The sequence below is a fragment of the Leucoraja erinacea genome, chromosome 7 (genome assembly GCF_028641065.1).
Source record: "Leucoraja erinacea ecotype New England chromosome 7, Leri_hhj_1, whole genome shotgun sequence".
Lineage (NCBI taxonomy): Eukaryota > Metazoa > Chordata > Chondrichthyes > Rajiformes > Rajidae > Leucoraja > Leucoraja erinaceus.
The window spans coordinates 8,230,680-8,302,768 of record NC_073383.1 but is presented as its reverse complement, the minus strand read 5'-3'; the positions used below and the strand labels follow the sequence as shown (position 1 = coordinate 8,302,768).

Genomic DNA, 72,089 nt, shown 5'->3' with positions numbered 1-72,089 from the left:
CATCTATACATAGTCTTCTCCATTGAGTTATAAGGGAAGGTGCATATGAGGGCCATTGCATAATAATAATTATGAGCTTATTATGTCTGTTGAATTTGAACTTAAATATTACAAATTTACGTAGATACTCTTTCAGACTGGATGGAAATGGGTACAGGAAGTGATAGTCTTCTCAGCTCTGGCTTCATCTACTATGGATTTCATTGGGGAGCATCTGGCTGCAACATTTTGTCGAACGAACACAAAGCTAGAAATTCTGAAGAAATGTCTCGACCCAAAACGTTACCCATTCCTTCTCTCCAGGGAGTCTGAAAAAGGTTCTCGATCCGAAATGTCACCAATTATTTCTCTCCAGAGAGTCTGAAGAAGGGTGTCGACCCAAAACGCCACCCATTCCTTCTCTCCAGAGATGTTGCCTGAGTTACTCCATCATTTTGTGTCAATCCACCTATCACATCGGGCTTTGTCCCAGTCCACCTCTCCTTTCCATTTTTTTCCCTATTTCTTGCTCCCACATATTTTGTTCAGTCTGTAAAAGGATCACAACCCAAACCGTAGTCTGTTCATTCCTTCCACAGATGTGTCTGTCTTCTAGAAATTAATTTGCTGGGTACAGTTTTTTTTACATCCTTTGAGGTTGAACGTGATGAGCAGTCGTTCACAGAGCGCAATAGTGAGTGTAGAGAGTGGGTGTCATGTTCAATGGAGCTATTGATGGTGCCTTTTGATGCATGTCAAGCACTAACAGGTAAAGGGCTCCCAAGAGCGGCATGGTGGCACGGCGGTAGAGTTGCTGCCTTAAAGCGCTTGCAGCGCCGGAGACCCGGGTTCCATCCCGACTATGGGTGCTGGTTGACGGAGTTTGTATGTTCTCCCCGTAACCGATTGGGTTTTCTCCAAGATCTTCGGTTTCCTCCCGCACTTCAAAGACGTGCATGATGTGCAGGTTAATTGGCTTGGTAGAAAGATAAGTTGTCCCTAGTGTGTGTAGGGCAGCGTTAATCGGGGATCGCTTGTTGGCATAGACCCGGTGGGCTGAAGGGCCTGTTTCCGTGCTGTATCTCGAAACTAAACTAAACTAAAGTGTTGTTAGTCCAAATGATGCCTCCTCTGACAAATCGATTTGTTGCCATGTTATTAACTCTTGCTGATAAGCCCAACATCTGCAGAATTCTAAGTGACCCTCACATTCTTTCAGGTTTGCAGGGATTGCTTTGGAAGAGAATTCAGTCCATTTAAAGGGGCGGAAGGCAACAATGGGAACCTTTGATTGACTCGGGGTGAGCAAGGACAGCAAGGTTGATTCCACTTGTATTGGTCCAACTCAGCTACCAGCACTGCCAGGAGAAGGAAGGCCCAAGACTCAAGCCTTCTTTAGTCAGAGGGTGGTGAACCTGTGGAATTCTTTGCCACAGAAGGCTGTGGAGGCTGTCAGTGGATATATTTAAAGCAGAGATGGATAGATTCTTGATTAGTACATGTTTCAGGGGTTATGGGGAGAAGGCAGAAGAATGGGGTAAGGAGGGAGAGATAAATCAGCCATGATTGAATGGCAGAGTAGACTTGATGGTCTAATCCTACTCTTATCACGTGATCTTATGATCAGGGTCAGCTTTCTCAGGGACAGCAGAGAAAGAGCCGTCAGGAAGAATCGTCTGAGAGAGTCATCTGGAAGTCAAACTCCTGCTTGTAACAGTCTGAAGAGTATTGTATCCAAAGGGGTAAGATTTTCTCATTCAATGGTGAATGGTGAAATCCAACAACTTCTATAACACATCACCAGCCACGTAGCCTTATCTGGAGTACTCTGCCTGTGGTGGAGGTCCAGTACCACCACCCATCATCTACTTGACCCAGGTCAAGGGTTTTCTGACCTGGGATCGGCCAAAGTGATGGTTCCTTCTGAAACGCTGGCTATACCCAGCACAATGCAGGCCGCTGAGCATCTCTGATATTCTGGACCGATCCACTTCAAAGTTTCCACATGGATTTAGTCTGATCAGACGTTATAAACATATAAATAAACATTTTAATAAAAATACCTAAAACATGGGCCCAATAATAAAAATATCTAAAACATGGGCCCAAACAAATAAATAGTTACATTACACAATGTATCCCTCAGTTTAGTTAATTCATTACCATTTTCCTTGTTCTTGCCACCAAAATATTTCTTGTCAGCATTCTAGAGATCATTTGAGAGTGGAGCAGCAAGCATGCACATGTAAAAAAGAAGTGAAACTCTGTGAGTAGAATGAATGTTATTTTGGGCCTTCTTCCAACCACATATTTAGCTGGGCTTGATAACATCTCATATCTTTGATGCATATTGCCTTAGTTCAATAGTGGGTCAACAACCACTGCACTAAAATCTCTTCCTGTACCAGCACTCACACTGGGGAGGTTCTGTTATTTGTTTGCATTGGATAGAACTTTGGTTTCTTGGTTCAACTTTTTGTTGCAAATCAGTTGAAATTTGTTGAATTATAGATTTAAACCAGTGTTCATCTGCCTTTATTCGCAGAGAATGCTGATTGCATCCGGTTACATTTTGGCCAGGTACCCCTCTCCTGCAGGAAATCAAATTCCATCTGTGTGTTAATTGTGCAATGTCCCTCCCTCCCTTGCCCAGCCATTAATAATAATAATAATGGATGGGATTTATATAGCGCCTTTCTAGATGCTCAAGGCGCTTTACATCGCATTATTCATTCACTCCTCAGTCACACTCAGTGGTGGTGAGCTACTTCTGTAGCCACAGCTGCCCTGGGGCAGACTGATGGAAGCGTGGCTGCTAATCTGCGCCTACGGCCCCTCCGACCACCACCAGTCACTCACACACATTCACACACAGGCACAGGTGGGTGAAGTGTCTTGCCCAAGGACACAATGATAGTATGCACTCCAAGCGGGATTCGAACCGGCTACCTTCCGGTTGCCAGCCGAACACTTAGCCCATTGCGCCACCTGTCGTCCCTTATCACTTAATTATCACTCAAGCCAACATTGTTGCAATGCTCAATGATTATACCAGAATTTATTATTCATAGGATAATTGGTCAGGGGCAGGGAAACAGAACACATTCTTTTAATGTGATTCTAAACATCTAACGCCCTCATGTCTATATCACCCATAAAGTGCAGAATTAAACCAGAGCTTAGTACCATTCGCTGTCAATTTGTGATGTGCCAATATGTGCTTCCCACTTTGCTGGCACTCTGGAGAGACGGAATGGGTGACGTTTCAGGTCGAGACCCTTCTTTAGACCCCTGAAGACTTCAGACCGTCTGAAGACCAGTCTCAACCCGAAAGATCACCCGTCCCTTCTCTTCAGAGTAGCCCCCTGTCTCGCTGAGTTACTCCGGCATTTTGTGTCTGTCTTTGGTGTAAACCAGCATCTGCAGTTCCTTCCGAAACACATAGTCCATTGCTGACAGGCAGCAATACAAGTGCAGCACAGTGGCACAACTGGTAGAGCTGCTGCCTCACAGCGCCAGAGACACGGGTTCGATCCTGACCTTGGGTGCTGTCTGTGTGAAGTTTGTGCATTCTCCCTGTCACTGTGTGGGTTTACTCCGGGAACTCCGGTTTCCTCCCGCTTTCCAAAGCGGGTATGTGGGTTAATTGGTCTCAGTAAATTGCTGCTAGTGTGTAGGGTGTGAATGAGAATGCGGAACGACTTTAAACTGGTGTGAACGGGTGACGTGGTCGGCGTGGACTCAATGAGCCGAAGGGTCTGTTTCCATTGCTCTATCTTTTGGTCAGTTCAATCAATCAAATGGGACAGACAGCTATGATTGTGCACATCTCTCTATCAGGGCATAGGGTCTGTATTGACAAATGAGAGAATCATAGAGGCATATATCATATTGAGGCATTTAACAGGCCCTTCAGCCCAACTTGACCATGCTAACCAACATGCCATATCTAAGCATGTCATTTACCTGCATTGAGCCCATATCTTTCTGAACCTTTCCTATCCATGTTTTTGTTCAAATATCTAATGGTTGGTGTTGAGTTTAACTTTAGTATATATGAGAAAAAGGTTAGGTGAGAAGCTGGAGGCTTCCCCCACTTGCAGAGAGATCCCAGTAGGGAAGGGTACATGTTCAGACTAAATTGCCGTTTGTGGCCAAGTGCACTCAACACACACACATGTTTATACTATTTTTATCGCTAGACCCGAGAATTCACCACTCAACAGTTGATTTCCTGCCCTCGGGGAGTGAGTGTGTTCCTCTGATTGATGTTCTGCTGGCTTGTCCGTGGTCGCAGCTTGATCCTGAAGTTACTAAGCCCTCTGTTGTGCCTGCAGCTGGTGAACATGGGAGCTGGCACTTTGCTCCAGGGGAGCTTGTAGGAGGTGCGACTCTCGGATCCATCAGTTTGTGGGGATGCCACAGGCACTCGCGATCCAACCCCCAGCAAAACCAAGTAGCTCCATTGCCCGGAGGCATGAAGGCTTAAGGAAAAAACTCCGACAATGAAATGTGGTCTGCAGCCCAAAGGCAGATTAATGTCTAACTAAAGATAGACACAAAATGCTGGAGTAACTCAGCGGGACAGGCACCCATTCCATTTCTGGAGAGATGGAATGGGTGACTTTTTGGGTCGAGACCCTTCTTTATACTCCTGAAGACTTCAGACCGTCTGAAGACCATTCTTAACCCGAAACATCGCCCATTCCTTCTCTTCAGAATAGCTTCCTGTCTCGCTGAGTTACTCCAGCGTTTGTGTCTGTCTTTGGTGTAAACCAACATCTGCAGTTCCTTCCGAAACACATAATCCTGACTTGCCCAATGAAAACATGTGTCATAGTTCAGAAGGATGATAGGGGATCTTATTGAAACATATAAGATTGTTAAGGGTTCGGACACGCTAGAGGCAGGAAATATGTTCCCGATGTTGGGGGAGTCCAGACCAGGGGCCACAGTTTAAGAATAAGGGGTAAGCCATTTAGAACGGAGACGAGGAAACACTTTTTCTCACAGAGTGTTGCGAGTCTGTGGAATCCTCTGCCTCAGAGGGCGGTGGAGGCCAGATCTCTGGATGCTTTCAAGAGAAAGCTAGATAGGGCTCTTAAAGATAGCGGAGTCGGGGGATATGGGGAGAAGGCAGGAACGGGGTACTGATTGGGGATGATCACGTTGAATGGCGGTGCTGGCTCGAAGGGCCAAATGGCCTACTCCTGCACCTATTGTCTATATATTTAATATTTCCTTGCAATGTAAAGGCCCCTTTGAGATTGAATTGAGATCAAAGAACAATCCCAGTTCACCAGCAACAATTTTCTGGAGGAACTAAACGGGTCAAACAGCAACCACTGTGAAGAGAAATGGCCAGTCGACGTTTCAGGTCAGGGCCCTTCGTCTGTTTCTCCAGCAGCTTGTTTGTTGCTCCATATTTCAACATCTACAGTCTCTTGTGAATCCTGACCCACCACTAGTTTTTCCAGTTGTTTAGATTAATTTATTGTCACCTGTACCGAGCTACAGTGAAAAGCTTTTGTTGTGTGCTAACCAGTCAGCAGAATGACAATACTTGATTACAATCGAGCCATCTACAGTGCACAGATAAATGATAAAGGATATAACGAGTCATGGTACACCAGTCATTGAAAGTAGGCATGCAGGTGCAGCAGGCAGTGAAGAAAGCGAATGTTATGTTAGCATTCATAGCAAAAGGGTTTGAGTATAGGAGCAGGGAGGTTCTACTGCAGTTGTACAGGGTCTTGGTGAGACCAACTGTATTGTGTACAGTTTTGGTCTCTTAATCTGAGGAAAGACATTCTTGCCATAGAGTGAGTTTCAGAGAAGGTTCACACGACTGATTCCTGGGATGTCAGGACTTTCATATGAAGAAAGACTGGATAGACTCGGCTTGTACTCGCTAGAATTTAGAAGATTGAGCGGGGATCTTATAGAAACTTACAAAATTCTTAAGGGGTTGGACAGGCTAGATGCAGGAAGATTGTTCCCGGTGTTGGGGAGTGTCCAGAACAAGGGGTCACATTTTAAGGATAAGGGGGAAGTCTTTTGGGACCGAGATGAGAAAAACATTTTTCACACAGAGAGTAGTGAATCTCTGGAATTCTCTGCTACAGAATGTAGTTGAGGCCAGTTCATTGGCTATATTTAAGAGGGAGTTTCCATGTTTCTATGAATAACATTTAGTGCAACATAAAGCCAGTAATGTCCGATCTGAGATAGTCAAGGGTTTCCACTGGGGTAACTGCTCTCCAGTTGCCGTAGGAAGGTTCAGATGCATGATAACAGCTGGGAAAAAATTGTCCCTGAATCTGTTGGTGCGTGTTTTCACACTTGTAACCTTTTGCCTGATGGGAGAGGGAGTGGCCAGGGTGTGACTAATCCTTGATTATGCTGCTGGTCTTGCCGAAGCAGTTTGAGGTATAGGTGGAGTCAATGGAAGGGAGGTTGGTTTGTGTGATGGTCTGGGCTGCGTCCACAATTCGCTGCAATTTCTTGCGGTCGTGGATGGAGCTGTTCCCAAACTGCTAACTTATTCTCCCAAGATTCCAATGGACTGCCCACACCCTCTAATGCAGTGTGTACCACTTCTGGACACATGAGGGACATATACAATGGACTATTGTCTTGGATCGGGGGGGGGGGGACTGGGGCAACTCAGGGGAAACTTGTCCAGCCACCTGGAAAACATATACACTCCATGCAGAGTTCAAGTTCAAGTGAGTTTATTGTCATGTGTCCCTGTATAGGACAATGAAATTCTTGCTGTGCTTCAGCACACAGAACATAGTAGGCATTTACTACAAAACAGATCAGTGTGTCCATATACCATTGTATAAATATATACACACATGAATAAATAAAATGATAAAGTGCAAATAACAGATAATGGGTTATTAATAATCAGAGTTTTGTCTGAGCCAGGTTTAATAGCCTGATGGCTGTGGGGAAGTAGCTATTCCTGAACCTGGTTGTTGCAGTCTTCAGGCTCCTGCACCTTCTACCCGAAGGTAGCAGGGAGATGAGTGTGTGGCCAGGATGGTGTGGGTCTTTGATGATACTGCCAGCGTTTTTGAGGCAGCGACTGCGATAAATCCCCTCGATGGAAGGAAGGTCAGAGCACCAGAGGTCAGCATTGGACCGCATAGATGGAGGTGTTTACCCCAAATACAGAGTTAATTGTTTGGTTATTTTGTGCTCAGAGAAAAAAATATCTTCGACATTGGCTCTATCAACCTTTATTTCACAGCTGTGTTATAGTTATAGAGTCATACAGCACAGGACCGGTCACTTAGCCTGCACATCCATGCTGACCCTCAAGTACCCATGTATCCCTTAGCCATGTACCAGCACTTGCTTCATTGCCTTCTATGCCTTTGCAATGTAGATGCTCATCCAGATAATAAATGCTGTGAAAGTATTTACCTCCATCATCCAAATGGATTGCAAGCACCTCTTGGGTGATTTTCTTCCCCCTCAGATTCCCTGTTACTGCTCATCTATCCTCTCTGGTTTTAGACATTTCCATTATAGGAAAAGATTTCTCACTATTCCCCGTACAATTTAGTATTCCTCAGACAGATCCTCCCTTCATCCTTCTCCGTTCCAAGACAAACAAACCAGTCTCTCCTCATTCCGTTCCAAAAAAACATTCAATCCGACATTAAATTCTGGTGAACTTCCTCGGAATTCTCTCCAGTGCATTCACATCCTTCCTATAGTGTGACAACCGAAACTGCACACAATGACGCAAGTTCGGCCCACCAGATCCACGCCGACCAGCAATCCCCGCACATTAACAATATCCTACACACACTCGGGACAAATTTGTAAAATACATTTACCAAGCTAATTTACCTACATACCTGTACGTCTTTGGAGTGTGGGAGGAAACCAAAGATCTGGAAGAAAACCCAATGCAGGTCACGGGGAGAACGTACAAACTCCATACAGAAGGCACCCGTAGTCGGGATCGAACCCAGGTCTTTGGTGTTGCAAGCGTTGTAAGGCAGCAACTCTACCGCTGCGCCACCCTGCTGCCCTTCAGTTTTATAAAGTTGTGTTGTAATCTCCATGATTTTAAAGCCAGCATCGTAAATCTCTTCCCCCCCCCCTTCCCTCCCTCCCCAACCTTTGCACATCTCCAATCCTGGACTTTCCACTTGTCACTTTCATTTTGTGCTTCATGTATCTTGTTGTGTTTTATGTCTATTAGCAGATCAATATCCCTCCTGGGATAAATAAAGTTCTATCGTATTGTATCGTATCGTATATAGGCCTTATCACCGATCTCTGCTGCCACCATCAGGGATCAATGGACTTGTTCACCGCTCTGTGCCCACAACATTCCCCAGGGCCTAACCTTGATAGAAAGACCTCCCAAAATCCATCACCTCACACCTATTGGGATTAAATTCTATCTGCCATTGCCGCTAATTTACCAGCTGCTCAACATCATTCTGTGACCGTGGCTTGTAAAGTGGAGCAAGGAACTTTACACTGATGATAGATACAAAATGCTGGAGTAACTCAGCGGGACAGGCAGCATCTCTGGATCGAAGGAATGGGTGACGTTTCTGGTCGAGACCCTTCTTCAGACTTCTTCAGGGGTGGGAGATTGCAACCTTCACGTGAATGCAATTAATGCAATCAACCTGGCGTGCACAATCAAATAAGGTCAAATAGAACAAGTTGGCCCACAACGTTAGGCTGTGCACACCATACACAAGAAGATGAAGACTTCTTCAGAATATCTTGTAAGGTGATGTGTTTAATGAATTTCTATGCATTATCATGAATTCTGGGAAACCCAGGTTTAGCATTAGCAATGTTCAAGAAGGAACTGCAGATGCTGGAAAATCGAAGGTAGGCAAAAGTGCTGGAGCAACTCAGCGGGTTTCTATGTGGCAGCATCTATGAAGAAGGGTTTTGGCCTGAAACGTTGCCTATTTCTTTCGCTCCATAGATGCTGCAGCACCCGCTGAGTTTCTCCAGCATTTTGTCTACCTTTAGCATTAGCAATGCATTTTGTGAAATGCCACATCTGCTTTATTTTTTTTAATGAAACTATGAAGTATTATTGCTAATCATATGCATTTGCAATCTTCTCTGATTTTACATCATTGTGGCCTCATACACTCAATCTCCCTCCTGGGAAAAATAAAGTTCTACTGTATCGCATCGTATCGTATCGTTTCGTACATGTGAGTGAATGCACCAACGCTGTTCCCACAACTGTCCCATTGATGGCGACTTCGCTGGATCGAGAGTTTCTTCTGTATTCCCCATTGGATATTTTGTGACCATCTAATGTTTACATTCTTTGGATTTGCATTCCACTCAATTACAGTCAAGAATCAAGTCAAGGGTTGAAAGGAAACAGTAAAAATTGGAAAGAGCCCTGGTTTTCAAGGGAAATTGGGCATCTTGTTCGGAAAAAGAGGGAGATCTACAATAATTATAGGCAGCATGAAGTAAATGAGGTGCTTGAGGAGTATAAGGAATGTAAAAAGAATCTTAAGAAAGAAATTAGAAAAGCTAAAAGAAGATATGAGATTGCTTTGGCAAGTAAGGTGAAAGTAAATCCAAAGGGTTTCTACAGCTATATTAATAGCAAAAGGATAACAAGGGATAAAATTGGTCCATTGGAGAGACAGAGTGGACAGCTATCTGCAGAGCCAAAAGAGATGGGGGAGATATTGAACAATTTTTTTTCTTCGGTATTCACCCAGGAGAAGGATATTGAATTATGTGAGGTAAGGGAAACTAGTAGAGTAGCTATGGATACTATGAGTTTCAAAGTAAAAGAAGTATTACACTTTTGAAAAATATAAAAGTGGATAAATCTCCAGGTCCTGACAGGATATTCCCTAGGACATTGAGGGAAGTTAGTGTAGAAATAGCCGGGGCTATGACAGAAATATTTCAAGTGTCATTAGAAACGGGAATAGTCCCCGAGGATTGGCGTACTGCGCATGTTGTTCCATTGTTTAAAAAGGGTTCTAAGAGTAAACCTAGCAATTATAGACCTGTTAGTTTGACCAGTGGTGGGCAAATTAATGGAAACGATACTTAGAGATAATATAATATATATAAGCATCTGGATAAACAGGGTCTGATTAGGAACAGTCAACATGGATTTGTGCCTGGAAGGTCATGTTTGACTAATCTTCTTGAATTTTTTGAAGAGGTTACTAGGGAAATTGACGAGGGTAAAGCAGTGGATGTTGTCTATATGGACTTTAGTAAGGCCTTTGACAAGGTTCCTCATGGAAGGTTGGTTAAGAAGGTTCAACTGTTGGGTATAAATGCAGGAATAGCAAGATGGATTCAACAGTGGCTGAATGGGAGAAGCCAGAGGGTAATGGTGGATGGCTGTTTATCGGGTTGGAGGCAGGTGACTAGTGGGGTGCCTCAGGGATCTGTGTTGGGTCCTTTGTTGTTTGTCAAGTACATCAATGATCTGGATGAAGGTGTGGTAAATTGGATTAGTAAGTATGCAGATGATACCAAGATAGGAGGGTGTTGTGGATAATGAAGAGGATTTCCAAAGTCTACAGAGTTATTTAGGCCATTTGGAAAACTGGGCTGATAGATGGCAGATGGAGTTTAATGCTGATAAATGTGAGGTGCTACACCTTGGCAGGACAAATCAAAATAGGACGTACATGGTAAATGGTAGGGAATTGAAGAATACAGTTGAACAGAGGGATCTGGGAATAACCGTGCATAATTCCTTGAAGGTGGAATCTCATATAGATAGGGTGGTAAAGAAAGCTTTTGGTATGCTAGCCTTTATAAATCAGAGCATTGAGTATAGAAGCTGGGATGTAATGTTAAAATTGTACAAGGCATTGGTGAGACCAAATCTGGAGTATGGTGTACAATTTTGGTCGCCCAATTATAGGAAGGATGTCAACAAAATAGAGAGAGTACAGAGGAGATTTACTAGAATGTTGCCTGGGTTTCAACAACTAAGTTACAGAGATAGGTTGAATAAGTTAGGTCTTTATTCTCTGGAGCGCAGAAGGTTAAGGGGGGACTTGATAGAGATCTTTAAAATTATGAGAGGGATAGACAGAGTTGATGTGGACAAGCTTTTCCCTTTGAGAATAGGAAAGATTCAAACAAGAGGACATGACTTCAGAATTAAGGGACAGAAGTTTAGGGGTAACACGAGGGGGAACTTCTTTACTCAGAGAGTGGTAGCGGTGTGGAATGAGCTTCCAGTGGAAGTGGTGGAGGCAGGTGCGTTGGTATCATTTAAAAATAAATTGGATAGGCATATGTATGAGAAGGGAATGGAGGGTTATGGTATGAGTGCAGGCAGTTGGGACTAAGGGAAAAAAAGTTGTTCGGCACGGACTTGTAGGGCCGAGATGGCCTGTTTCCGTGCTGTAATTGTTATATGGGTGTTTTATTGTCATATGTTCGAACACAGATGGAACAATGAAATTCTTACTTGCAGCGGATCAACAGATACGTAAACATAGTACTCAGAAGACATCCCTTTTAAAGAAATTAGCCCCAGCCAGTTGCACCTTTCCATAAAGTTACACATTTTTCTCTTCTGATATCTTCCTTCTACGTGTAGGAAGGAACTGCTAATGCTGGTTCAAAACGAAGATAGACACAAAAAGCTGGAGTAACTCAGCGGGACAGGCAGCATCTCTGGAGAGAAGGAATGGGTGACGTTTCAGGTCGAGACCTTCGAGTCTGAAGAAGGGTCGCGACCAGAAACGTCATCCAATCCTTCCCTCCAGAGATGCTGCCTGTCCCGCTGAGTTACTCCAGCTTTTTGTGTCTTCCTTCAATGCCTTGTCTTCGGGGCCTCTGTGCCTTTTTATATAGTGCAGATCAGAACGGTTTTGAGAGCAAGCTAAGTTTTCATGCAACTTTAATCTAATTCCTTCCCTTTCGATTTATTACTCTTGAAATGAGCTCCATTTTTTTTTTAGTGGATTGCATGGTATTGGTAGCTTAAACACAAATCCCTAGTGAAATTCCTTTCTCCTTTTGATTATTTATACAGAAGCCAGATCCTTCGGGAACAGCACGCATAGGGATGTGGTTTGTCCACATATGAGGTTGACCTGGGGTCTTTTTTTAATGAGATATTCATCTACCTTTGCCAAATTTCCAATGTATATTTCAATCTTCTGTTGAAATGGATGGGAAAGCAGTGCACTGTGACACAAATCGTAAATTAGCATTTAAATTGTAGCCATCTAATTAGAAAGAAAAGTTATATTTCCAATGCAATCGGAAGAATTTCAAAAAAATTAGATATTATTGTTATCTATGGTGAAGTTATAATTTTACTGGGTAACAATGCCCTCTGTTGGATTGCTGGAGCAAATCAACCCCAAACAAATGCTGTTGATTAGGGAAAGATGTAAAATGCTGGAGTAACTCAGCGAGACAGGCAGCATCTCTGGAGAGAAGGAATGGGCGACGTTTTGGGTCGAGACCCTTCTTCAGACACAGGTTGGGGACAATTGGTCTAGTTTTCAATTGGTCACGTCAGGGTTATGTTTATGACCTACCAGGTGACGAGCAAGAGAAAGTCATGACTAAAATTATTAAGTCATTAATGAAATTGTACATTGAAGTTCATTGGTGAATTAAAAAATAATTTAACTTAAAATACAATTGACAAATTTTTTAATTTAAAATATTAGTGTCAATTACAGTTTAAGGTAAAGAAAATAATCTGCAAATCACGATTATGAACAAAGTTTGCTGCTCCAGATGCAGTAGCCATGGCTGATGTGTAGGAAGGAACTGCAGATGCTGGCTTACACCGAAGATAGACACAAAATGTTCGAGTAACTTAGCGGGTCAGGCAGCATCTCTGGAGAGAAGGAATGGGTGACGGTTCAGGTCGAGATTCTTCTTCAGGTCTGAAAAAGGATCTCGACTGGAAACATCACCCATTCCTCTCCAGAGATGCAACCTGTCCCGCTGAGTTACTCCAGCATTTTGTGTCTATCTTAGCCATGGATGATGCGAGGCTGAGGGGCCAGATGCGAAGTGTATCCAACTCTCAGCCCAGGTCTTGGCAGTGACTCAACTCTACAGCACCCCCAGCTGGCCATCAGCAGGATTTGCCAATTATCTGCAGCATTTAAACAGTCGCGGACTGAAGTGCATCTTTCCTTCTAATTCTCACCGTTGGATCATCCTTTAAAAAAATGATGATGCTTTTTATAGTACCAGTTAATGAGCACCATGTGAATTTTCCAATATATCTTATCTCCACATTTGAAGTATTGATGTATTCAAGAGAGAGTTAGATATGGTTCTTAGGGCTAACGGAATCAAGGGTTTTGGGGAGAAAGCAGGATCGGGGTACTGATTTTGGATGATCAGCCGTGATCTTGGTGCTTGGTAGTGCTGGCTCGAAGGGATGAATGGCTGATTCCTGTACCTATTTTCTATGAATTCACATTTTGAATTTTGAAATGACATGCTGCAGACAATGTCGTAATCAATATCACACAAATAAGATTTGCAAGTATTCGCACTGCTCACATGTGACTGGTCTTTACGTGCTCTTACAGATATTTCTCACAACCCACTGTAACCTCACACACAGGCACTTCATGGCATGATTCATTCAATGATTTATTCTGTCTCGTTCAATACTCTGAGGATTGGAATGTAGCAGAAATATGAGTATGTTTATGCAGTGGATCATCTAACTGATACTTTCCTAAATAAACCTTTTTCTTATCGAGCGGTGGGAATAACATTTAATCCCTAAACATGTCCAGCACTAATTTTCCAGTTAATTTGTTATAAGTTGAAAAGTTGATATGTTTATGTCATAGGAGCAGAATTAAGCCATCAAGTCTACTTCACCATTCAATCATAGCTGATCTGTCTCTCCCTCAACCCTCATTCCCCTGCCTTCTCCCCATGAACCCTGACTCCCGTACTAATCAAGAATCGATCTTAAAACTATCCAGAGTCGGCCTCCACAGCCTTTTGTGGCAATGAATTACACAAATTCACCATCCTCTGGCAAAATAAATTATTTACTTATTAACACTACCCTACATACACAAGGGACAATTTTACATTCATACCAAGCCAAATTAACCTGCAAACCTGTACATCTTTGGAGTGTGAGAGGAAACCGAAGATCTCAGAGAAAACCCAAGCAGGTTTCCCCCGTCTCCACTCTGTCCCCCTTCATTCTCAATGGCCCTCCTTGCCCTCTGACCACCCTCATCACTCTCTGGCGACCTTCCTCGATCGCTGACGTCCCCTCTCGACAATCCTCCTCATTCTCGCAGCACTGGTCCCGTCGCTAGAGGGTTTGGGCCCGCTCACCAGGAGCACTATATTGGAAGGGACTGCAGATGAGGTAATCCCAGTGGAATTCCCTTTCCGTCCCTCCCCCACCCAAGTCGTGTAGCTTCGCTTTTTCACCCAACAAACAGCTAACAATGGCCTGTTTTCTTTATCATCTTTGCATCTTTCATCTATATCTCTTGTTTCCCTTATCCCTAACCAGTCTGAAGAAGGGTCTCGACCCATTCGCTTCACCCATTCCTTCTCTCCAGAGATGTGAATGAAGGCTGTGGACGCCTTAGGATTAACAAACTCATCAGGAAGGCTGGCTCCACCCTGGAGGCGGAGTTGGATTCATGGGAAGTGATCTTGAAGGGGAGGATGCTCCTCAAACTGCGGAGCATCCTGGATAATAGTTCACCCCCTCCTTGACACACTGGTCAACCTGATGAGTACTTTCAGCAATAGGCTGGTTCCACCAAGATGCAGGACAGAATGACACAGGAGATCCTTCTTCCCTGTGGTTATTTATATAGTACTAAAACTCTCATCTTGACCACTTCCTGTCTGTGTTGTAATAAAATTTGCGCAAAAACGATCCCTCATAGCGCTACGATTTTTCGCCACCTTACTCACCATTCTCCTCTGTTGCAAGTCAAATAAGTTTTGTTCCGATCGGTGAAATAGTACAAACGTTATGAAGGTTTTGATGGTTCCCCCTCCCCCACAACCCCCCCATCCTCAAAAAAAACCCTCCCCCACTCTCCCGCTCCCCCCACACCCCAACCCCTCCACATCCCCTCCCCCGCACCCCCTTCCCCCTCCCCCACACCCCCCCCCCCCCCCCCTTCGCCCACTCCCCACACCTTTGCACATCCCCCAAGCCTTTCCACTCACCAATTTAATTTCATGTTTCATGTATTTTGTGTTTTTATGACTGTTGGCAGATCAATTTCACTCCAGGGATAAATAAAGTTCTATCGTATCGTATCGTATCGTATCGTATCGTAGATGCCACCTGTCCCGCTGAGTTACGCCAGCTTTTTGTGTCTATCTTCGAACACTGTATTGAAGCTGAGCTGTGTGGGAAGTGGAGGAAGGTGAGTGATGCAAGGCATAATCCCCAGCAAGGTTGCAGAGAGAAGGGGCTCAGCTGGTGGCAAGATGTGCTGAGTACCTCATTGCAGTGGAGCAGCTGAGGCACTTTAAATATTCAGAGATTCACACTTGACAAGTGGTGGTTTTGAGTTGGCCTCCTGCAGGCAATTTCCATAAAAACGACCATTAAATCTCACAAATGGAAATGACGTCCAATATGTAATTATAAAAAATCCGCCCTTTTAAAAATAGTATATTGCAGTGACAGATTCATACCGGAATTTGACTTATGATCTAAAAATGCCCCGAGATATTGCAATAATTTTGAGTCACAGTTTCTATTTGATATTAGAGTATAAATAATTAATAGAAGTAAAATGTGAAAACTTAAACACTCTATTTCACAAGTGTGTTAGAATATTACAATTTGATTTACCATTTACATTGGGTTTTGAAGAGATGCAAAAAAGAAGGATATTGTTAAACTCGAAAGGGTGCGGAAAAGGTTTATGAGGGTGTTGTCAGGTCTGGAGTATTTGTGTTATAAGGAGAGGCTGGAGAGTCTGAAGAAGGGTCTCGACCCGAAAGGTCACCCATTCCTTCTCTCCAGAGATGCTGCCTGTCCCACTGAGTTACTCCAGCATTTTGTGTCTGTCTTTGGAAACATAAGAAGCTCTAGATGTGAGCTTATAGAGGTTTACAAAATCATGAACATAGTTAAGGTGAATACCTACAGGGAAGGGAGTTTCAAACTCGAGAGCGTAGTTTTCGGGTGAAAAGGGAAAGAATTTTAAAAGACCAAAGAGGCAAACTTTTCACATAAAGGGAGCTGTGTGCATGGGATGAGCTGCCAGAGGATGTGGTTGAAGTGGGTACAATTCTGACATTAAAAGGTCGCTTTTCCCCCAAAATAGACTTTATTCAGAATAAAAAACGTATACAAAACAAAAACTGCAAAAACTCTTCCTACAATCTCGGTGCCTAAACATTCAAAAGCCTCATACTCACTTGTGTTCATACCTATCTTTAAACAAATCATCCTTGCCGGTCTTGTAGGCCCCCTGGGGTGATATCTCTTCCTTTGATTGAGGGGTGTCCTCATCACACTCTGTTCCTCAATGTGTAGCAGTGGGTGGACTCTAGACTGTGGTCCTCCCCCACGTAGCCTTGGCATTGGCTGCACCAAACCTCAGTGCATTGCTCAGCACATAATCCTGCAGTCTGGAGTGGGCCAGTCGGCAACTTTCCCTGATGGACATCTCGCTCTGCTGGGAGACCAACAAGTTTCAGGCTGGGAGACCAACAATATTTCACCAAATTGATGATCTTCCATCAGTAATTGATGTCCGTTTCCAAATGCGTCCAAATGAATATTGATTTCTCTAACTTCAAGTAACCCTTGCATCCCCTCTCTCTCAATCCCTCCCCCACCCCTAGTCATCGTACTGTTTTCAATGTCATCCTGTTGAGTTAACAATGGACCCTTTTCTTGATTATCGCTACTTTTCTGCATATCTTTTATTCATTGATTCCACATCTCTCTATTTCACCATCTATATCTCTCATGTCCCTTTCCCCAGACTATTTAGTCTGAAGAAGGGTCACGACCTGAAATGTCACCTATTCCTTTTCTCCAGAGATGTTTCTCAGCAGGACAGGCTGCATCTCTGGATAGAAGGAATGGTGACGTTTCGGGTTGTTTCAGACTGAGAGTCAGGGGCGAGGTAGACTCAGAGATATGGAAGGGTAAGGTACAAAAACAAGAGGTCAAAGGGGACGAAGATGCCTTGTCGAGGCAGCGTGAGGTATAAATGGAGTCCTTAGAAGGGAAGTGGGTTTGTGTGATAGTCTAGGCTGCCTCTACATCTTTGTTACCTTTGATCTGTTGTTTCTACACCTTACCCTTCCATATCTCAGAGTCTCCCTCCCTCCCGACTCTCAGTCTGAAAAAGGGTCGCGACCCAAAACGTCACCATTTCTTCTATCCAGAGATGCAGCCTGTCCTCCTGAGTTACTCCAGCATTTTGTGTCTATCTTCGGTGTAAACCAGCATCTGCAGTTCCTTCTTACACAAGTGTTAGATGCAACTGCCCCCCAGGAGGCTTGTTGGGCTGTGCTTGATGTACTTTGGTCAAGTTGAGAGATGCCTTATTTGAATTGGGATTCAGAGATCTGGAGATGGCCAGAAGACAGCAAAACAGAACAACAGGTCGGTCAACATCATGTCATTCAATAATCCCTTTGTCGTTTCATCCTCTAAGCTCCTCAGTAAGAGAGGAGACACAGGAAACTGTACAAAATTTCAGCTGCTCTTAGCAAACCTGAGCTAAAAAACCCAGTGCCGGAGGATCTGAGTGGCCCAGGCAGCATCTGTGTAGGGGATGAAAGTGTAGGAAGCAACTGTAGATGATGGTTTACATCGAAGATAGACACAAAATGCTGGAGTAACTCAGAATATGTAGGCAACTATTCAGGGGAAAGGAGCGAAGGGAGAAAGCTGGATAAAAGAGGTGGGCGTGCAGTAATGCCTGGCGAGTGATAGGTGGATACAAATGGGGGGGGGGGGGGGGGGGGGGGGGGGGTGGCAGGTGGTGGAGAGAGATTGTGATAAAGGCTAAAAGTGAAAAGGAGATAGAAGGGTTCTGATATGGAACAAAGAGGAGGAGTGAAAAGTAAAGCCAGGAGGAGAGATATTGGTGGAGGGGAACAGAGGAGCAGGGAAGGAGGGGATTAGAGGAAATATGGGGTTGGGGTTGGGAGATAAGTGTGCGGGGAGTAGGGGTGGAAGAGCAAGGTGATTGTGGTGGTGGAAGATGTAGTCAAAAATGTGCGTACACCTGTAATGTAAGGGTTAAACAAGCGTTTCAGCTAAGAGAGGGTTTGTCTGCTAACAGCAGCACTTGACAAGCTAGCAGACTCGCTTAGAAAAACAATTAGATGCTTGGGAAAATGCTTGGGCTCACTTTGAAGAACCAATTAATCAGGGGCCACTTGCAAGTATGTCCCAGGAAGGATTAGATAAACTTTTCTTTTTCAGAGACAACACTGCGCCTGATACAATAAATAACTCTTGTTTTCAGTACTAAGAAAAATAGCTAGTTTTAAAACAAAGTTAGCTTTTGTTTGTAAATTATGACAGAAGTGTGGGCTTACTGATTATATAAGTGCATATGTGCCCAACTTCAGCTTAGAGAGGGAGGCAGAGGGGGAGAGAGAGGGTGGGGGAGAGAGAGGAACAGGGAGAGAGAGAGGGTGAGAGAGGGAGCAAGGGAGAGAGAGAGGGGGAGAGAAAGAGAGGGACAGAAAAGGAGGGAGAGTGAGAGACAGAGAGGTAGTGAGAGGGTGTGCGAGAGAGGGAGAGGGAGAAAGAGAGAGAGAGGGAGAGATTTCATCTAGGACGGTGATACAGAACGCTGGCAGGAGCCATGAATTCTCCAGATCAGGCATCACAAACAGAGGTCTCTGATGGGCAGATGGAAGTGAGACTCATCTCAGTAAAAACTTACTGAGCCGAACGGCATGAAACCTGTAGTTTATTAATCTTTCTTCTCACTTTTTACCTTAATGTGGATGGTTGTTTGTAACCCTGAAATGTTCTTTCTTCATCCAAAACCTTATATTTTCTCACAGCTCTGGGGTGTGTCTGGCAGGAGAGGGAGGGGCGTGGGGGTGGCGGTCAGGGCTATTGTAATTGAGAATTAAATATTCATTTGGTTGCGAGTTTCCCAAGCGGAATATGAGGAGCTCTTCTCACAGTGTGCATGTGGCCACACTCTGGCAATGGATGATTTGTATACCCTCCAGATAGATACAAAATGCTGGAGTGACTCAGCGAGACTGGTAGCATCTCTGGAGAGAAGGAATGGGTGACGTTTCGGGTCAAGACCCTTTTTTTAGATGGGTCTGGAGAGGGTCTGAAGAAGGGTCTCGACCCGAAATGTCACCCATTCCTTCTCTCCAGAGATGCTGCCTGTCCCGCTGAGTTATTCCAGCATTCTGTTTCTATCTACGGTTTAAACCAGCAGCTGCAGTTCCTTCCTGTACATCCGTACACCCTCCAAGTGGCCTGACACCCGGGGCATCCCTGTCTAAATCCTGTCCCCTCCCTCCCCTCAGAACCACACCAACAAACGGTGGATAACACGTTGGGAAAATCACAACAGGAATGTTGAACATTTTTCAACATGTTGAAAATTTAGCGGCGACAAGAATGAAGCCGCGACTAGGTCCGAGGATGAGGGAATTACTCACCACCATGAAGGGACGTCCCGGTAACCTCCGGCGAACATGTGGTGACCGCTTAGTCTCCTGTTGTTGCCTAAAAAGTTGCATAAGTGGGACAGGCCCATTACTAGCAGCAGCACATTACGATGTAAACGATATAATAAATGAGAAAAAAAGTTCAGTGTGTGTGTATATACAAACATATATATACAGACACACACACACATAAAAAACAAACAAACAATAATAGAGCAAAACAACAAAACTAATGGCCCCTGTCTATGTAGTTCACAGCTTATTTGTGTGATGTTTGGTGGACTGTGTGGGGTGGGAGGACCCGTTGTTCGGAGCGGGTGGAGCGTGGAGGAGCGCTGCCGCTGCCCTGCTGCGCTTGCTGCTGCTGCTGCCTGCTGCTGTGCAACTGCGGGGCTGCGGACGCACCGGGAGCCCGCGGGACCTGGAAGACCGCTTTTCGGGGCTCCTGGCGAGATGAGTTTTGGTCGAAGAGCTCCTGGAGCGGGGCCTAACACCACTGCCCCGCGCGGCTTGGAATGGCCGCGGGACTGCGAGCGCACACCGGGGTCTCTAACACCAAGACCCGGTGTGCGACCTTGCACCACCCGGCGTGGCTTTAATGGCCGCGTGACAATCGCCATCGCCAGCCGGGGCTTTGACTTTGACTCTATCATCGGGGGGGGGGGGGGAGAGTGCAGGGGGGAGATAAGTTTTTTTGGCCTGCCATCACAGCTATGTGATGGATGTTTATGTAAAATGTAAATATGTTGTGTCTGGGGTCTATTTGTGTGTAATGTATGGCTGCAGAAACGGCATTTCATTTGAACCTCCAGGGGTCCAAATGACAAATAAATAGACTATTGACTATTGTTCCCCCCGTGCAACAGGTGGCGCTGCACAGGACAAAGTGAGATGTTTTGCATATAGTTTATCAAGTCTGTAGACTGTGTGTGAGTGTGCAGCCATTTTTGTCTTGTCTTGCTGCCAGCATTGAGTAAAGCATTAAAGGCTTCTGTTGTAAATAAAAGACTCTCAAATGTTGTGCAGACCTAGAGAACGAACACGAAAATTTGGAGGTTGTAGTGTTTAATACCCTGATAGTTGTAGGGAAAAAGCTGTTCCTGAACCTGGACGTTACAGTTTATCGACTCCTGTACTTTCTTCCCCATGGCAGGGGTGAGATGAGTGTGTGGCCAGGGTGGTGTGGGTTTTGGATGCTCCGAGCACTAACCTGTACTCTACCAAAGATATCCATGTATTAAGTGTTTATTTTCTATCATATGATATTATTCGCTCTCTGGAGATGTGCTGTACAACTCCCTCAGGGCTAACCACAACAAACGCCAACAATTGACTGGAAATAATTAACCTCGTCATGGGACATGCACTGCTATTGAGCCAGTTAATTTATTGTAACTTTATTCTTCATATAACAACGCCAATTTTTTCAGGATTGTGCATTCAATCCGATTCTGTATTCTTGATGCTTCCTCATAAGTGACAAGCAGCCAAAGCATAGTCTACATTTTCCACCGAGTTTGACAAAGCATTTTAAACCATCAGAAAACACAAAAATTGAATTGGTCAATCAATAGACAATAGACAATAGACAATAGACAATAGACAATAGGTGCAGGAGTAGGCCATTCAGCCCTTCAAGCCAGCACCACCATTCAATGTGATCATTTGTAATTGTTTAGTATGCTGGTAAAGTTTTATTACTTGATCTGAGTATATTTTATTTAATCTATATTTCAATACAGCAATTTTATTGTGTTTTATCATAGATGGTGCAGCCGCATTTTCTATATCTAATTGCTTTATTTCCCTTTCCAGTATCTGTTGCTTAACCCGGTTCTCTTTATTATAAAATGCTTGGGAAGAAATTAATGCTCCTCGTGCAAATGCTTTAAATGTTTCCCAAAGAAGGGAGGCAGGTGTTCCAGGGTGGCCATTAGTCTCCAAAAATATATTAATCTGTTTAATAAGATATTCCTGACATGCTTTTTCATTTAAAATTTGGGGGTTGAGTCTCCACTATGTTTGTTTCTCGGCCATTCCATTCAGTTTAATTGTAAATGTTAGAGGTGCATGGTCCGAGATTATAATATTATAGCTGATATCAATACAATAATAAATAGAATTGGCAAATCAATGTAATAATATTCCTATGATATTCATCATGCATTTAAGAAATAACAACCAATTTAAATAACAACAGCGTGTAGGAAGGAACTGCAGATGCTGGCTTACACCAAAGATAGGCACAAAATGCTGGAGTAACTCAGCGAAACTGGCAGCATCTCTGGAGAAAAGGAATGAGTGACATTTCAGGTCGAGACCCTTCTTCAGACAGCTCGTGGGGGAGCTAAGGAATCACAATGCTTGATATGTGAACCTGGTCTGACACAACAAAATAAGATAAATTAATGGAGATTGTCTCAAAATTCATTTGCACGACCCAGAGGTTCAACTCTCAATATTTGTTTACTGTGAGGTTTTCACTCACACCAGTCTGGATCACTTTCCCTGTAGACTCCTTTTTTCACGCCCAGCCCCCAGCCAACAATAGGCCGTTTCCTTGATCATTGTTACTATTTTGCATATCTTTCATTCATTTGTCCTATATTTCACTATATCACCATCTATATCTCACGTTTCCCTTTCCCCGGACTGAAGAAGGGTCTCAACCCGAAACGTCACCCATTCCTTCTCTCTATAGATGCTGCCTGTCTCACCGAGTTACTCCAGCATTTTGCGTCTATCTTCGGTTTATTCCTTTGGAAATATCTTAGGAAACCAGAATCTGCAGTTTCTTCCTACACATACTTATGTTTTACATATTTTAAAATACTGACCACTGGTTTCTGTTATTAAATATTTGCATCATGTTATATGTGAGAAAAACATGCAGTATTTTTCCAGAATACCAGAAGACATGTCAATAAAACATTTGGGGTTACAGTAAAATTCACAGAAAAATTACAACACACAAGGGTATTTAGTCCATCGTGACTCTGCTGGTCGAAACCTGCCTGACCTGCTGAGTTACTCCAGCTTTCTGTGTCTATCTTCAGCTCCAAATGAATATTGTTTAAAGGATCTCTGCTAAACAAGCTCCGTGGAGAGAGACCCAAACCATGATTTCAGTCACCACACACCTACAGGTAATTCACGAATTCTCCCGAGTTTTCCCCTTCATTCAACCTCGCAGAATGTTCGTAACGAGTCCGTATGAGGTCGTAGGAGTCCGCGGATATATCGTAGCGGCTCGTTATGCCAGCCACAGGTACTCGTGGCATCAGGTAAGTCGGGACGTTTTTTCCAGCCCGAGTAAAAAAATGGTCGGGATGAAAGAAATTGCAACTTTTTACTCGTAAGGAGGGCATCGAAATAGTCGTGGGAACTCGTAGGCATACTCGTAGGAGTTCATAGGAGTTCGTGAACATAGTCGTGGAAGGTCTTAGGAGTTCGTAGATTACCACAATCTTGATTTTTTTTTAGGTCCTTTACACTCGGCAGAGGTTTTGAATTAAGTCGTGAAAGTGGGACAGGCCCTTAAGTGATTTCAGCTGGTTTCCTTTCAAATCCTGACCCCTAAGACCTACTGTTTCTGGGATACACAGTGTTACCCGAGGAAGTTGCTGACATTGTTTAAGTGTGAATGAACATGTCACTTTTTCGAAGCTGTATAAAATAACATTTAGGTGATTGGTAATGACATTTTAACACTGATTAAATGGTGCAGAAAAAATTGTAGGCTGGTATATTTTGTTGAAGGAGGCTACTGTTTAGTGTTATGTGGGTCATCGACACTGGTGATTATTTGACTCAGAATGCATGAATGTAATCAACACTTATGGTTTTGAGTAGCAGATGAATTGTGACTGAGGGGAGTCACGCAATGCTACACTGGTGGAAATAAGGCACCCTTAACGATGGTCAAATGCAACACCAAGATCGCAAACAATTTAATTCAAACTCAGACTGATGCTTGGGAGAGGAGTAGAGGGGTGCAGTTGGTTTGTAGGGAACACAAGGCTATGGGGACTCGGGGGTCCTGTATTATTCCCAGATATAAGTGATGGCTGGTACTGTCCCATGAAGCTCATGGAAATGGCCTCAGGGGCCATGAGGGTACAGAGATGTGGAGATGAATGAACAGCAGCAAACACCTACTGAAATGGCAGAACTGGCTATTCAGCTCAAGGGAAGGCTCATGATTTCTATAACTTCAACTGGCCCTTACATCCCCCCCTTTCTCTCCATCCCTCCCCCACCCAAGTCGTATCAGCTTCAACGTCGTCTTGTTCAGTCTCAATGTCTATAACACGTTCTCACCTAACACACAGCTAACAATGGCCTGTTTAAGAAAGAACTGCAGATGCTGGAAAAATCGAAGGTAGACAAAAATACTGTAGAAACTCAGTGGGTGAGGCAGCATCTATGGAGAGAAGGAACAGACGACGTTTCGGGTCGAGACCCTTCTTCAGGCTGATGTCGGAAGCGGGGGGGGGGGGGGAAGAAAGGAAGACAGTGGGCTTGTGGGAGAGCTGGGAAGTGGGAGGGGAAGGAGGGAGAGAGCAAGGACTATTTGAAATTGGAGATGTCAATGTTCATACCGCTGGGGTGTAAACTACCCAAGAGAAATATGAGGCTCTGGACTCTAGCAATGGAGGAGGCTTGGATTCGGAATGGGAGGGGGATTAAAGTGCTGAGCCACCGGGAGATCAGGTTGATTATTGTGAACTGAGCGGAGGTGTTGGGTGAAGCAATCGCCAAGCCTGCGCTTGGTCTCACCGATGTAGAGAAGTTGACACCTGGAACAGCGGATGCAGTAGTGAGGTTGCAGAAGGTGCAGGTGAACCTCTGCCTCACTTGGAAAGAGTGCTTGGGTCCTTGGATGGAGTCGAAGGGGGAAGTAAAACGACAAGTGTATCATTTCCTGCCGTTGCAAGGGAAAGTACCCGGGGAGGGGATGGTTTGAAAGTACAACATATAACCCTCCGACATTTTCGCCACCTCCAATGGGATCCCACCACTGGCCACATCTTCCCATCTTCTCCCCTTTCTGCTTTCCGCAGAGACCGTTCCCTCCGTAACTCCCTGGTCAATTCGTCCCTTTCCCACCCGAACCACCCCCTCTCCGGGTACTTTCCTAAGTCCCAAGAGTTAACTTTCAGCATTTTTAACTGTAAAGTAGTAAATTAAAATAGTGATTACCCTGTGTATAAACTTTTCTTTGATAATGATTTACAATGTTAAAGGTGCTATTTAAACGCAAATTGTTTCTGAAATTGTAAAAAGTTTTTAAAACAGCTTGAAGTTGTAAAAAGCGTTAAACATGACCATTCCCCTTCCTGCTGATGGAATTGTGCATTTGAACTATTCTTTCTTGAGAGACATAATGTTGTTTGTATCGTGCCTCCATTCAAATGGCAGTAGAGTTTGGAATAGTTGGAATAGTTGCTGACAATCCCCATAATGTTGAGGAACTGCTGGCTCTTTCCTGTCCTCCCCATGAACCCAGTAATGATCATTCTACTTCAGAAAAATGTAGATTTTTTTTTGTTTCTTCTAGTGGCAAGGTTAATGGTTTTACTCAAAACACAGTTATTCAGCTTAGTGGACAGTTGATGTATCCTGAGCTGAGAGATTTATTGCCATGCGCATCCCAGCTGCACTCAATGGAGATGTTATACACTGTAAGTCCTTTTATAAGGCAGTAACAAGTCATGGATTTGGCCTATGAGTTAGGTGCCAGGTTTTATTGTGGGGACCTCCCAAAATAATTGCCAATCAATGAAGGGCTTTTGAAATGTGGTCATTGTAGTAATGTAGAAGTGGCTCAGATGACTGAGTTCTGACATTGTATTCTGTCCGCCTAGGCCTACGTGATCTCCCAATTGCTAAACAATTTAACTCCCCTTCCCTTTCCCATACTGACCTCTCTGTGCTGGGCGTCCACCACTGTCAGGATGAGGCCAAACGCAAACAGAACAGCACCTCATATTGCGCTTGGGCAGCTTACAACCCAACGGTATGAATATTGATTTCTCTAACTTCAAGTGACTCTTGCTTTCCCTCTCTCTCAGAATGAATCATTCTACATTTCCTTGATCATCGTCTGCTTTGATCTGTCATTTTCACACCTTACATTCTCTGTGTTCCCTTCCATATCTCCAGTTTCCCTCTACCCTGACTCTGAAGAAGGGTCTCGACCTGAAACGTCACCCCTTCCTTCTCCCCAGAGATGCTGCCTGTCCCGCTGAGTTACTCCAGTTTTTTGTGTCTATTGTGGTGCGTAGGTCCCGAAACGAAAGAGAGGAGTCAGGTATTTCGAGAGGCACCTTTATTTATGTTCTTCCCGGTTGTAGGGAGGTCCACGAGAGAAAGATGGCACCCAAACCCCTGCCTTTAAACCCTCTGGTTAAGGGCCGCCTCTGGGCTGAACCACTCCCGTGCCGAGGGGGTTGACAGTTAGGATGGCCCGACCCTTGGGAGCCGCCACACTATAGTCATTGTAAACTAGCATCTGCAGTTCCTTCCTACACATACTCTATTCAGATATTTCAAATGGCACTTGAGATGATTATGCAGGGGGCCTAATGCTGCTAGGAATTCACGTACACACCTCCAATCATTCAGGCATCCAAAAAATCAATTTGTGTATCCCAACATCACTGGCTAAATGAGAAATGTGGTGGTGAATCTCTGGAACTCTCTGCCGCAGAGGGTAGTCGAGGCCAGTTCATTGGCTATATTTAAGAGGGAGTTAGATGTGGCCCTTGTGGCTAAGGGGATCAGGGGGTATGGAGAGAACGCAGGTACGGGATACTGAGTTGGATGATCAGCCATGATCATATTGAATGGCGGTGCAGGCTCGAAGGGCCAAATGGCCTACTCCTGCACCTAATTTCTATGTTTCTATGTTTCTATGAAATGTTCACAATCAAATACACAAAGTGCTGGCTGATAACGCAGTTAGTCAGGCAACAATCCGGACCCGCTGAGTTGATCCAGTACTTCATGTCTTTTTTTGTAAACCAGAATCTTCAATTCCATGTTTCTAATGATCAAAAACTGTTTGAATCAAAACTCTAGGCCACCATGTCAACGAGAAGTGCCTTCTGGTCACGCGCTGTGCATTACCAGACAACAATAGCTATAATTTTGGCTTTTTTGATGAAAACCTAAGTAATAAAGGAAAATACCTTACTTTCAATTTACTTTCCTTCAGGAAGCCATTTGGGTCTCGGAGGTTCAAAGCCAATCCAATCTTTGTCAGGATTGAACAAAGAAGAGGACTGCACGGAACAGGCCAACTTTTAGACATTTTCCGGCAATTTCCAGCTTCCTGCAAATTGAAGCTGTATCACCTTTGAGACACTTGAAGAGATTGCCTTGGTAACGTGCAGTGTAACAATAGGACACGCTGCACTTCTACTTGGTTTCTGAGAAGTGGCTCAGCTGCGATTTCAGAGAAATTTCAGTAATAGCTACTCCCCTGTACAGAGGAAAGAACGGCACATCGTTTCCTACATTAGTCAAAGAAACAATTAATTTTCTGCAACAAAAATGTCCTTTGCTTTATCTGAACTTAAAAGCCAAATGAACTGGAGTTATGCTTGTAGTCCATTAATGTACTTCCAAACCAGTGAAAGCAGATCCTAGTAGTTAATAAGAGTTATTATAAACACCTAATAATGCTGGCGCCTCAACAACTGTTGCCTTCAATAATATCTTCCTGGAAAAATGTATCCATTGGTGCCAGCTCCTCCATTGCGGAATTTAATTTTCCCAAACGGCATGTTTCCCAATAGTGATATTTAGCTTTGTTGCTCCAGTCACTAATTGGGCAATAAAATTCACACTTCTCGTTGCAATTAGTAAGAAGTGCAATCCTCGATTTTACAGCAGTCAAATAATGACCTCATTAAATCATTAATAAGGCCATTCAGAGATTGTCCCCAACTAGCACTGATCTGGATAAAGGAAGCTGGATTGGTTTGATATATTTAACAAAATGCTGGGGAAAATTCCAAAGAGGGAACACTTAGAAGGTGTAATTATAATACAGTCGGATAGGGAAAAGTGTCATGGGTCTCCCAGGAAGGGACGGAACATAGAGGCACACTGTAGCCTGCAGTTATAGTCAGTGGGAAATGGAGGTCTAAAGACCAAATTGAAAGCTTTTAATCTGAATGAAGAGGGTAAAGTTAGTGCAGTAAGAAGGAATGACTAATGTTAAGAGGAGTTGTTTACAGGCATAAAATAATAGTAGTGACATAAAGTGTAGACTTACTCTAGCAATGTTACAACATTTTGAGATGCAAAAAATCAAGTCTGTAATTTATCCCATCAGATAAAGCATAGAAAGAAGTTTAATTTGACACGTAATTCACTTTCATATCTTCAGTATAAAAAAAGTTATGGCCATTTTCATACTCGGAAATTAGCATCTTGTTCCCTATTGCTTTTCCATTGACTTAACACAAAAGCTGTGATCGAGGACAGTCAAAAGCCTATAACTTTCTTAAACATTAAGAGAACTGAAATAATTTTTCAGTTATTATAGATTGAAGCATTCTGAAACAAATATGAAACAATCTTACTTGAAATTAAAGCATATAATTAGTTAGTTACCTAATAGTAGCTAATTGCAAAAATCAATTACTAGATCTAAACATCTATCAATTTCTTAAGTATAGATTAACATTTTTAAATAGCCTGTGTCCAAATAACATTCCCACAAGAATTCACAAAATAACATCATTTTTAAATCTCATTGTCATGGATTTATAGGCCAAATGGAAGGAATTTAATGTTTAATACCTGCAAATTAATGGCCATTTAAATCAACTTGCGAGTGGGTTTTTCTGGAATGCGATCATTTGGAACATTGCGGTTTGTGGTGATTTAGACCCCCATATCGGCATGAAAAATACTGCCGGTTCATATGGGGACTAAATCACCGTTTCGCAACTTAAAATGTGAACTAAAGGCATCTTAAGAAACACTTTTATACATAAAAATATACGGCTTTCTTTTACCTGTCACCTACGTGAAATCTGGCCCCGTTGACGGACTTAGAAGCTGATTTTAAAATGACTCCAGCGCTGAACTTGTCGGGCGATTTAAAAAAAAAAGACGCAGAACGGCCGTCGGAACAATCCTTCAGCAAAAGCTTGCACTCCGACAAGATATAATCCAGGACAAGATAGGAGAAAACCGCGTTTTAACCCCGCCCCCCCCCCCTCAAACGCGCCAAAATTGAGCACACGGCCAGTGGCAGAACTGCAGCGCTGCTGAAGGCAAGTATTGTAACATACCTACTTACTCAAGGGAATGGCATGGGTAATGCACTGATCACATTGTATCTTTGATTTTTATTTAGACAGAGCAAATTAGCACAATGGTATGGAGTACTTATCCATGATGTGTACCTTTTTTTTACATTTATATGCAGCAGCATCTTGATCGGTGGAGCAGGAGTTGCTTTTTGGAAAGTCTAACGTGGGCAAGAACTGTGCAGTGAATGGTAGCGTTCTGGGGAGTGTTGTAGAACAGTGGGATCTAGAGGTACAGGTACATAGTTCCGTGAAGGTGCTGTCACAGGTAGATGGGGTGGTCAAAAAGGCTTTTGGCACAAGTTTCCTCCCACTTTCCAAAGACGTGCAGTTTTGTAGGCTAATTGACTTCTGCAAATTGCCCCTAATGTGTACGAGGCAAAACTGGGATAGCATAGAACTGGTGTGTGGGGTGATCGTTGGTCGGCGTGGACTCAGTGGGCTGAAGGGCCTGTTTCCTGGCTGCATCTCTAAACTAAGGAGAGATTAAGAAGAGTGGCCAACATTATCTGGAGTTAGAGAAAAATGAGATGTAATCTTATTGAAACGTAGATAAATAGGAGGTTGACAGGGAAGATGTTGGTATGATATTTCTTTTGGCCGAGGAACAGGGGATCATAGTCTCAAAACATGGGATGAGAAATTGCTTAATCCCGGGGGTGATGAAACTTTGGAATTCTCCACAGAGCAGGATCAGTCTCTGCAAATATTCAAAATATGGATCAATAGATTTTCTGATGCTAAGGGACAGGGAGTAAGGAAAGTAATACTGATGAAAAAAATCATTGACTACACAATGCATGACAAGTGACAGGGAGTTAGTGCAAGAAAGCAACACTGGCATAGAAAATCAACCAGGATATTATCTCCCCACCCCCGACATCAGTCTGAAGAAGGGACTCGACCCGAAACGTCGCTTATTCCGTCTCTCCAGAGATGCTGCCTCACCCGCCGAGTTTCTCCAGCATTTTTGTCCACCTAGGATATTATTAAATGTGAGATACAATATATTCTTTCTTCTTTCTCATAAGTTCTTATGTTCTGAATATGCATTGTCTGTCTTTGCTTGCAGGACGGAGCTGGAGATGGAACTATTTGAAACTATCTTGCATTAAATGTGTTTTGTAATAGTACACTATTATCCTCACTTATTAGCAGTTTTTGCATCCTGAACATTCAAAGTTCAAATTACAATTATGCTTTGAATTAATTTTTATGTGACTAGACTCAGTATTAACAGTAATTGCATTCTCCTGGTTACCAATTTGTATATGCGACTTTCACAAAGACTAAAGGTGAATTTAGTGTCTTTGACTTAATTCTTAATGAATCCCTTAGTTGTTTGGACTTCCCAAATGATTAGTGATTTCATCACATTAATGTGCTTCGGTGATTCTTTCTTGTTATTGTATTAATCCCTTTGAAATTTTTCACTTTTTCTACTGATTATGCATTCCGACCACACTTCTGTCAAATTGTAATTTCCTCAGTCCATTTTCCTCCTAATGGTGAAGATTTTAACACATTAGTTTGAAGTGTCTTTTTGCAGCACTTTAGAATATTCTTTGGATAATGAGTCACCCAGTATTAATGTTTAGGAACTGTCAGGAAAATTGCATGCACAGACAAAATCGCAGTTAATTGCTGACATCTCCAGCTGTGAGTAATACCCGGAAGAAAGAATGTTGGGGGGGGGGGGGGGGGGGGGGGGGGGGGGGGTGGTAGTAGCAATAATACTCAAGAGTGAAGCTTGGGAATAGCACATGCTCAATGGGGCAGCAATCCCAGATTAATAATGCTCCTAATACTACTCTTCGTAACATTACTCCTCAGTTACTGTGAATTAATCATATGGAGACTGGAGCACTAAATGTAGACGGATTTTTTCAGCACAGCAGCCAGCCACTTGGGAAGGATCTCTATTGTATTCAAAGTACATCAAGATATATATATTCTTTCAGCATAAATGAAATACTGCACAATGCAATACTGTACGAATAGTTAGAGTTACGTCGTAAATGAAAAATGGTGCTGACCATCTAAAATAAAATCAGAAAATGCTGGAAATGCTCAGCAGGCTAGGCTGCGCCTGTGGAAAAGAGAAACAGAGTCCACGTTTTAGGTTGGAGATCCTTCATCCAAACAGGGAAGAAGGGGACAGAAGCTTGGATAGCTGTAGGGGGGAGCGGGAGGGGGGGGGGGGGGGGGTGTCCTCGATAGGGTAACACTGGGCTGACCATAGGAACAGGTTGAGTTGACCCTATTATTATCTTTATAGTGCATCAAGTGAAATGATTCAATGGTTGGATGTCTGGTCTGTGTGATGGACTGGGCTACATCTACAACTCTTTGGAACTGTTCCCAACCAAGCTGCAATGCAACCTGGTAGTATGCTTTCTGTGGTGCATCTGTAGAAGTTTATAAGAGCCATTTGAAATTTCCTCAAAAATAGATACAAAATGCTGGAGTAACTCAGTGGATCAGGCAGCATCTCTGGAGAGAAGGAATAAGCGATGAGTTAACCAGGGAGTTGCGGAGGGAACGGTCCCTGCAGAAAGCCGAAAGGGATGGAAATGGAAAGATGTGACTAGTGGTGGGATTCCGTTTTGTGAAAATGTCGTTGGATTATGTGCTGTATGCAACGACTGATGGAGGTGAGGACGAGGGGACTCTGTCCCTGTTGTGACTGGGGGGGGGGGGGGGGGAGCAAGAGCGGAGCTATGGGATACCGAGGAGACACGTGTGAGGGGCTGTCCATTATTAACGTCTTGCACAGATGATGTTCAACCTTTACGTAAGAGAAGAAAATCTTGGGACCGGTAAACCTTACAACAGTGATGGGTAAGTTATTGGAGGGGTTCTGGGAGTGAGGATCTTCATGCAGTTGGAAAGGTGGAAGATAGGCATAGTCAGCATGGCTTTGTGTGTATGGAATTCATGACATCACATTGTTTGACATTTTTGACAAGGACACCCAGAAGACTGATATACTGCAGGGAGTGCAGTAGACATTGCATACATGGACTTTAGCAAGGCCTTTGACAAGGTGCAGCGCGGTAGTTTGATCTGGAAGGCTATATCACATGGGATCCAGAGAGAGCTAACCAATTGAATACAAAATTGGCTTGAAGGTAGGAAACAGGGTGGTGTTCAGAGTGGAAGCCTTAACAAGTGGTGAACCACAGGGATAGGTGCTGGCTCCACTGTTGTCTGTTATGTATAATAACGATTTGGATGTGAATTAAGATGGCATGTTTAGTAAGTTTGTGGATGATGCTAGAATCAGTAGTAATGTGTATATTGTAGAAAAGTATCTATAATTACAAAATAATCTTAATCAACTGGGCAAATCGACTGAGGAATGTACAGATTAAGATTTTTCTGCTTACGGTGGTGCATTTTGGTGGGACAAAGCGGGGCAGGACCTACACAGTCAATGGTGAACAGAGAGACCTCAGGGTGCAGGTACAAAGTTGCATGAAGCTGGTGACCCAGGTGGATAGTGTGGTGAAGAAGTAGTTTGACATGCTTGCCTTCATTGATGAGAGAATTGAGTTCAGGACATGGGACATCATTTTCCAGCTGTACAAGACAATGGTAAAAACACATTTGGAGTATTGTACCTGCCAAAGTCATTAAGCTGGAAAGTTTGTAAAAAATAGATTTCTGTGTCTGGAGGGTTTAAGTTATAAGGAGAGGTTGGATAGGTTGAGCATTTCATCCTGGAGTGTTGTAGGCTGATGGGAAAATGTGAGGCTGAGGGCAAGACCACTAACAGCATTGATGTGCAGACGGGGATCGATTCCATAGCTCACTAAAGGTGGCTCCACAAGTAGATAGCATGGTGAAGAAGGTGTGTGGTATGATTGCCTTCATTGCTAGGGGCGTTAAATATAAAGGGACTGTCCCACCGCGGCGACCTTATCTGCAAGGTTAGAACTATAGACAATAGACAATAGGTGCAGGAGTAGACCATTCGGCACTTTGTGCCAGCACCGCCATTCACTGTTATCATGGCTGATCATCCACAATTAGTTCCCCGTTCCTGCCTTCTCCCCATATCCCCTAACTCTGCTATCTTTAAGAGATCTATCCAACTCTCTCTTGAAAGCATACAGAGAATTGGCCTCCACTGCCATCTGAGACAGAGAATTCCACAGATTCACAACTCTCTGTGTGCAAACATTTTTCATCATCTCCGTTCTAAATGGCCTACTCCTTATTCTTAATCTGTGGCCCCTGGTTCTGGACTCCCTCAAAATCGGGAACATGTTTCCTGCCTCTAGCGTGTCCAATCCCTTAATAATCGTATATGATCTCTCGAGCAAGATGGCGCCTGCCTGCGGCGACTTTTGCGGAGCACCAGAGCCTAAAAGGCTTAAAAGGCTTAAATACAACTTCAATCAACTCACCTGGATCAGGAAATCGGCAGAAAACTGTGCCTTTTCAGACAAGCTGCTTGAGCACCTCAAGGCTAATAATAGCCCATTATCTGTTATTTGCACTTTATCAGTTTATTTATTCATGTGTGTATATATTTATATAATGGAATATGGACACACTGATCTGTTCTGTAGTTAATTCCTACTATGTTCTGTTGTGCTGAAGCAAAGCAAGAATTTCATTGTCCCATCAGGGACGCATGACAATAAACTCACTTGAACTTGAACTTGTTTCAATAAGATTTCCTCTCGTCCTTCTAAATCCCAGTGTATACACGCTCAGCCGCTCCAATCTATCAATTTAGTGATTCATTCAGTGATTCCTCTTATTTGAGTGCTCCGTGTTTGAATAGAAAATTATCTCCAATTCAGGGCATAAGTATCGTTAAAAGAAACTGATTGGGCAGAAGAAGCAATGTGCACAGCAAGATAAATCCCCAGAACCCAATTTTAATTGTACTTGAAAAAATGAATAGAATATTTCCAAACCTCCGGCGTAATGCTGCCACCTCATGGCACCCATCAATGGTGCAATTATACCAAATCGGATTTTTGTAATACATCGTGTTGTAAAAATTGCTGAGATTATTTTTAGACTGCAGTAGTGGTTATCAGGGTGGACCTGACCTAACAACTTTTGATCTACCTCAACCACGAGGAGCAACTGAAAGTTTGTGCAGAAGACCAGACACAATTTAGACTGTGTCGAAAGGAACTGCAGATGCTGGTTTACACTGAAGATAGACACAAAATGCTGGAGTTACTCAACGGGTCAGGCAGCATCTCTCTGGCGAGAAGGAATGGGCGACGTTTTGGATCGAGACTTGGAGTCTGAAGAAGGGTCTCGACCCGAAACGCCACCCATTCCTTCTCTCCGGAGATGCTGCCTGTCCCGCTGAGTTGCTCCAGCATTTCGTGCCTATCTGCAATTTAAACTGGTCGGATGAACATGTCCATGAGAAATAACCAGATTTAGTGAGGTACCAAAGAAAAGGCAGTGACTGCCCATGATATGAAGGCAGCATTTGATTGAGTACGGGATCAGGAGCCCTGGCTAAACTGGAACTGGAGATGCTGGAGGGAGGCACGGTGGAACTCTCTGCTGGCTGGAATAATAACCAGTGCAAAGGAAGATGGTTGTGGGGGTCGGTCATCTCAACCAGAGGACATTTCTGCAGGAGTTCATCAAAGCAGTGTCTTGGACTCAACCATCTTCAGCTGATTCATCACTGACCTTCCTTCAATTGTAAGGTCAGAGGTGAGGATACTTGCTGATGACTGCTTAATGTTTAGCACCATTTGTGACAGCTCAGACAGTGAAGCACAGACACGGGCAGTCATTACACTGGAATTTATTTAGCTTTTACAATACTGTTTATTTTTTACACATTGATGGGTTTCGATCATGATCTGGTCCATTAGAAGGAAATACTTCATTTTAGGTTTAAGTTTAAATCCATTGTCAGGTCAATACTTATATATCTGTGGAAGAGTTTGCAGTTTAGTTTAGTTTAGTTTAGAGATACTGCATGGAAACAGGCCCTTTGGCCCACCAAGTCCATGCCGACCAGCGATCACCCATACGCTAGCACTATCCTACACACGAGGGACAATTTACAGAAGCAATTAACCTCCAAACCTGCATGACTTTGGAGTGCGGGAGGAACTGGAGCACCCGGAGAAAGCCTATGCGGTCACAGGAAGAACATGCAGACTCCATACGGACAGCACATGAGGGCAGGATCAAATCCAGGTCTCTGCCGTCGTAAGGCAGCACTCAACCGCTGCGCCACTGTGCCCGCCTTTGCTGCACTTACCTCATTGATCATCACAGAAGCACAGAACTGGGGTGTAAGCAAGTCATCCTCAACCTGAAGGGACTGCTGAAGAAGAAGACTTATGCACCAGACTGACGCTGTATCCAACTATAATGGGACCATGTGCAAAATCAGCATTGCATCCTGCTCACTTTCAATTAGCAAATTAAAAATAGGAGGTGTTGCTGACACAGTTGGATTCAACCAGAAATTCCACTCAATTTCTAAAGCACAAGTCAGCCAGCTGGTGTCGGGGGAGTGCTCTACACACTGTGCCTAATCTGTGAAGGCAGAGTTGGAACATGCAATCTGTTAATGGAGGGTGTATGAATAGAAATAAATGTCATTAAGCTTGCCTTGCCTTATTCAACCCTTATTCCACACATACTATTTTAAACATCAGCTAAACTGGCCCGGACTACAATAATGTCGTACTCATATGCTGTCCTTGTTATTAATGTTAACTATTTTAGACCTCAGTTCAGTTCAGTTTAGTTTATTGTACAGAGAAAAGGTTTTTGTTGCGTGCTAACCAGTCAGCAGAAAGACAATATTTATATATATATATTTTAAATTTCAAAATAGACTTTATTCAAGTAATAAATATACACAATACTAGACCAAGTGCAGACCCGTTGGGTCTGTTCCCCCAACGTGCGATTGTGGGGAGGATGCAGCATGCAGCATCACACACTAACTACCCCCCCCCCCCCTCCTCCCGCACTCACGCTAATAGAGGGAAGGAGGGGGAGAGAGAGAGAGGGGGGAGAGAGAGAGAGGGGGGAGGAGAGAGGGGGGAGGAAAGATGGGGCAGGAGAGATGGGGGGAGGAGAGAGGGGGGAGGAGAGAGGGGGGGGGAGGAGGGGAGAGGGGGAGGGGGGGGAAGGGCTGGAGGGGGGAGGAGAGAGGGGGGGGAGGAGAGGAGAGGGGGGAGGAGAGAGGGGGGGAAAGATGGGGGAGGAGAGATGGGGAGGAGAGATGGGGGGAGGGAGGAGGGGGGGAGAGAGATGGGGGGGGAGAGGAGAGGGGGGGGGAGGAGGAGAGGGGGGGAGAGGGAGGGGGGGGAGAGAGAGGGGGGAGAGGAGAGGGGGGAGAGGAGAGGGGGGGAGGAGAGGAGGGGAGGGGAGAGGAGGAGGGGGGGGGAGAGGAGAGGGGGGGGGGGGGGGGAGAGGAGAGGGAGGGGGGAGGGAGAGAGAGGAGGGGGGGAGAGAGAGTGCCTTTTTACTTCAACCCAAACCCAAACAACCATTTGCAGGCAGTGCTTTTTTACCTCGAACCATATTATCATTTTCAAACCAAATTAAGGGTACTCACAGTGCTGTAGACATTTGTCAATGTCGTTCAAAGCTCTGATTGAGGCACACCACTTGCAGAGACTGATTGAGGCACAGCACTTGCCGAGACTGATTGAGGCACACCACTTCCTGGTTTTATATTCCCTCCCTCCCTCCAGCGGGGGCAGCAGAGAGGATGGGGAATGTTGGAAAAACATTAACATCTCTGTCAATTTTCATCGACAGGAAAAATCCTCGGCACACATGCGGCGGAGGGGGGCTCTGAGCGAGGTGGCCAAAAATGACGGCTGTAGGTGGCGGCGTACTCTCGGAAACCGCAGCACAGAAAGCCAAAACTGGTCAAGAACAGAGTTTTAGTAATATAGACATGAACTGTGCAAAAAATTCATCCGACATTTTCGGAGGCTATACAAAATATTCAATACTGTTTACCTACATTGTTCAAATTTCTCAATTTATCCCCCACCCTTGCCACTCATGTGGCCCACTGGCGTGGAATCCCTTCCCTTACTTACATCTCCACCACACCCTGCCCCCCATGTCTAGTTGCAGAAGGACCCTAGACTGTGGTCCTCCCCCACCGAGCCTTGGCATTGGGTGCACCAAGCTTCAGTGTGTCCCTCAGCACATACTCCTGCAGTCTGCAGCGGGCCAGTTGGCAACATTCCCTGACGGATATCTCGCTCCGCTGGGAGGTCAACAAAGCTCCGGCAGACCAAAGAGCCTCTTTCACCGAGTTGATGACCTTCCAGCATCACTCGATGTCAGTCTCTGAATGCGTCCCTGGGAACAGTCCGTAAATCACAGTCCTCTGTGACGGAGCTGTTCGGAATAAATCGTGACAGGGACCCTTGCAAACCTCTCCAGACTCTCTTTGCAAATCCACATTCTGCAAAGAGGTGGGCAACCATCTCCTCTCCATAGCAACCGCCCCGAGGGCAGCGTGCGCTGGTAGTGAGGTTCCGACGGTGCAGGAAGGATTTGACTGGGATGGAATAGTGTGGTCAGAAACCATCTCCATATATTTCTCAAAAATATGAGTGAGTGCATCATGTCAAAATCCAAAATCGCAAGGGAGATACTACTCTCGCGGGCATCCCAACAAAATAAATCCTGGACATGATGTTAAATTGCCAATGCGAGAGTGAGTTTTGTAAATATAATCTGTCATTCGTGCCAAAATCTCAGGCACTAATCATTCTCCATCCAACATTCAAGCACTCTGAACACTATGCCTAACATGGGGTTGGATCCTATCTCTTCTAGTGCTGCGTCAGGTCTAATCCAATGCTGCTTTTGAGCATTAAGTTCAGTCTGTATGTTCATCCTTTAGTCATAGCCCCAATACTGGCAACACTCCAACATCTCAATGATCAGTCTTCTCTTGGTTTATTTTAGGTAATTAACAAATGGTCAAGTTTGAAAACACCATTCAGTGCCAAATGGGATTAGAAGCCAAGTTTAATTTGCATGATGGCATGATTCTTATTTAAAAAAAAAAAAAAATTGTGATTAACTGCTGTTGCAACTGGTCTGATTGACTCCTAACCAGAAGCCTTGAAATGACACGGAGGTCTGCAATCTACGGAGGACCAGATCTCGAACATGCTTGCCTAGCGATGTGGGTACATATAGGAAGTCCTAGTACGACCTCGATAAGGCCATCAGAAAGGCAAATGGACACTTTCACTTTAAGCTGGAGGACGAGACAGCCGTTCGGCCGCTGTGGCAGGGCTTGCACACCATTACTTTCTACAAGGTAAAACTAAGCAACAGCAAGGCATCACACCCAGATGAGCTGAATTTGTTCTATGTTTGCTTCGAAGGGAAGTGCTTTCTCAGCTGCAACAGCTTCTGATAGCATTGTAATCTTAGACATCAAGGCCGACAGAAGATTCTTCATGAGCTTAAACCCTCAAAAAGCATCTGGACCTGATGGTGTACCTGGCTGCGTTCTTAAAATCTGTGCAGACCAATTGGCTGGGGTTTTGTGGACATCTTCAACCTCTCATTAGTTAAGTCCAAGGGTCTCAATTGTTTTCAAGGCAGTCTGGGTGTTTATTACTATTTCCGTCACAACGGTCAATTTTGTAATTAACTACAATTAGGTAATTAACTAATTATATGCTTTAATTTCAGGTCATCCAAGTAAGATGTTTCATATTTGTTCCAGAATGCTTCAATCTATAATAACTGAAAATTTCATTCAGTTCTCTTAATTTTTTAGAAAGTTATGGGTTTTTGACTGTCCTCGATCACAGCTTTTGTGTTAAGTCAATGGAAAAGCAATAGGGAACAAAATGCTAATTTCAGAGTATGAAAATGGCCATAACTTAAAATTTTAAGACTGAAGATATGAAAGTGAATTACGTATCAAATTAAACTTCTGTTTATGTTTTATCTGATGGGATAAACTGCAGACTTGTTTTTTTAAATCTCAAAATTTCGTAACTTTGCTAGGTTAGGGGGTTGGTTATAATGCATATTAACTTCTCCCTTAGCAATGTCATAGACACACCATAATTTGCTTATCATTGATTGATAGAATTGATAGAATTTATTGCCACACAACCAGGGTCGGTGGAATTTTGGGTTGTCAGCAGCGGTACAATAATAAAGAACAATAAAATAAAAATATACAATAAAAATGTAACACAAATGTAACACAAACATCCACCACAGCATTCATCACTGTGGTGGAAGGCACAGAACTTGGCCAGACCTCCTCCATTTTCCCCCGTGGTCGGGACCTCCACCCTCCGCAGCCGTTGCTGCGGGCGTCCAGATGGTAAGGGACAAAGTCAAAGGCAAGGTAAGTCCAGGATCGGCTCTTCCCCACCAGAGACCGCGGCTTCAGGCTGGTGTAGGCCGCAGGCCGGCGGTCGAAGATTTAAGGTTCCCGCTGCGCCGCAGCCAGAAGCACCGCAGACCGCAGGGCCGGTGGTCGAAGCTCCCCTCCAGGGGTGATGGTAAGTCCATGCCGGACCCGCGGTAGAAGTTTGGCCGCGGGCCGGCAGTGATGGCTTCTTCTTCCCCCGGGTCCCCCACGAGGGATCCCGGGCTGTAGACGCCGCGCCAGCTGGAGCTGTGCAGACCGCGGCTTCAGGCTGCCGGCTACCCCGGGCCAGCGAAACGGAGCGCTCCCCTACAGCGAGCCCCAACGAGGGCTCGCCCACTCCATGCCGAGAGTGCACTCTGCGCCCGCCGCTGAAGCCCCAGGCTCGACTCCGGGAAAGGCCTCGCCGATCCTTGCTGTTAGGCCACGGGGGAGGCGACCTGGAAAAAGTCGCCTCTCCGTGGAGGAGGCGGCCAAAACGGTTTCCCCCTCCCCTCCCACACCACCCCCCACGCAAAACACACCGAGAAACATCAAAAACATACTTTAAAACATACTAAAAAAAAATTTTAAAGTTGAAAATAAAACTAACGCGCTGCTGACAGGCTGCTGCCACTGCAGCGCCCCCTATCATCACATTAGATCAACGGAGAATGTGATCCACTCTGCATTAGACCAATACATATTGGCTATGGAGAGACAACAACTTCAAGCTTCTGGCCGTCTATATCTCTGAAGATCAATACATTGATGTGATCAGAAAGAAAGCCCATCACGCCTCTACTTAGAAGATTGACGAGGTTCAGTATGTTAATAACTACTCTCTCGAGCTTGTACAGGTGTATGGTAGAGAGGGTATTGACTGGTGACATCACAGCCTGGTCCAAAATATGACAGAGAACAGCACCTGGCAATGTAGGACACTGCTCGGTCCAACACAGGTACTGACCTCCCCGTTATCAAAGGGATCGACAGGAGGCAGTGCCCCAGAAAGGAGGCTAGCATCATCAAAGACACTGTAAAACCCATAACAAACAACAACAAAAGTTCAGCATATATATAAAAAAATAAACAAACAAATAAATAAGCATTAATAGTGCAAAGTCAAAAATAATGGCCCGTCAGATATAGTTCAGAGCCTATTTGGAGGTTTCAAATGGTTACCTGATGGTCATGGGGATGAAGCTGCTCCTGAACCTGAACGTTACAGTTTTCAGGCTCCTATACCTTCTTCCCGATGGCAGGAGTGAAATGACAGTTGTATAGGGTCGTAGTGAGACCACACCTGGAGTATTGTCTGCAGTTTTGGTCCCTTAATTTGAGGAAGGACATTCTTGCTATTGAGGGAGTGCAGCGTAGGTTTACAAGGTTAATTCCTGGGATGGCGGGACTGTCATATGCTGAGAGAATGGAGCGGCTGGGCTTGTACACTCTGGAGTTTAGAAGGATGAGAGGGCATCTTATTGAAACATATAAGATTATTAAGAGTTTGGACACGCTAGAGGCAGGAAACATGTTCCTGATATTGGGAGAGTCCAGAACCAGGGGCCACAGTTTAAGAATCAGGGGTAAGTCATTTATAATGGAGATGAGGAAACACTTTTTCCACACAGAGACTGTTTGAGGCTGTGCTGTAATTAGCCAAAATGCTCTCTACTGTACACCTGTAGTGGTTCAAGAGAGCATTTGTTGACATACTGAATCTCTTCAACCTCTATCTTCTAAAGGCATTGGTTTCTTTATACTTGCATGACTTTGCTGGGTCTTGGACAGACCTTCAGAGATATGCACAACCTGGAATTTGAAGCTTTGGATTCTCCACCATTGTACTGTCCATGAAGACAGATTTGTACATCTTTGTCGGTTACACAAAAAAGCTGGAGAAACTCAGCGGGTGCAGCAGCATCTATGGAGCGAAGGAAATAGGCAACGTTTCGGGCCGAAACCCTTCTTCAGACTGATCGGGGGCGGGGGTGGGTGGGGACAAGAAAGGGAAAAGGAGGAGTAGCCAGAAGGCTGGGGGATGGGAGGAGACAGCAGGGGGCTGAGGAAGGGGAGGAGACAGCAAGGACTAACAAAATTGGGAGAATTCGATGTTCATGCCCCCGGGGTGCAGACTCCCCAAACGGAATATGAGGTGCTGTTCCTCCAATTTCCGGTGCTGCTCGCTGTGGCCATGGAGGAGACCCAGGAGTACATCTTTGTCCTTCCTCTTCGAAAGTTCATAATCATTTCCTTGATCTTACTGATGTTGAGTGCCAGGTTGTGGTTCTGGCACCATTTGATCTCCCACCTATACTCCGACTCTTCCTCATCTGTAATTCGTCCAACAACGGTGGTGTCGTCGGCGAGCATGAAGATGGAGTTGGAAGTTCAAGTGAGTTTATTGTCATGTGTCCCTGATAGGACAATGAAATTCTTGCTTTGCTTCAGCACACAGAATATAGTAGGCATTTACTACAAAACAGATCAGTGTGTCCATATGCCGTAATATAAATATATACACACATGAATAAATAAACTGATAAAGTGCAAAGAACAGATAATTGGTTATTAATAATCAGAGTTTTGTCTGAGCCAGGTTTAATAGCCTGATGGCTGTGGGGAAGTAGCTATTCCTGAACCTGGATGTTGCTGTCTTCAGGCTCCTGTACCTTCTACCTGAAGGTAGCAGGGAGATGAGTGTGTGGCCAGGATGGTGTGGGTCTTTGATGATACTGCCAGCCTTTTTGAGGCAGCGACTGATGCAACTGTGTCTGACTACACAGTCGTGAGTATAGAGTGAGTAGAGCAGGGGGCTGAGCACACAGCCTTGAGGTACTCCCAGGCCCCTGTTCCTATATCTAATGGGGCTGCTCCTTGCCTTCTGGCTGCACTTCACCCCCACCATCCTCATCTTTGGATACCCTGTGCATAAGTGAAAGGGTAGGGTTGAAGATGTCCTGGTTGGGTTACTCCTGGGCCTGGCCAAGTTGGCCATCCGCGAGTCACGGCGCCAGACAGAAGAGGGCTCTGCCCGAGCCGGCTGCCCGCCCATTTTCCGAGGTTACGTCCGCGCCAAGATGGTCCTAGAGAGGGACTACGCGCTGTCCACGGGCGTCCTGCGGGATTTCTAGGACCGCTGTGCCCCGCGGGGGGTTGAATGCATCCTTGACAAGGATTAACAAGGATAGATGTTTAAGAATGTTTGTTTAGATAATTGGGTAATTTTGTATTATGGTGGTGGGTTTGTTTGATATTGTTTTGTATTCCATATATTATTCTTGCAATAATTGATTACATTTATTTTTGTAAAAAAAAGAGGTACTCCCGTACTGATGGTTTTTGAGGAGGAAATGTTGCTACCAATTCATACAGATTGTGGTCTGTTGATGAGGAGGTCGAGAAGGTCTGTTTATCTGTTGTGGTGGTAGGCAAATTGTAGGCAAATTGTAGGCAAATTGTAAGCAAATTGTATTGGGTCCTGGTTCTTGTTGAGGAAGGAGTAAACTGTGAGCTTTCAGCAAACTTTCTGCCAATCTCATATAACCATATAACAATATAACCATATAACAATTACAGCACGGAAACAGGCCATCTCGGCCCTACAAGTCCGTGCCGAACAACTTTTTTTTTCCCCTTCGTCCCACCTGCCTGCACTCATACCATAACCCTCCATTCCCTTCTCATCCATATGCCTATCCAATTTATTTTTAAATGATACCAATGAACCTGCCTCCACCACTTCCACTGGAAGCTCATCCCACACCGCTACCACTCTCTGAGTAAAGAAGTTCCCCCTCATATTACCCCTAAACTTCTGTCCCTTCATTCTGAAGTCATGTCCTCTTGTTTGAATCTTCCCTATTCTCAAAGGGAAAAGCTTGTCCACATCAACTCTGTCTATCCCTCTCATCATTTTAAAGACCTCTATCAAGTCCCCCCTTAACCTCCTGCGCTCCAGAGAATAAAGACCTAACTTATTCAACCTATCTCTGTAACTTAGTTGTTGAAACCCAGGCAACATTCTAGTAAATCTCCTCTGTACTCTCTCTATTTTGTTGACATCCTTCCTATAATTGGGCGACCAAAATTGTACACCATACTCCAGATTTGGTCTCACCAATGCCTTGTACAATTTTAACATTACATCCCAGCTTCTATACTCAAAAACAGTCAATTCCCATACCGGGAGTCGAACCCGGGCCGCCTGGGTGAAAACCAGGAATCCTAACCACTAGACCATATGGGAGATTGATTGTAAGGCTGTTGCTCGATCCACTATACCACAGCGCCATCCCCATCCTCATCCTCAGACTTGTATCCGTTCTTTATGAAATACATCACTGGTGACCACACATATGGTGACCACACATTTCACTGTACCAGTTGATACATGTGACAAATAAATGTATCTTGTATCTTGTACTATGTTGCAAGAAACTTGTGAATCACAGAAATTTTAAGAAGTCTTGCGCTCGCTTCTGGCGAATCATTCCATGTGCAAGATCTCTTGACTTTTATAAAAAAGTGGAGAGACTCCCTCTGACTCTGACGAAGGGTCTCGACCCGAAACGTCACCAATCCCATGCTGCCTGACCTGCTGAGTTACTCCAGCATTTTGTGTCTATCTTTGGTTTCAGCCAGCATCTACAGTTCCTTCCCGCACATTTAATTTACAACTATTTTGGTAAACAGCAGGAGAACAATTCATTTCATTTTGTCATTCCTTATTGAGTTTTTAGCTTCTTGCGCCTCTTAGTTTCATTGTGCTGCATTGTAAACCGATATGTCATAGCAGTAAAATTTCCAAAGCAATGCTTCATGAAAGGAACCTCGACCTGTTACATCTCATATTGATTGAGTTTTGTGATGTTGACTTAATTATAGTTCAAAGACTGCAATCTTATCTATTCTAATTCCTGGGTGTAATTAATTCCTGTGCTAATGCCGTAAAATAAACTGAGGGTCCGATAGGAGTAAATAGGAAGTGGCTTGGTGTTTGATAATGCTATCATTAATGGATTTAGACTCTATCTGGGATGATAATGAATAGGATTTGCTCTTCTATTCCTGTTGCCATTTGGGTGGAATTCCATGTGTGCAATTGTTCTACCCTAATGTTTTCCTTTAGTTTTTTACTTAATCGTCTATTTAGTTTTAGGCAAAGCAAATAATGTCTCAAGTGACATTTCCACAGCTTTTGTTTGGATTCAGTTGGCACGAATGCTCCTTGTTCAAGCCTTGTGTGGCCGGGTTCATTCAAGAGGAATACACTATCAGGACATTTTGATTTGCATGCTGTAGACCTAGTTTAAGGACTATAAATCTAAAAGCTATGCTCTTGTTGTTTGTGAAGAGAATTGGATGATAGGTTATGGAAAATTAAAAAAAAACACCTGTTCTCCCAAAAGCTGCAAACTTGAAAACATCTGCAGTCACGTTTTCTGAACAGGAAGATAATTATTTTCAGAATATTTCACAACTATAGTCTAGATGGATGTTACGTGAAAGATAACTGGATACTAAAAATCTCTTGATTATGTAAGATTTGTCAAAGCAGTGATTTTCAAACTTTTTTTCAGGAGAATATCCTAACTAATTAGATAATTGTAGTTCTCTATCTGTTTGATCTTTGAATTTCGTATGCCCATGCATCAGAAGCAAAGCAGCAATTTAAACTTTTAAATGCTCATTTTTAGCTGAAAAAATACCGAGATAACATAAGTTGTTCGCTATTGCTTGAGATCGGGTTTTAGGATCCATGCCTAAGGGAAGGTAAATATCTGGGCTAGGAGGTGGGACACTGCAGATCTGCTGGAATAATGTAGACACCGAAAGATCTAAACTATGCAGATGTTGCATAAATGTGCCCGACATTCCTGTGGATTTGAAGGAGGGGAGTTCAAGCGATTTAATGGAGGAAACCTAATTTTACTGCTTTCTGAGACAAAGTTAGAATTTGGCCATTGAGATAAAACCAGGAAAAACACAGGGAAATGGAAACCAAGCTCGGTCTCCACATCGCAAAGAGCCTGATTAATTAGAATTGTCAAGACGAAGATTTACAGGGTTTGGTTCAGTGTATGTTGAAGATTATGGAGAGAGGGTGGGTAAATGAAGGAGCAAATCAACCCAAAGTAGCAGAGTATGCAGGAGGAACAGTGTGGGTCACTTTACTGCCAAGAGATGCCTATGAATTTGTTTTTCTGTCATGTTCCTGGGGTACATAAGAAGGTAGTCTTTTTGCTGTGTGGCCAAACAACTGGTCAATCTGGTCAAAGAAAGCAGGTGAAGGCAAATACTACCAATATTAACCTTGCGATGTGCTTCCTGGTATTTATTTAACTGGGTGCTTTTAGAGCTGCGTGGTACAAGCACAATTGATTCAAACGTGAATATGATGCTCTTTTTAATGTTAACCAGCAAGAAATTAATCTGCAAAGGTATTAGTAGTGCACAAAATGAGAGCAAATTTATGGCGTGGTTCAAATTTTAATTGGAGTGGTCTTTGAGTCTCGGATCCACTCCGTGTCACCACTTCTACTTGTCTGCCATTTTAGTGCCAGACATCTAAGTGGCACCACAAGGAAAAGAGTGTAGTGATCCCCAAAGTGTATAGCAGGAGTGTAAACATTATAGTTTGTAACACAGCTAAGGCCAGACGATGAAATCACCGAATGGATGTGATGATCTAATGTGCTCGTGCAGTGAAGCATTCCATGTAATGACTTTGATAGTGAAGGGCATGACCCAAAAAATGTTAACCATTCCTTTCTCTTTGAGATGTTGGCCAAATGTTCATCGGTCCTGGAATTATATGTCTCTCCAGCAGAACATAGAACAGTACAGTGCAGGAATCTTCACTTTGCTCCTCAATATCTGTGTTGAACATGATGCCAAGACCAACTCATATCTGCCTGCATATAATCCATATTCCTCCATTCCCTACCTATCCGAAAGTCCCTTAAATGCCACTATTGTATCCATTACCAACCCGGCACCACTTTTCAAGCATTCACCACACTCAGTGTAAAAAGCACGCAGCATACATCTCCTTTAAACTTTTCAGTTTATAACTATGCCCTAAAGCATTTGATGTTTCCATTCTTTGAGTAAGTTTCTGACTTCCATCATTTTATGTACTTCTATCACGTTTCCCCTCAACCTCCGGCATTCCAGCAAAAGCAACCTAGTTCGTCTCACCTCTCCTTGAAGCTAATACCCCCCTAATTCAGACATCATTCTGATAAGCCCTTTTCAAAGCCTCCACATCCTTCTTGTATTGTGGTGAGCAGAACTGCGCGCAATACTCCAACTGCTGCCTAACCAGAGCCCTACAAAGCTGCATCATGACTTATTGACATACTCAATGCCCCAAACAAAGAAAGCAACATACTATATGCCTTCTTTACCACTCTATCTGCTTGTGTTGCCACTTTGAGGGAGTCATGGAATTGGCCCCTAAGGTCCCTCTGTACATCAATGCTGTTAAGGATTTTGCCCTTAATTGGCTTTTTACTCCTTGCATTTGAGCTCCCAAAGTGCAAAAAAATTGTTGAATAAATTTTTTAAATACACCTCATACTTAGTCGGATTGAACCTCATCTGCCATACTTGACAGCCTTCTACTTAACACACAATATGTCCTCTTGTTATTGATTCCCCTATGTTGGGTAAAAAACCTGTGCATTCACCCTATCGACTCCCCTCATGATTTTATAGACCTTTGTAAGATAACCCCTCGGCCTCCTGCAATCCAAGGAATAAATTCCTAACATTCCCAATCTTTCCCTATAGCTAGGTCCTTGAGTCCTGGCAACATCCTTGCAAATCTTCTCTGCACTCTTTCCAGCATAATGGCATCCTTCCTAGAGCAAGGTGACCAAAAATTAACACAGTTCTCCAAATGTGCCCTCACTAAAATGTTGTATAACTGTAGCATACCATTCCAACTTCTCTGCCCAATACTCTGACATATGAGGGCCAATGTACCGAAAGTCTTCTATCTCTCTATGACACCACTTTCAGGGAACGATGTGCATGTATTCTTAGATTTCTCTGCACTACAACACTTTCCAGGCCCCCACTATTCACTGGTTTGACTTTGAAAAATGTAACACCTCACATTTACCTGCATTAAACTCCATTAGCCGTTCTTCTGCCCACTTGTCCAGCTGATCAAGATCCTCCTATAATATTTGACAGACATCTTCTCTATCTATGATTCCACCTATTTCAGTGAAATCTGCAACCTTGCTAACTAAACCATCGACATCAATTACGTCCAAGACCCTTTTATACATCAGGAACACAGAGGTCCTAGTACAGATCCCTATGGAACGCCACGGCCACTGGTCACAGACCTCCACCCTGAATATCATCCTTCCGCTACAACCCTCTGTCTTCTATCACTAAATCAGTTCTGAATCCATATGGCCAAATCATTATTCCAAAGTAATACAAAGTAATCACTATTACTTTGCATGATTCCAATTTAGTACCTTTTCACAAGGTCCAATCTTATCATTATTCAAACCAATGTTAAAACTTGTGGAGGAAGGAACTGCAGATGCTGGTTTAAAACGAAGATAGACATAAAATGCTGGAGCAACTCAGTGGCACCCATTCCTCCTCTCCAGAGATGCTGCGTGTCCCGCTGAGTTACTCTGGCATTTTGTGTCCATCTTCAGTTAAAACTTGTGGAGTTGTGTTCAAGCCTTTGTCTTGTATGTTTCAGACAAAAATACTTTGCATCTTTTGTATGTTCCCTGTATGAGGGCAAGGGCACATTGAGCATGTACAGCCTTCTAGTTACACCAATTAACAGAGTGAAGGACAAATGAAGACAGGTGAGCTTGTAAATAGATTATTAATGGAGCTGTACACTGCAGCTGGAAGAACTGGCAATGTAAACTTGGTTAATGCTTCAGCTCTTGAGACAGCAAATTGCTTTCCTGGATTGTTTTGATCTGGTTTTATTGCAGTCAGACAACAAAAGGCAGCAGGGTTACTTCAAGCTGTGGAGTGACTTCAGTGTGAGCTGGGATAGCACATTTTGAAATATGTGTCTTATTAGTTATGGCGACCATGTGTTGTGAGGTTTCGTTTAGAGATACAGCGCAGAAACAGGCCCTTCGGCCCACTGAGTCCGCACCGACCAACGATGCCCGCACATTAACACTATCCTAAACACACACTGGACTATTTACAATTTTACCAAGCCAATTAACCTACAAACCTGTACGTCTTTGGAGTGTGGGAGAAAACTGAAGCACATGGGGAAAACCCATGAGGTCACGGGGAGAACGTACAAACACAGTACAGACAGCACCAGTGATCAGGATTGAACCTGGGTCTCTGGTGCTGTAATGGCAGCAACTCTACCGCTGTACCACCATGCCGCCCGTGGTATTCTGAGCAATTTGGCTTTTGAAGCTTAAACTGTTTCTGTTGACATGTGGATCTGCGGTGAGAACTGGCCAGGGCAACATTTTACCAGGAGATTGGGAGAACTCTGTACACTTTTTAAAACCATTTCATGGATTGTGTGATGTTCACTGGAGCTCAGGCATTCAGAGTGAAACACTCGGTGCTGGAGTAACTCCACAGGTCGGCAGCATCTGTGGAGGGAATGGATAGGCGATGTTGTCCACACTGTTAATTGGGGGAACTAGAAAGCTGTACTTGCTCAATGTCCTTTTACCATTGGCAACGTTTCTCCCAACCCCCCTGCCACAATCAGTCTGAGGAAAGGTCCCAACTTGTACCATCCCCTCTGCAATCGCTGCATCACTCACTGAGTTCCTCCAGCACTTTGTGTTTTGCTCAAGATTCCAGCATCTGCAGTTCCTTGTGGCTTGGGAATACCAAAGCTCGGTTTCAAATCCTGCAAGGGTGATCGCCAGATGTGGGATTCATCTATCTGCCTGCAGCTTATGATGGAGCCGTGACCTTTAAGGTCAGAGGTGAAAGCTCAGTGAGACGGTCTGGAAAATGCCCAAAGGCAACCCATCATTCTCAGAGTCGTTATGTCACAGAATAAGATCAAGAGAAGTGCAGATGCTGGTTTACACCGAAGATAGATACAAAATGCTGGAGTAACTCAGCGGGACAGGCAGCATCTCTGGAGACAAGGAACGGGTGACGTTTTGAGTCAAGGCCACTCTTCAGAGTACTAAAAGATATGTGCACTGAGTGGTCACAAAAATACATATTTATACCTACTTCTATCAGCTCACCCTGTCAGCCTTTGTAGCTTGAGGCAATACAAGTGCAGCCTAAACAGTCTGACCCTGTAACTACAGTTCCCCAACATATTGGCAAGATCTGCTCTGTGCACTCTTATTTAAAAGTGGCTTTTGCCATATGAGGAGACATTGAAGGTCTGTGTAGCTGTTGCCTCTCCCTGTTTACACTCCAGGGAAGGAGATTCCAGCTGTTACTCCAGGAACCATTCCAAAAGCCTTGCACATTTTATGGCTGAGATTCGAGTCAGGCCATGGTTTGTCTGCCTGGGGAACTCCAGTCTGGGGATACAGAGCCGTGGTTGGCCCAGTTAGAGAGCCTAGAATGTGGAAAATTTGAAGCAGGGGTAGACCATTCAGCCCTTCGATTCTGCTTGCCCATTCAATGTGAGCTCCGGCTGCCCTATCTCATAGAAACATAGAAACATAGAAATTAGGTGCAGGAGTAGGCCATTCGGCCCTTCGAGCCTGCACCGCCATTCAATATGATCATGGCTGATCATCCAACTCAGTATCCCGTACCTGCCTTCTCTCCATACCCTCTGATCCCCTTAGCCACAAGGGCCACATCTAACTCCCTCTTAAATATAGCCAATGAACTGGCCTCGACTACCCTCTGCGGCAGAGAGTTCCAGAGATTCACCACTCTCTGTGTGAAAAAAGTTCTTCTCATCTCGGTTTTAAAGGATTTCCCCCTTATCCTTAAGCTGTGACCCCTTGTCCTGGACTTCCCCAACATCGGGAGCAATCTTCCTGCATCTAGCCTGTCCAACCCCTTAAGAAATTTGTAAGTTTCTATAAGATCCCCTCTCAATCTCCTAAATTCTAGAGAGTATAAACCAAGTCTATCCAGTCTTTCTTCATAAGACAGTCCTGACATCCCAGGAATCAGTCTGGTGAACCTTCTCTGCACTCTCTCTATGGCAATAATGTCCTTCCTCAGATTTGGAGACCAAAACTGTACGCAATACTCCAGGTGTGGTCTCACCAAGACCCTGTACAACTGCAGTAGAACCTCCCTGCTCCTAGACTCAAATCCTTTTGCTATGAAAGCTAACATACCATTCGCTTTCTTCACTGCCTGCTGCACATGCATGCCTACTTTCAATGACTGGTGTACCATGACACCCAGGTCTCGCTGCATCTCCCCTTTTCCTAGTCGGCCACCATTTAGATAATAGTCTGCTTTCCTGTTTTTGCAACCAAAATGGATAACCTCACATTTATCCACAATATATCTCAATAGAATTTTCCTAATTTTACCCCAATATCTCAATTATATCTCAATATAATTTTCCTAATTTTACTCCATAACCTTTGAAGTTTATTTTGTCTAAAAAATATATATATCCTTCTTGCATATGTTCGGAAACTTGGCGCACACTGCTGTTGATGGTTGAGAATTCCACCGGTTCACCATTCCCTCAGTCAATATTATTCCTTAAAATAAGGCACCCATTATCACCTACTCCACAGTGGACCATAGCTTGATATATTTTATTTACTGTGGTAAGGAAGTCCAGGACCACATGTTCCTCATCGTCAATGGACATAGTGTGCTAGTGTGTTATGCGCCAGGCGGCAGGCACGGTGGTGCAGCGGTAGAGTGGCTGCTTTACAGCGTTTACAGTGCTGGAGACCCGGGTTTGACCCTGGCTACGGGTGCTTGCCTGTACGGAGTTTGTACATTCTCCCCGTGACTGTGGGTTTTCTCTGAGATCTTCGGTTTACTCCACGCTCCAAAGACCGTTCTCGGAGAAAACCCACACGGTCACGAGGAGAACGTACAAACTAGAGACATTTGTAGTTTAATTGGCTTGGTATAAAATGTAAAAAAAATGTCCCTAGTGCAGGGTAGTGTTAATATGCAGGGATCGATAGCTGGAGCCAGCTCGGTGGGCCGAAGGAACAGTTTCCGTGCTGTATCACTAAACAAAACTAAACTAAACTAAACTTATTCCGATCAGTCCTTATCCTATTTTCATAATTCCTTCATTTCTTTAAAAACAGTATCACCCGTCCATATGCCATAAGTTTAATTATTTGTTAATGAAAGAAAAAGGCCTTCCTTTGTGGACAATATTTATCTGCTGGTTTGCACGATTAATAAACAAATTATGGCCAGAAAATAAAATAATAACATTGAACTTTTTAAAGGTGATGGTACGTGTATCGGTGTGAACAGTCACAAAAAATACTGCTGGAATTATGTTCACAATGAAACACAATTTTAGATTGTGTAGGAAGGAACTGCAGATTCTGATTTAAATCGAAGATAGACACCAAAATCTGGAATAGCGGGACAGACTGCATCTCTGGAGAGAAGGAATTGGTGACGTTTCGGGTCGAGACGTCACCCATTCCTTCTCTCCAGAGAATTTTAGATTGGATGCATAATGGATGAGGAACTCAGAGGATCGGGCAGCATCTGTGGAGGGAATGAACAGACTACATTTTGGGTTGTGATCCTCCTTCAGGCTGAATGAAATAAGGGGGGAACAGGAAATATGGAAAAAGCTGGAAAAGAGAGGGGGAGGGGGGTGGGGGGGGGCTGGGACAAAGCCCAGCAGGTGATAGGTGGATAGACACAAAGGCTGGAGTAACTCTGGAGCATCTCTGGAGAGAAGGAATGGGTGATGCTTCTTCAGAGAAGGATCTCGGCCCAAAATGTTACCCATTCCTTTTCTCCAGAGATGCTACCTGTCCCATTGAGTTACTCCAGCATTTTGTGTCTATCTTTGGTTTAAACCAGCATCTGCAGTTCCTTCCCACACAAGTGGATATGGGTGAGGGAGTGAGGGGGTGATTGGCAGAGGGGTGGAGTAAGTAACAAAGGCCAATCAACTATTTAGAACTGGCAGTGAGCTCATGTTGCCAGTTAGAGCATGAATTTATCTAACTTTTCGCTGGCTGTTCTTATTGAGGCACTGCAAGTCAAACTTTCTCCCAGTAGGTGGCAGTATTTCCCACCTTTTCATTGAAGAGTGAATTTCCAGTGGTGGGGATCACCTGCTTGCTGTTCAATAAAGTAATTGAAGTGCAGAATTTTATCTTTTACAACCTTTTTTCATGCTTTTTAAGGTATTTAAATTACCTTTTTTTGTTTTAACTGCAATAATGGGCCTGTCCCACAGGCAATTTTTTTCGGCAACTGCCAGCGACTGTCATTGTGGTAGCAGGTGGCTGAAAAAATGGCGGCTGGACCCCCTCCTCTGACAATGTCTACAACAACCTACCACCTAGTCGACGTCAAGCTACCGACAACCGGCGACCCATTCGGACGTCCACCTACGACCACACCTACAACAACCTACGTCCACCAGCGCGCGACAAGCTATGACAAGCTACGACTCTGTCGGCTACAACTGAAGACAACTCAAGGCAATTCAGTCGCCGGTACCTGTCGCCGGTTGGCGTCAAACCAACTGTTGCCGACTGTTGCTGAAAAGTTTTGAACATTTCAAAATCCAGCGGCGACTAGAAAAACGCGACGATTCTTTGGGCAACTGAGGAGACGACTCACGACCATACAGTCAACACCGCCTGTAGTCGCCTAAAAATCGCCTAAGTGGGACAGGCCCTTTACTCTGTTGCAACACATAATTCGCCTCAGTGTGGTTAATCACAAAGTAAAAGCCCTAGAAAATCATTTATTTGAGATTCAGTTGTTTGGTGCGTATGTTTCCACGCGCTATGCAACTGATTTAGCTCTCAATTTACAAAAGGGACCTTGTAGCACGCATAGCAAATAAGTGGACTTTTGGGACCCTTTAACCAAAGATCCTATAGTGGATAGGATCTTTGCTTTAAGTGTTTGGAACACACTTGCATATTGAATAATAAATGTGCAGAGGTGTTAATAGAAACATTGAAACATAGAAAATAGGTGCAGGAGTAGGCCATTCGGCCCTTCGAGTGGGCAAATGCCCACTCATGGCTGATCATCCAACTCAGTATCCTGTACCTGCCTTCTCTCCATACCCCCTGATCCCTTTAGCCACAAGGGCCACATCTAACTCCCTCTTAAATATAGCCAATTAACTGGCCTCAACTACATTCTGTGGCAGAGAATTCCACAGATCCACCACTCTCTGTGCGAAAAAATTTTTTCTCATCTCGGTCCTAAAAGATTTCCCCCTTATCCTTAAATTGTGACCCCTTGTTCTGGACTTCCCCAACATCGGGAACAATCTTCCTGCATCTAGCCTGTCCAACCCCTTAAGAATTTTGTAAGTTTCTATAAGATCCCCCCTCAATCTTCTAAATTCTAGCGAGTACAAGCCGAGTCTATCCAGTCTTTCTTCATAAGTCCTGACATCCCAGGAATCAGTCTGGTGAACCTTCTCTGAAACTCCCTCTATGGCAAGAATGTATTTCCTCAGATTAAGAGACCAAAACTGTACGCAATACTCCAGGTGTGGTCTCACCAAGACCCTGTACAACTGCAGTAGAACCTCCCTGCTCCTATACTCAAATCCTTTTGCTATGAATGCTAACATACCATTCGCTTTCTTTACTGCCTGCTGCACCTGCATGCCTACTTTCAATGACTGGTGTACCATGACACCCAGGTCTCGTTGCTTCTCCCCTTTTCCTAATCGGCCACCATTTAGATAATAGTCTACTTTCCTATTTTTGCCACCAAAGTGGATAACCTCAAATTATCCACATTATACTGCATCTGCCATGCATTTGCCCACTCATCCAGCCTATACAAGTCACCTTGCAGCCTCCTAGCATCCTCCCAGCTAACACTGCCCCCCAGCTTCGTGTCATCCGCAAACTTGGAGATGTTGCATTCAATTCCCTCATCCAGATCATTAATATATATCGTAAATAGCTGGGGTCCCAGCACTGAGCCTTGCGGTACCCCACTAGTCACTGCCTGCCATTCTGAAAGGGACCCGTTTACTCCTACTCTTTGCTTCCTGTCTGCCAGCAATTGCTAATCCACGTGCTATGAACAATTTTGTAGGAAGGAACTGGTTTAAACCGAAGAAAGACATAAAAAGCTGGAGTAACTCAGTGGGACAGGCAGCATCTCTGGAGCGAATGAATGGGTGACGTTTCTGGTCCAGATCCTTCTTCAGAGTGAACGTCACGGGAAAGTGAAATGATAGATATAGACGATGATGTGGGGAGATATATAGAACAATGAATGAAAGATATGCAAAGAAGTAACAATGTTAAAGGAAACAGGTCATTATTAGCTGTGGCTAGGTGAGAATGAATGACTTGTGTTGGGGAGGGGTGGAGCCCCTATAAAAGGGAATAATGAAAACTGAATTAAAACTGGGTGAATCCCAGGCACAGGAAAGGAGGCCTGAGCGACCGGGACCAACATCGCTCCCTGCATTTTAAGGGGTCTCCAAGAACTTGGACGTGTGATTACATCAGGGTTTGAGTTGGAGGAGGTGCAGATTAAAGTCTTGCTGCTGGTATGGGTGAGTGCACCCCTCACGTCCTGTTGCACATAGATGGAGCTTAGGTCTTGGTCCCAGTAATTCTTGCTATTGAGGGAGTGCAGCGCAGGTTTACAAGGCTAATTCCCGGGATAGCGGGACTGTCATACGCTGAGAGAATGGAGCAGCTGGGCTTGTACACTCTGGAGTTTAGAAGGATGAGAGGGTATCTCCATATAACCATATAACAATTACAGCACGGAAACAGGCCATCTCGGCCCTACAAGTCCGTGCCGAACAAATTTTTTTTCCCCTTAGTCCCACCTGTCTGCACTCATACCATAACCCTCCATTCCCTTCTCATCCATACACCTATCCAATTTATTTTTAAATGATACCAATGAACCTGCCTCCACCACTTCCACTGGAAGCTCATTCCACACCGCTACCACTCTCTGAGTAAAGAAGTTCCCCCTCATGTTACCCCTAAACTTCTGTCCCTTAATTCTGAAGTCATGTCCTCTTGTTTGAATCCTCCCTATTCTCAAAGGGAAAAGCTTGTCCACATCAACTCTGTCTATCCCTCTCATCATTTTAAAGACCTCTATCAAGTCCCCCCTCAACCTTCTGCGCTCCAGAGAATAAAGACCTAACTTATTCAACCTATCTCTGTAACTTAGTTGTTGAAACCAAGGCAACATTCTAGTAAATCTCCTCTGTACTCTCTCTATTTTGTTGACATCCTTCCTATAATTGGGCGACCAAAATTGTACACCATACTCCAGATTTGGTCTCACCAATGCCTTGTACAATTTTAACATTACATCCCAGCTTCTATACTCAATGCTCTGATTTATAAAGGCTAGCATACCAAAAGCTTTCTTTACCACTTTATCTCATTGAAACATATACGATTGTTAAGGGCTTGGACACGCCAGAGGCAGGAAACATGTTCCCGATGTTGGGGGAGCCCAGAACCAGGGGCCACAGTTTAAGAATAAGGAGTAAGCCATTTAGAACGGAGACGAGGAAACACTTTTTCTCACAGGGAGTGGTGAGTCTGTGGAATTCTCTGTCTCAGAGGGCAACTGGAGGCAACTTCTCTGGATGCTTTCAAGAGAGAGCTAGATAGGGCTCTTAAAAATAGCGGAGTCAGGGGATATGGGGAGAAGGCGGGAACGGGTTACTGATTGGGGATGATCAGCCATGATCACATTGAATGGTGGTGCTGGCTGGAATGGCCTACTCCTGCACCTATTGTCTATTGTCTATTCTCCAGCACTGGCAGGAGTAGATCAAGAGGGGCCAAAGGTATAGTTCACATGCCAGAGGACAAAGGAGGAGGGGCAGTAGGGCTCTTGCTGGAAGGGCGCATCCATGAGAGTCATCCGCTCACACCAACAACTAGAGGTACAATGCAAAAGGAGGATGAATTTGTGAGAATGAATCAGCATTTGTAGTCAGAACTTTATCCACACTCTGAGACTGGGCTGCTCTCGATGTGGGAGATGAATCGCACAGCTCCTCTGATCTTCCTTGCCCTGGCAATGGTGACCGGAGCTGCTGCAGCAAAGGAAGGTCTTCTCCTCCCCCCCTTGGGAAGAGCACAACAGACGTCACAGAGCCATGATCTTGTCCTGATTGCTGGCACCCTGCAGTTTGAGGCAGTGAGAAACCACTGTTAGGCTTCAGCACACAAGCCCAAGGTCCTCCAACGTCAAGAACTGGGTTACCACTTCTTGAATATTCACCGGTGTCAGAGGTTATAGGGAGATGGCAGGAGAATCGGGTTAAGAGGGAGAGATAGATCAGCCATGATTGAATGGGGTAGATTTGATGGGCCAAATGGCCTAATTCTGCTTCTATCACTTACGAACATGAACTTCCTGGTGTTTAGATTCCTAGGCTGCTGTTGTCCAGGTGACAACCTCTTCAGATTGAATGGATAGGATTGAATTGAATACATTTTATTAGCCAAGTACATATACATACAAGGAATTTGTCTTGGTGCTTTGCTCGCAAGTCACAACACAATATACAGTAGACAATTAAAAATAAAACATTATAATTTAAACGTGAAGAATGAAATGAAATACCAGAGGAAAAGGAGGCTACAGACTTTTGGCTGTTGAGTAGAGCTACTGCTTGTGGGAAAAAGCTGTTTTTATGTCTGGCTGTGGCAGCTTTGACAGTCCGGAGTCGCCTTCCAGAGGGAAGTGATTCAAAGAGTTTGTGGCCAGGGTGAGAGGGGTCAGAGGTGATCTTGCCCGCTCGCTTCCTGGCCCTTGCAGTTCATCAATGGAGGGAAGGTTGCAGCCAAGAATCTTCTCAGCTGATCGATCGATGAGCTGCAGCCTCCGGATGTCGTGCTTGGTAGCTGAGCCAAACCAGACCATGATGGAGAAGGTGAGGCCAGACTGTATGATTGCAGTATAAAATAGGATTGACGGGTTAGGATGCAGCCATCCTTTGGAAACTGGCTCACTCTGCAGGCACTGTTGTCAATAAAGGGAAGGATGAAGGCAGGGGTGGCAATACACTGGCTACTTTCTGTTGAGCCATTTCCCACGGGGCAGAAATCAGGTCTTCTGTAGTACACCATACTGGCCAGTTGATGGCAGCAATGGGGAGGAATGCAGGTCACTGGCGCATTCTTGTTTTGACTCGACTGTGATCAACTTTGCATTAAACTTTGAAGTTTTTGATGATGCCGATTATAGGGATTAGAGGGATTCCATTTGCCCACAAACTGCAGCCCATATACTGTGATGCGGTCAAAAGCTTCTCAAACTCTGTGACCTTTATGGACAATTATCACTGTAATGCTGAGCAAAGTTCCACAATGCTTTGCCGAGTAAATGATAAATGTTGCCAAGTAAAGTAACTGGAGCAGCAGGATGGCGCAGCGGTAGAGTTGCTGCCTTACAGCGCCAGAGACCCGGGTTCGATCCTGACTATGGGCGCTGTCTGTACGGAGTTTGTACGTTTTCCCTATGACCACGTGGGGTTTTCCCCGGGTGCTCCGGTTTCCTCCCACACTCCAAAGACGTACAGGTTTGTAGGTTGGTTGGCTTCTGTAAAGATTGTATATGATCCCTAGTGTGTAGGATAGGGCTGGTCGGCACGGACTCGATGGGCTGAAGGGCCTGTTTCTGCCTTGTATCTCTAAACAAAATTAAACTGAATTATAATGGGCCAGTAAGCCTGTTCCTGTGCTGTACCGATCTATGTTCTAGTACAGTTTCATGGTTTGACTTGCCCTGAGCATGTTACTAATGCCCCTATCCCACTTAGGAAACCTGAATGGAAACCTCTGGAGACTTTGCGCCCTACCCAAGGTTTCCATGAGTCGCCAGGGGTTTTGGTCACTTACCTGGAAAGCCTTGATCATAGCGGCAACCTATAGGATCTTTGCCACCGACCGCACACACACACACACACAAACACACACATCGCGAAGGTGGGGGCCAGGGAGCGCTGTCTGCGCGATGAAGAGTAATGTAAACGGCTGCCACAGAGCACGGTAAGTCCTTTAGAGAGCACGGGAGGGAGGGAGAGAAGGGGAAAGAAAGGGAGAGAAGGGGGGAGAAGGGAAGAGAGGGGGGGGGGGGGAGATGGAGTGGGGAGTTTTATGAAGTTTAATAAAGTTAGCGGGCATTTTACCTTCCGGCAGATCTTCTTGGTCCTGAAAACCAAAGATCCGACAGAATCTTTGCTGAAAACTCCAATGAGCCAATGAAAATGGCCGGTCAGTGAAGAAGATGGCCTTCGACTGCCTGAAAGTAAATAACGACCCCACTCCACTGGCTTCGACCTATTTTTAGTCGAGGCCGGTTTTGGTTTTGTTGAAATAATCGCAGGAACATTGAAGCAGCCTCGACTACGTGGAAACCACTTTCGACTATTAGGGAGAGTGGCCAAAACCTCCGGGAACCTAACGGACACCTTGGGTGGGGCGCAAGGTCTCCAGAGGTTTCCATTCAGGTTTCCTAAGTGGGACAGGGGCATAAAGGATTTGTTCGCACCTTGTACAATGATCTTTGACCAATACCTTGAGCGAAACACAACGCGCTGGAGGTACTCAGCGGCTCAGGCAGCATCTGTATGTGGAATGGACAGATGACGTTTCGGGTCATGATCCTCCTTCAACCTCATGTTTCCTTCCAGCGTCTGCATTTCCCAATGTGTTCCCAATGCACAATACCTAGAACAGACGTAAAAGTGCAGCACCAGAATGGTCATTAGAATTTGTGAATGTTCCTTCCTCAGGTATCTTCACCAATACACGGGATAATCAATGGATTACTGGGGTTTAATTTCTGTGCTGGATTTCTTTGAAGTTATTGGATGGGACTGGATTTGAATCTTGGAGCAAGGCATGGACAACAACATTTTGAAAAGTACTTTTATGGTCTCTTGTCTTTTAACAAGGGAGCCTTTGTTAATTGTGCCGACCACTCTTTCCAAACGACCTATTCACAAGTTGCTGCCAGTGGACCTGAGAATGACAGTCATAGAAACATAGAAAATGGTGCAGGCCATTCGGCCCTTCGAGCCAGCACGGCCATTCAATATGATCATGGCTGATCATCCAAAATCAGTACCCCTTTCCGGCTTTTTCCCCATATCTCTTGATTCCGTTAGCCCGAAGAGCTAAATCTAACTCTTTCTTGAAAAGGTACTCATCCCCATTAGCATCCCTCCATTACTTTCCTCGTCTGGCAGCGGGTTGAGCTGCTGTTTCACCGATCCAGCAACCCAGGTTCATTATGAGCCCAGGTTCAATCCTGACCTCAGGTGCTATCTGCCTGGAGTTTTCATGTCCTCCATACGACCATGTTGGTTTCCTTTGGGAGCTCTGGTTTCCTCCCACATCCTAAAGATGTGCAGGATGGCAGGTTAATTTTTGCAATGTTGCTCAGTTAGAAATTCCAAAGATCCGTCTGCCAAACCTGGTTCAAATATGAAGTTGTTCTAATGATCCATACAGAAACAGGAATTCTATAACTCCTTGTATATTTACTTTGGTAATAAAAATGCCCTTGTTCGTTTGACTTACCAACTATCTTCCAGTATCTCACAGAGAACAGTAACACCCTTGAGCCATTTTCTATTATGTGTAGGAAGGAACTGCAGATGCTGGTTTAAACCAAAGGCGGACACAAAGAAGCAATGGGTGATGTTTCGGGTCAAGATCCTTCTTCAGACCGCTTGAGACTGTTGTCTCGACCCTGAAACATCACCCATTCCTTCTCTCTAGAGATGCTGCCTGTCCCGTTGAGTTACTCCAACATTTGTGGTGCAGCGGTTGAGTTGCTGCCTTACAGCGCTTACAGCGCCTGAGACCCGGGTTCGATCCCGACTACGGAGGCTGTCTGTATGGAGTTTGAACGTTCTCCCCATGACCGCGTGGGTTTTCTCTGAGATCTTTGTTTCCTTCCACACTCCAAAGACGTATAGGTTTGTTGGTAGACACAAAATGCTGGAGGAACTCAGCGGGTGAGGCAGCATCTCTGGAGAGAAGGAATGGGCGACGTTTCTGGTTGAGAACCTTCTTCAGACTCGAAATATCGCCCATTACTTCTCTTCAGAGATGCTGCCTCGCCCGCTGAGTTACTCCAGCATTTTGTATCTACCTTTGATTTAAACCAGCATCTGCAGTTCTTTCTTACACATAGGTTTGTAGGTACATTGGTTTGGTAGACATATAAATTGTCCCTAATATGTGTAGGATAGTGTTCATGTGCAGGGATCGCTGGTCGGCGCGGACTTGGTGGGACAAAGGGCCAGTTTCCGCGTTGTATCTCTAAGCTAAACTAAACTAAACCAAACCTTCAACATCGACCTTTTCTTTCTGTTTTTGATTACTTGCTCTAAGTCTCCCCTACAGTTTATGCCTGGGGAAGACATATTTTAACTATTTTAAAAGCACAATATACACACCAGTTTTCTTGGTGTCCCATCACAGTTATGCAACTTGGGAAAATCTGGTGGATGCCTAGAGATGCTGCCTGTCCCACTGAGTTACTCCGGCATTTTGTGTCCATCTTAAAGAAAAAAAGGTAACATTCCAGCATTGGCGTTTTTATATTCTCCCTACTTCACACAGCAGTGTAGAAAAAAGAGAGCTTTGTCCTGATGAGTTGTGGTACTGCTTGTTCAGCTTTATCATACTCTCTAGAATTTAGAAGATTGAGAGGGGATCTTATAGAAACTTACAAAATTCTTAAGGGGTTGGACGGGCTAGATGCAGGAAGATTGTTCCCGATGTTAGGGAAGTCCAGGACAAGGGGTCACAGCTTAAGGATAAGGGGGAAATCCTTTAAAACCGAGATGAGAAGAACTTTTTTCACACAGAGAGTGGTGAATCTCTGGAACTCTGCCACAGAGGGTAGTTGAGGCCAGTTCATTGGCTATATTTAAGAGGGAGTTAGATGTGGCCCTTGTGGCTAAGGGGATCAGGGGGTATGGAGAGAAGGCAGGTACGGGATACTGAGTTGGATGATCAGTCATGATCATATTGAATGGCGGTGCAGGCTCGAAGGGCCGAATGGCCTACTCCTGCACCTAATTTCTATGTTTCTATGTTTCTATCATGAACTGACGAAACAACATACGGAGTTATTGTCCCTCTCTAAACTCCCTGAGCTGGAAGTCGAGGGAGGGGAAAGACTGAAAATGCCAGAAGCCGAGTTGACGGAGAGAGACCCTTGTCAGATCATTGATCTGAAATGTGAATCCTAATTCTCTTCCCATGGATGCAGTCTTATCCACCAATTCTATGTTTTATTTTAGATTTCCAACAACTAGAGTTTTTATTTTTTATTTTCATATATTTGTGTGGGTCCTTTGTGACCAGGTTAATGAATAAAAATGAAAAGTTTATCGGAACACAACATGAAGTTAATCATGAAGTCTGAAGAAGGGTCTCGACCCAAAACGTTGCCCACTCCTACTCTCGCGAGATGTTGCCTGTCCCGCTGAGTTACTCCAGCATTTTGTGTCTATCTTTGGTGCAAGCCAGCATCTGCAGTTCCTTCCTGCACATGAAGTCAATCCAATTATCTTGGTCTTGCTACCGCACTATCCCTAACTCTCAATTTCTCCATCTCTGCCGCATCTGCTCCCAAGATGAGGCTTTTCTTTCTAGGACATCCGGTATGTCCTCTTACTATAGTGGACATGGTTTCCCCACGGCACTTTCATAGATGGATTCCTCACCTGCATCTCCTCTCTGCCCTGTTGTTCCGCTCTTGCTCCCCTACCACCAGACAGCCAAGCGTAGACTTCCTCGTTCCTCACCTTTCACCCTACCAAGCCTCCGCATCTAACACAATCATTCTCCGACAATTCCGCCTCCTTCAACGTCATCCCTCCACCATCCCAATCCCTTTCTGCAGTCTGAGGAGACTGCTCCCCTCCGCACTTCCTTGGTTCACTCATCCCTTCCCACAGAAAACCACCCTCACATCCATCCAGGGACCCTCAGCAGTCCTTCCAGGTGGGGCAGAGGTTCACATGCGCCTCCAGTAACCACATCTACTGCATCCGTTGCTCCCGACGTGACCTCCTTTACCTCGGCTAGACCAACCGTTGACTTGGTGACCGTTTCTCCGAGCATCTGGGTTTGGTCCGGCAAGGTCTACTGGATCTCCCGGTTGCTAACTAATGTAACCCCCCTTCCCATTCCCATACTGACCTTCCTGTGTGAGGCCACCTCCATTGCCAGAGTGAGGCCACATGCAAATTGTTGGAACAGCATTTTATATTCTGCTGGGGTCGCTTACAACCTAATGGTATGAAGATTGAATTCTCCAATTTTAGGTAACTAACCTACAACCCCCCACCACCTACCCTCCCACTTCATCCCCACCCCCCTTCGTGTCTGTGTCCCATCTGGACTCACATCCAATTCTCCCTCCCCCCTCCCCATCCAATTATATTCCTTCCTCTGGCTTCATAATTCGTATTTTACCTTTTGGTTTTTTCACCTCTAGCCTTTGTCCAACCATTGCTAATTAAAACACCCTCTCTCACCTGTATCTACCTATCATTTACCTGCTTTGTCCTGGCCCTCCTATCTTCCACCTTTCTACCCACGCACCCCCCACCCCACCCCCCCCACCCCCCCCACCACAATCAGTCTGAAGAAGGGTCCCAACCCGAATCATGGTCAGGACCCTTCTCAGGCAGCAAGTTCTCCAGAGATGCTGCCTGAGCTGTTAAGTTACTCCAGCACTTTGTGTCTTTTTTTTCAAGATGTTCGGAGTCGATTCCAAAATAAATGTCCACTTCGATTTATTTTTGCTGTACTGGACAAACCAAAGCTGTACTTAATAGTCTGTGCAATGGATAATTGGATCGGTATCAGGGGCCAATTTAAAATCTTAAATTTTTTAAGTATAGAGAAGCTGATGGTATTCGATAGGATTATAACATTTACAGCATTACTGACAAAATTGCATATTATTTATGAAAATGGAAAGTTATAAATGTTGCAGTTGATTACAGCTTTACTCTGTTTGAGCTATTGCCAGCAATAAACCAATCTGGAACAATGTTCTCAGCCCCAACTTGATTACGTGTTGGTGACTGCAGCTCAGCCCATTGTGAGTTGAACCATGGATCAAGCCCCATCCTCTGCCACATTTGGCTGAATGCATGGAGTTTTATCAGGGCTGCTACAACTGTCCAGCTGCCAGCTTGATCACTGAATCTTTCACAGGTTTAAGAATCTGAAGATGGAAACTTTATTTTCCATGATATTGTTCCCAGCTTTCCATCTGAAGATGGTTCCTTCCTAAACTTTTTCATTTTCTGTTTTCAGATGCATTTGTTGCCCAACTTTCCTGGGGGGGGGGGGGGGGGGGGTAGATCCAATGTGATTCAATATAACCTTTTCACACAAAGGGTATGGAAACCAGCATCTGCAGGTAGTCCTTGGTACTATTGCACATTGAAGAAACTTTTAGGCATACATTTCTGTTTTCAGATGGGCAAATTGGGACTAGCGCTGCAGGACATGGGTTTGTGAGGATGGGTCTGTTTTCACACTGGGGGGGTCTGCTTGGGAAAAAGTTATTTAACATGGTATCTCCATATGATTTAAAAAGTGGAACCTTTGTTTCAAGAGCACAAACCTGGTTGCAAAGTGGTGGGTGTATGGAACCAGGCTGCCCAGGAGGATGGTAGTTTTATAAAAAGAGGCTGCTCACTATTGTAACATTGAAGAAAGTGTCAACAATTGAGGATCAGGTACTTGGCAATATTCATGCAGCACTGTTTAGAGGGATATGGGCCAAGATATACAGGCAGGTGGTGACTAGGAGGTTGTAGATGATGACATGTTACAGGCAGTGTGAGCTGATGGGTCTGTTTTCCACGAGCATCATACTGTAAGACTGTGACTCAATGACTCTTTGGTCTGCTTGGGAAAAAGTTATATAAATTACACATTGATATCTCCATATGTTGGTGTCCTTAAAAAGTGGATGCTGTGCTGGTTGTTTCAAGAGCATTCAAGCCACCTGATGTTGCAAAGTGAAGCAGTGGCCTTTGTTACCCTTCTCTGGAATGTTATTTCCTGTTTGTGGATGACACTGGGCTTCCCAAACGCTAGCTAGCAGAGATAGGAGAAAGCAGGTGAGACGAGGATGATGGGCAGATGGAGCCAGTTGTGGGAGGTGAAAGGAGACCCAGTAGGTAGGTTGAATGAATGAATGAATACTTTATTGTCACGATCTGGAAAGACTTGCACATAATTCCTTGAAGGGCAGGAGGACGAGGGGTGATCTTATTGAGGTGTATAAAATCATGAGAGGAAAAGATTGGGTAAACCCTCAGCGTTTCTTGCCCAGAGTAGGGGAATCGAGGACCAGACAACAATAGGGTTAAGGTGAAGGGGTAAAGATTGAATAGAAATCTGAGGGGTAACTTTTTCATACAAAGGGTGGTCGGTGTATGGAACAAGCTGCCAGAGGAGGGTTGAGACTGGAACTATCCCAACATTTAAGAAACAGTTAGACGGGTACATGGATAGGACATGTTAGGAGGAATGTAGACCAAATGTGGGCAGATGGGACTAGTGTAGCTGGGACATGTAGGCTGGTGTGGGCAAGTTGGGCTGAAGGACTTGTTTCCACACTGTACCACTCTATGAACCTATGACTCGATCCTGTTCAGATGTATTTTGAAAGCTGAAATTGAATTTGCCTCTCACGGCAGCTCATTCCAGGTGTGGAATGCACTCTGACTGTAAAAGTTGCCACTACGGTCGCCTCTTAAATTTCTCCTCTCTTACCTGAAGCCAATACTTCATAAATATATCTTAAAAAAACATGTTATACTGAACAAGCTAAACAGATTTAAATGAGGTAAACAAGAAACTACTGGAAGTACTCAATGGGTCCGACAGGATATGTGGAAGAATATCGGAAGAAAGATCACAAAAATGAGCATAGTTGGTTCATTCCCGCCCACGAATGCTGCTTGACCCACTGTTGTCCTCCAGCTGTCGTTCTTTGTTGAGGAGTCCAGCATCCGGGCCTCCATGTGAATGTGGCCAGCTGGATTAAGCAAAAAAAGTCTTATGGGTGAGGGAACTGAGAGATCCATGAAGGGATGTGCTAAGAATGTTTGAAAAGCAGAAACGTCGCAGATGCTGGAAATCTGAAATAAAACAACACTGCTCAGCAAGTTCATCTCACACAAAATAGAAGCTACGCACAAACATTCAACTGGATTTGCTCCACTACCCTTGATATTTAAAAAAACATCTAAATCTGAAAATGTTAATTGATCTTTCATTTTCTAAAGGCTTACATAGAAACATAGAAAATAGGTGCAGGAGTAGGCCATTCGGCCCTTCGAGCCTGCACCGCCATTCAATATGATCATGGCTGATCATCCCTCAGTATCCTGTACCTGCCTTCTCTCCATACCCCCTGATCCCTTTAGCCACAAGGGCCACATCTTACTCCCTCTTAAATATAGCCAATGAACTAGCCTCAACTACCTTCTGTGGCAGAGAATTCCAGAGATTCACCACTCTCTGTGTGCAAAATGTTTTCTCATCTCGGTCCTAAAAGACTTCCCCCTTATCCTTAAACTGTGACCCCTTGTTCTGGACTTCCCCAACATCGGGAATAATCTTCCTGCATCTAGCCTGTCCAACCCCTTAAGAATGTTGTAAGTTTCTATAAGATCCCCCCTCAAACTTCTAAATTCTAGCGAGTACAAGCCGAGTCTATCCAGTCTTACTAAACACATATACTTCAAAATTGTTCTCATTCTTTAATGTTATGACATACAGATTACTATTCTTCCATGCCAAACACCATGGTCATTATTTCATGCAAGTCTGTGGTGGTCACAGGTTTGGGTCTAACATTTCCATGTCCTTCCTTCTTTAACTCGACCCGAAACTTCACCCATTCCTTCTCTCCGGAGATGCCGTCTGTCCCGCTGAGTTACTCCAGCATTAGTGTCTATCTGTGGTTTATGACCACAAATAGACACAGATATCCAACATTTGGGACTATCTATCAATTCAATTCAATGCAATTTCCAACACATGTTTATGACCAACCCTTTAAATTAATTAGATAACATAAATGTAGTTCTTTTAAAAGAAACTGCACTCATAGAGTCGTGCAACGTGGAAACAGGTCATTAGGCTTAACTTGCCCATGCCAAACTAACATGCCCCATCTGCACTAGTCCCACTTGCCTGCTTTTGGCCAATACCCCTTGAAACCTATCCTATCCATGCATGTCTAAACATTTCTTAAACGTTGAGATAGTCCCTACCTCAACTATCTCCTCCGGCTGCTTGTTCCTTACACCCACCACCCTTTGTGTAAAGAAGTTACCTCTCAGGTTCCTGTTAAATCGTTCTCCCCTCATCTTAAACCTATTTCCCTGGACTTTCACTCCTATGCAATGTTGCAATGATAATTGTTCGACAAATCATGGAACTTACTGTATTTGATATATGGCTTGCTTGGTGATTAAGCATTTTACTGGAGTGGAAGGGATTTAAATCTTCTTCCAACATACTTTACATCTTTATGTTCCTCGCGGAAAACAAAATGATAATTGCCATTTGTTGCTTGGGTTACAACTTATTTAAGTATCTGTAGAAAATTATGGCTCACTGGATTGTGCTAGAAATAGAATAAATATAAAAAAAATAACCATTCCCCGCTGGGTTGTAAATGGATGGTAACATAACTGTAAATGGAGCAATTAAATTCACATACGTCGAGATATGATTTAGATGATCGTTTTGTTTCGTTTGCATGAAATTATTTTATGATTTAGTTGCTCTAGCAGTTTTAATCAATTCCGTACTTATTTGAACTATAGTGTCACATGATGTGCAGATTACAGCATGTATATTCCTCGAATAAGAGTGGGTTATAGAAATGGTTCATAATAAAAACAGACAAATATTGCAATTCAAATCTTGTGTATTTAACAGCGCATCTTATACAGACTCTTAAAAATGACCTTTTTAATTAACCACAAAATGCAAATCAAACAAGTACAGGTAAATGGCAGTTGGAGGTATATGTGGTCAGGTTCTATTTAAGTACCAATGTTTGCAACTTAACTTATTCAGAGGTTCTGTGGACTTTTCTGTATCCCGACTTTAGATTCACAATCCCATCCAATTTTCACTTGGGCAGCTTAAAACCCAGTCGTATGAACATTGACTTGTCTAACTCCAAGTAACCCTTGCATCCCCTCTGTCTCCATTCCTCCCCCACCCAAGTGGTACCAGCTTCAGTTGTCTTGTTGAGTCTCATTGCATGCACTCATTTTCACTTCGCCATCAGCTGACAATGGCCTGTTTCCCTTATTATCGTTACTTTCTTGCATATCTTTCACTTCTCTTTCTCTCTCTCTCTCTCTCTACATGGCCGTCTATATCTCTCGTTTCCCTTTCCCCTGCCTCTCAGTCTGAAGAAGGGTCTCGACCCGAAACGTCACCCTATTCCTTTTGACCCGTGGAGTTACTCCAGCCTTTTGCGTCTATCTTCAGTTTAAACCAGCATTTCTGCAGTTCCTTCCTATACATGTGTTTTGGATTCTGTAATTGTTGCTGCATTGAAGGAACCTGGGAATAAAAAGTTTTATTGTCCTACTGGGATGCTTTGCTTCTTCACAGCTGTGAGGAGGACAGGGAGCTGTCACAGAAGACAGAAATGTCGATTGAAACAATACCTGATTTCCAGCATTTGTATACTGCTCTGTGAAAGCTGCAAAAACAGAACAAACATTTAAAAAAAAACAAGAATACAATAGTTGAAATTGCTTTGGGACATTCATGCATACATCACTGCACTGTTATGTTCATACTGAGCACATTGTTAGAAAAGGACATGGGCATTGCAGTAGAGGAGGTGGAGGCTACATGTCCGACTGGTGGAACAGTATGGCTTCGGGAACATTGGAGAAGAAAACAGATTTTGTTATGTATAATAAGAAGTGATGCCATTTAATTATAGCCTTCCTACTGCAGCCATTTCTGCGTAATTGACGTAGCTCAATCTGTGAACAGTTTGGAAATGGCTGCTTTTCAATGCAGACAATGGCAAATTGCACTGAACGATTATATGGAAATAAATTGGAATGGCAAATCAGTAAGAATTTCTTAAATGATGTGCTGAAATACAATATAAGGTCTTTGCAAAGAAAGTGTCAGAAATAAAACTTAATTGGAGTCCTGGTACTCTGTACAACTTTTTAACTCCTTCACTGGTCATAAAAATGTTCAGACTTAATGCTGTTATAAATGCACACAAGGTGGTAAAAGTAACACGTTGATTTGTGATTAAAAACTGCATTATATTTGTAATTAAATAATTTAACTGTAATTTCTTTCTTTCCCACTAAGAAATCGAGGCAGAGGCGATCATGGCGATTATTTACCTCTGTGACACTTTCCTGCATTCACCCCAATTTTCCTGATGTTTTACTATCTAAAAATCTATCAAGCCCCTTTGTGAGTGTACTCACCGACCAATCTCCACAGCCCACTTGGGAAGATTCACCAATTTCTTCATATTTCAATCCTGAATGACTAGGATTCCCTCACTCTCAGACTGACATCTGGTTGAAGAAGGGTCTCGACCTGAAACGTCACCTATTCCTTCGTTCCATAGATGCTGCCTCACCTGCTAGGTTTCTTCAGCATTTTTGTCTGCCTCCGGTTTTAGGCTGTCCAGTCAGGAGAAGCATTACACTGCACTGGACAAAGTCAAGGTCTGTCTGTCTGTCTGTCTGTCTCTGTCTCTCTCTGTCTCTGTCTCTGTCTCTGTCTCTGTCTCTGTCTCTGTCTCTGTCTCTGTCTGTCTGTCTGTCTGTCTGTCTGTCCATAAAGTACAAGGAGGTTCAGAATAATCAGGTATTTTATGGTCACTGTTACTGATGGTGTTTGTTCCAGATCTATTGAACTGGATTCAAATCATAATGATGGGCACAGCGGGACAGGCAGCATCTCTGGATATAAGCAATGGGTGGCGTTTTGGGTCGCGACTGGCCTTCAGAGGTTTGACCAAGTTCCCAGGTCTAAATAGGATACTAAAGCAGTGACATGTTGATCTCCTCCCTAGCCGTGAAGTGCCATAGGTTTTCTATGAGAAAGCTGATCTTATGAGTGTGACTCCCCTGTCAATTCAAGTCAAGTCAAAGGAGAATACAGATTGCCTTTATTGTAGTTGTCCATTTGTCACTCAACCCTGCATACGAGATGTGCAAAGAAGATGATTCTGGCAACCTGCTCGTGAATTAAATTGTGCAAAAGCACAAAGTTCAAAGATTACCATAAACAAACTATTTAACACAATATCATAAAAAACTTGTTCATCTTCTTTTATTTAATAAGTAATGGAAGGAAAAACCTTCTGTAGAAAGTTAGTCCCTGGTGAGATAGGCGTGAGACAAAAATCCGAATTGCCTCTGGGAAAAAACTCATTCTCAATCCCTCTCCGTTCTCACCGCATTTAAACGTAGGATGTTTGTTACAGGAATGACCGTAGCAATTGTGAATTACAGAGTCTGTTTGAAAGGGGTATTAGGAAGGGGTCTCCCGCTTAGGATTTTATTTGCTCTGGAGTTGCACTCTCCTGTGCCTATAGTTCCTGCAGGGGGGGTGAGTGGTGAGTTCCTTCATAGTGCGTTCGGCTGAACGCACTACTCGCTGCAGAGCCTTCTTGTCCTTGGCAGAGCAATTCCCAAACCAGATGGTAATGTTCCCGGACAAGGTGCTTTCCACCGCCGCTGCGTAGAAGCACTGGAGGATCCTCGGAGACACTCTGAATTTCCTCAATTGCCTGAGGTGGTATAGGCGCTGCCTTGCCTTACTCACGAGTGCTGAGGCGTGTGTGATGCCCATGTCAGATCCTCAGAGATGTGGACTCCCAGATATTTAAAATGAGTTAGACGGGTTAAGATGGAGAAGCTGCAAAGGAGAATACAGATTGCCTTTATTGTAGTTGTCCATCAGCCCTGCTCAATCCCTGCATAACTGAGAAAGCCAGATTATTCTGATAACCTGCTGACAGAGAGTTAAATTGTTCAGAGGCAAGTGAGTTCAGAAGATTACTATAAATTTGCCTCTTTAACAAAATAGATGTCAAAAAACTTGTTCATCTTTGTTCATATTTCCTAAGTCTTGTTCATATTTCCTAAGTCTTGTTCATATTTCCTAAGCAGAAAATTATTGACTCCACAAGTACCATAAATTTATGAAACAAAAATAAACTTTTTCTCATAAAGCGTCAAAAAAACCCACTCAGAAAGTCAAGAAAGGTTTAAAGTAGTGATGTAGGGTGTTACAGGAATGGACGGGAAAGGAATTGTGAGTGTCTAACTTTACAGACGTTTGAAATTTGTATTAGTGAAGGGCCTGTCCCGCTTAGGCGACTTTTTAGGCGAGTGCAGGAGACTCTACGCTTGCCTCATGATCACCGCATGTTCGCTGGTGGTCTCCGGTGAGTCTCCTTCATGGTCGCGAGGAGTTCCCGCATTCTGAGAACTAGTCGCGGCCTCACTATGGTCGCCGCAAATGTTTTAACATGTTGATAATTGTTCTGCGACCAAAAATTGGTCACCATGGAGAAAATCGATAATCCTGTAATCTCAGGTGCATTTGTAGTGGGGTCACCGTGTAGTTATGGGTAGTCGAGATAGTCGTAGGTAGTTTTAGTTAATCGTCTTTGCTGACCGGGCATTTTCATTGGCTCATTGGGGGAAAAAAACATAAGCACGAGTTTTCAGAACCAAGGATATCTGACCGGTAATGTTAAATGCCCGGTAAACTTCACAGCTGTGTACCTCTGGCTTATTAAAAGTTGTCTGGTTTCTTAAAAGTGCCCTCACTCCTTCTCCCCCCCTTCTCCCCTCCCCCCTTCTTTTACAGGACTTACCGTACACTGTGCTAGCCGTCTTAACCTTCTTGTTCATCGCGGTGTGTGTCTGTATCTCCTTGGCTTTGCACTGTGTGAATTTCAGACAGTGCTTCCCCGCTTGCCCTGGCCCCCGCCTTTGCGATGTGCTTGTGTGAAGGGCCTGTCCCACTCTGTCGCCTAAGTGGGACAGGCCCTTCACTAACTTGACAGTCGCCGGCAGTCCGCTGAAAAATCACCTAAGTGGGACAGGCCCTTAAGACAGGTCTTGATATCTCCATGATTCACCTCTAATACTTGCAATTGCCCAAATATTGTTCAAAATAACAAAAAAAAAAAGAAATATCTTGGCTTCTGGTTTTCCTGAGACGTCTATGCTGTGTTTCCAGATAGTATTCTCACAGCAAAGCGGTGCCTCAAGATTGGCCCATCATGGTGATGACCACCTCACCATCGCAGGGATCAGCAGGAAAGCAGCAAATATCATCAAAATAAGAAGGCAGCAAATAGGCAGCAAATATAATCAAAAACCCACATTACCCTGGCCATGCCCTCATCTCAGTGCTACCATCAGGGAGATGGTACAGTAGTCTGAGAACTGTTACTTCCAAGTACCAGAATAACTTCTCTCCATCACCCAGCAGGGTCTTGACCTACTCTGCATAACCCCAGCTCTGCACTGACCC

General features: G+C 44.2%; 1 non-coding gene across 1 annotated transcript; it reads right to left on the bottom strand.

Moving 5' to 3' along the window:
* Positions 1 to 43,522: 43,522 nt before the first annotated feature.
* Positions 43,523 to 43,594, bottom strand: trnae-uuc (transfer RNA glutamic acid (anticodon UUC)). Its single transcript has one exon. It is a non-coding gene; the product is annotated as a tRNA-Glu (tRNA).
* Positions 43,595 to 72,089: the final 28,495 nt, after the last annotated feature.